Raw genomic sequence first — 72,089 nt, 5'->3', positions numbered from 1 at the left:
ATCTAAGTACAATTGTAATTCCTTTTTATAAGACCCATTGCTCCTACTACAGCTGGAAATGTCTGGGTATCCTTCATCCACATTGCCCTCATTTCTGCCTGAAAATTCTGGTATTTTATGACTTTGTGTCTCCCTGATACTGTAGTCACTGTATGTGGCAATTTCAGTGATCCATGCCACTTTTGTCTTCTTTTTATGAACTACTATATCTGGTTTTCTCTCATCTATTTATTGAACTGATGACAGGTAGTGGGTGATCCCCTGTGGTATAAACTTCATCATTTTCAATAATGCTTTGTAGCTCATGTTTCCAGTGTTTGTCAGCTACTTCAATATTATAATGTTTGTACAATCCCCAATGCAACAGTCTTGCCACATTATTATGCCTTTCAGTATACAGTCCTTCTGCTATTAGTATATCACAACAAGCAACAAGATCTGAATTTATCTGTTTCTCTCATATGATCAATGGACTTTGTAAATCAATGTGTATGTAGTCCACTATTTTGGGCCATGAATATTAATCTTTCTTCTTTTGGTTTAAATTCACCTCTCCTTAACCATCCCTGTGTTCGAGCCTGATTAACATGAGGTAGTTCCAAGATATTTTTATACTTGCAACTGTATTTATGCATTTTCCATATTTCTTGCCATGTCATCTGATCCTTCACCTTATATTCTTTCTTTTGTTTTTTGGCACATTCAGTTGCTGCCTGATTTTGTTCTAGTTCTGGTTTGATTTCCATGCTCGCTTGACACCGATATGCTTCTGCTAAAGTAATCAGGGAAGTCATTTTAGACTTATTCTCCTCATGCTTCAAAATTCTCACATTGTTTGGTCTTTTGAGGTCAGCAGATATGTATGCAGTCCCATGACTGCAGATCTATACATGTAATCAATTTTGAGGAGGCCCATGCCTCCTTCAGAATGGGGAATCTTTACTCTTTGTATACACTGATTTTTATAAATCATTTGATGAGCATGAAGCATCCTTCTTATTTTCCTCTATAACCAATCAACCCCTTTTTGGGGCCAGTCAATCACTCCAAAACTGAAAGTTAGGACAAGAAGAGCAAATTGGTTTATAGCTTGGACTTTGTTCCTGGAAGTCAATGCTGTTTTTAGTATTAATTTTAATCTTGTAAAATATTCCTTAATATGTTTTATCAACATTTGTTCATGTTTTATTGTTGATCCTTCATCAATTCACAAATATTTTGTACACTCCCTCTTGCTCAAGTTCTTTTATATCACATTCCTGTCCCAAACTGATATTTTCTTGGTGCTGCAGCTTTCCTGCTTTAAAAGTTGCTTTTTGCACATTCATCATGATCAAATGACATTTGTACATCATCTGAAATTGACCACTTGCAGTTGTGCTTTCAGTTCCTCATCTGATTAACTATGCAGTTTTAAATCATCTACAAAAAGAGGATAAAAAGTCTTTACACTTTGTCATTTATTGGGAGCCAAATTGTAGCCATGAGTTAAGGGCAAGACAAAAGAACAGCAGTTACAGAGTGTCACCCTGGAATATCCCCCTTTGAATTTTTATTCATGGAAAAATAGTTTGCCCTTATAATGGGTTAAAATCAGAGTGGTTTGGCTGGTGTAATGTAATTGATCAGTGTAGGGGTATCTTATACATTTTTAAGGACTCTTTTATGCATGAATTTAGGATACTGTCAAATGCTTTTTTGTAGTCTATTCATGCCATACTTAGATTCTTCCCCTTTTTACAGTTCTCCATTATGACTTTATTTAACAACAAATGATCCTTTGTTTCATATGACTTTCTTTTGTTAACCTTTTATTCTATTGCCATGACTGAGTTTTCTTCTAAATGACTATAGACTCTGTTGGCATCAATTCCAATGTATAGTTTATACGTTATCAGAAAGCAAGTTATTGGTCTATAATTTTTAGGATAGCTTGCAGGTTCGCTCTTAAGTAGGAGCAATGTTTTTTCTGTTGTTAACCAGGCTGGTGTGTATTAGGGATGTGCATATAAATAGTTCTTATTTATGGCTAAGTCTTCATGTAAAGATGTTAATACTTTTAGCCAGAAGTTAGGTATTATATTTAGGCTTCTGTTTTTTCCAATTAGGGGCTTTTCTTAACTTCAGTCTCTCTGGCCGTTACTTCATCCCATTTCATATCCTCTACATTGGAACTTCTTATTCTTTCTTTTACTTCTTCTGTCCATTTAGCATCTTTCTTATGTTCCACAGATTTTCATCGCTATTATATTTTTCTAAAATGCATATATTTCTTTTTTGGTGATGTTTAATTCCTTTTGCCTTCTTTTCTAATTCTGTATAAAATGTTTTTGGGTCATCAATAAATTGATTATTTTATATTTTTCTTCCACATTTATCTGCATATCTTCTACATTTTTCTGCCTGTGCTGATATCTTTAGTTTATTTTTGCAATAGTGTATGATAGAGCCTGGTCTCTTCTAACACTGCACATTGTTTTTACCATTTATATCCTTCTGAGTATTTTTGTTGATCTGTTCCCTCTTCTGTACTCTTCTCACAGTGACACTTCTTACCTCAATTGCTTTATAGTTTTCTCAAGACGATACTTCCATGGATGGCATTTGATTTCGCCCCTTCCTTTCCCTTACTGCCCTGTGTTTTTGTGGTAAGACTTTATCTTTTATTAATTTAACTACACAGTAATATATCCTATTTACTTCTATTATATCACATGAATCTCTAAGAACATCTCTAATTACTGTGTTCATTTGTTTTATCAAACTTCTAACTTTGTGGGTTTTAATGATTTTCTCTAGTCTATTTCTTTAATCTATCCTTTTTTTAATTTTTCCAAATCTTTTGGGTTTCTAATACCATGACAGGAATGGACCCCATTCCTAAGTCAAAGTACGATTAAAGTTCATGAAATTAGTATTGTTTCATTCTTTGATGTCAGCCAAAAGGGTTCTTCGCACCACCTGCAATGTACCCAGTAACTCCTTTTGTAATTCGTATGGAGTTACATGGATTGGCAGCGTATCTAAATATGATTGTAGACTCTTTTTTTATAAGACCTATTACTCCTACTACTAGCGGAACTATCTGGGTTTCCTTCTTCCACATTGCTCTAGTTTCTGCTTGCAGATCTTGATATTTTATGACTTTGTATCTCTCTATACGCAGGACACGGTAGTCACTGGGTGTGGTGATTTCAATGATCAATGCTACTTTTGTCTTATTTTCCTGGACCATTATATACATTTTTCTAGCATCTATCTTTTGAACTGTAGGCAATGGACGATCCCATGTGATGTAGACATCATCATTTTCTATGAAACTTTGTGGCTCATGTTTCCAGTGTTTTTCAGTCACTTCAACACCATAATGTTTGCATAATCCCCAGTGCAGCAGTCTTGCCACATTATTATGCCTTTCATAATACAGTCCTTCTGCCATTAGTATGTCACAACCATCAGCTAGGTGTGTGACAGTTTCCAACTCTGTTTTACAGAACCTACATTTGTCTGTTTCTCCCACATATTCAATGGACTTTGTAAACCAATGTGTATGTAGCCCACTATGTTGTGCCGCCACTATTAACATTTAATCTCTTGGTCTGAATTCATCTCTCCTTAACCATTCCTGAGTTTGTTCCTGATCGACATGAGGTTTTTCTGGAAGTTTTCTATACTTGCAACTATTTTTATGCTTTTTCCACATTTCTTGCCTTTTCATCTGATCCTTCACCTTATATTCTTTCTTTTGTTTTTTGGCACATTCAGTTGCTGCCTGATTTTTGTCTACTTCTGGTTTGATTTCCACTCCTGCTTGACGGCAATATGCTTCTGCTAAGTTAAGCAGGGAAGTCATCTTCAATTTATTCTCCTCATGTTTCAGAACTTTCACTACATTTGGGTCTTGTGAGATCGACAGATATGTGTGGAGCCCCACAATTGCAGATCTATACATGTAATCAATTTCAAGGAGACCCATCCCTCCTTCGGAATGGGGAATATATAATCTTGGTATGCACTGATTTTTATAAATCATTTGGTGAGCATGAAGCACTCTTCTTGTTTTAATATCTAATTTATCCAACATGTTTTGGGGCCAATCAATCACTCCAAAACTGTAAGTTAGGGCCCATTTAATTTCCAAGGAAATATCTTACAGATTCACAAAAATCACCCTTATCAGACCCTTCACTATATACATATACATCTAGGGGAAGATAGGGAGGGCAGACTGTATAGGAGTGAGGGGTAAAGAAGTATTAAGGGAATTGGTGTGAATGTACTTGACAGAAAAGACAGACAAGAACACTGTTGGACTGACAAGTGGAGATGGGTATACAGACACTGAACAGAGATAAAAGACATGATGATAACACCCTCTTACCCTGTACAAGCCTGATCAAGAAAGCCTCAAAGATTTCCCTGTCATGATTTCCATGAGTGGGGTGGTCCCAGTGGTGCAGAAGTCAAAGCCACTGGTGAGCCAATGGTAAGAAGGACAGTGACTTTTGCATCTACTGAAAAAGATGGTCATAAAACTCCACTACATTTTGATGAGGCACTGAAGCTCAGTATGGTGGTTTTCTAGGCTGCCATATCTCATGTTGCCCAAAGGGATTGGTTAACCACTCACACTTCATAAAGCACAGGGTGACTGTGATCTTTCCTACAACTGGGCTGACTGTGTTTGATGTGCCTCAGGTTCACTTGGATCTGCAGAAAATTAAAACAGAGAATGGCATAGAGACATAGGTTCATAGGTTCATACTAGGCTATCTGCCCGAGCCGAGGAAGCCTAGCCCATAGTTTTGTGGCTTACGCACCCACCCCTAGTGGGGGGGGAACTACCCATATTTTTTGCTGCTGCGCTGTCGAGCAGTGACACTGAGGTAATCCCTGGGTGACACTGAGGTAATCCCTAGACAGGCAGGCTAACAGAAAGAAGAACAAAAATAGCTCAAGTATCTAATAGCAAATGCCTTTATTTCACAGAGAAAAATGCGAGCAATGAGATGTTTATGCAGGTGTTTTAAGATGGCAGAAACGAAATATATGGCAGCAATTAATTATAATAGCAAATAATGAAAACTGGAGGTTCTTTCTGAAATCAGTTTGCATTGAAAAATGTCATCTCTTTCTAATAATGTATTTCCTTTATCAAGCTGGATAACTATACAGATTTCTTGAATGAAATGATATAACACTTATTACAACTTTATTTCCAAAACATTTCTACTGTAATATAAATATGATACTGTAATGCTACACAGGTTAATGTTTATGGTTAAGTAAATATTATTCTATTTTTATTTTATTTTGTTTTATTTTTCTATTCTTGTTGATGATAACCATACTAAACAGGGTCAGGAAGTCAACCTTGCCTTCCTTTTCAGGTGCAGGGCACAGTTACCATCCATCTCATCAGGAGCTTTGAAACAAGACAACAAAAAGAACAGATTATTGAGAATGATTGACTACTGTCCATGCAGTAGACTTTAAATAAATGAAACTGTAATAGTTTCAACTGAAATTTGTATAGACTTTGCACACATATGTGTGGGTACACTGAAAACACAGCTGTAAATGTTTTGGTTTGACCCACTCCCTTTTTTGACCTCCAGCAATCATGTATTACCAAGTAAAACATAACTATGTGATTGTAACCAAGGTTCTAAAGCACAGGACTTTTTAATAGTAATGTTTATTGACTTCTAGTCAGCAAGTAAGGTACTGATCTTGTAAAAAAAGAAGTGTTATATATGAATATAGAAAAAAGAAGGAAAGCTTTGCAAATGAATGCAAATTTTTAACAAGTACTGAACTTCCGCATTGTGAGATGGTGACTGAGTTTGATAGCAAAATGGCTGTTGACAATGATGTCATTGGTCACATATTCATAACACAGTCTGAGGACTGTGAGGCACAGTTTACAAAGTGTACTGATGGGGCTGCCTTCCCCACAGCAGGTGAATAATCCTGTAGTTATTGAAACAAGAGCACAGTCATCATAATCAATGAAAGACACTGCAGCTGGGGGGTGGGTACTAATTAGCTCAACACATATTTTTTTTTGTGCACAGGCTGAACATGTAGATGAAGCTACAACCCTTTTTAAGATACCAGTACTCTCTGTGACACATGTACCTCTTTCACACTTTGCTCCAAAAGACACACAAGGCCTTGTCGACCCAGCAGAAGCAGATATGCCATGAATGAGTTCAGGACCAAAATACTTACAATAAGAGTCAGTTAGGGAGGGTTACAGTACTAGGAATTCACCAGAAGATAAGAATAGTTGGTGCAAGGAAAATGTCATGATGATCCTTATGTAGAGTGTGGTCGCATATATGGTGTCCTTGTTATTATCTGTTCATACACTAGAAAGAGGTTACCAGACACACACTGGGGATGCTGCTGATTATGGATGAGGGAATCTCCCCATGTGTGGTGTATGAGTAGGACAGACACTTCATGCGTTCTCGAAAATTAATAGAAAGCCAAAGGACAAAGAGACTCCAACCAGATAAAATACGTTTTAATCCACAGAAAGGTTAGCGCTTTCATCCAACTACAATAGTTTGAACTTCTTCAGACAAATTAAAAAAGCACATGACCAAATTTATGCAACCAGTAAACCAATTAACTGGTATAAACTTAATTGTTTCAGTGAGCAACTCGGACTTAAAAAAACACAAAACATATTAAATATATACAAAAACCTACAAAACATATCAAGTAAAATATATGTATGTGTAATATAATAAATAACCAAACAAAAATCATATATAAAACAATGTTAAAAAAGCTCTAAATATTTAAACCTAAGATTCAGCTTTCAGGATATTTTAGTCTAAGGAGGCAACCCAGTGAACAATTTTCACTCAATCCAGGAAAGGCAAAAGCATTCAGTTTAACTTGCTACAAAAGTTCTCTAAATTCAAGCTCTAAAGACCAAGCCCCCCCCCCCCCCTTTAATATTTGTCATCACTTGTTCAACTACTATGTGCTTAAAATTATGGTTGGAATATTCATACATGTGTTTTGCTAAAGCATTATTCAAAATAAATTGATAGAGGCATTCATGTGGATTCTCTAAAACAGAAGACACTTAGGCCTCATCAAAATTCCACACCATGTGGGAGAACGTCAGAGTTATGGTCTAGCTCCCACAACACTGTTAGGTCAATGTTAAGAGGTTCCCCTGCATCCATAGACCACTTCATCAAAGCAACTAAGCATCAAGGTCACATTCTAGCACTTACTTATGATCTACAAAGCCATCTTCAGCAGTTTCTTTATGTGATATTGTATATGACACCCTTTCAAATGTAAAACAAATTTGCAACACGGAACTTAACTCACAAGGAAAATTGTTTGCAGAGTGGCATATATATCACCTTACATGTGTTGCAAATGAAAAGTGCTACACTGACTTTTATGTTGTAAAAAATGAAAAAAAATAAAATAAAATAAAATTGATAATATCTATAACAATGAAACAGTTCAAGTTAAAAAAAAATTGCATTAGCAAAAAAATACAGTTTCAATACTACATCGATTCAACTACTTAGACTACATTACTATAATTTTTGAAATAACTGAGCATTAGACTAATTGCTGTAGGTTCTGCATAGTGTAGACTATGTGAGCTTATGATTTTAATTGTTTTTTATTGTTTCTTTTCTTTTCCTGTTTAATAGAGTGCAACATAACCTTATATTCCTGATAAGAGTACTTTCTTGTGTCTACATTTAAGGCACCATACCAATCAGGATGTTTAGAGCAGTTTTCTGCATTGCCTAATCCTGTTTATGTATTTTATTTATTTTCTGCTATGAGGAAATCTTTTGGGCCTGGTATAAAGGCCATCTTGGATTTAAGAAGTGAATGAGCTAAGTGAGAGTTAGACTAATTATTGCAAGCCCTGGATAGCGTAGGAGACTCAAGTTTCAGATTTGACTTCTTTTTCATTAGTTCTTTTGTTTTTTGTTGTTTAATACTTATTGTGCAAAGTGCAGTTCAGCCTTACCTCCTGATACGACTGCAGAGGCCTGCACTATGTGCACACACTCTTTGACTAACTGATTTTAAAAATTACACAAAATATAGCAAAGTTGACTAACAGATCTAGTCCTTTTGAACAGTGTCCTCAACTTACCTTCATAGTCAACTATAATCTAACACTAGTCAATGCTAGAAACCTTATCAAAAATTTACTCTCCTTACTGACATTCCTAACTCATCAAAATATAGACATATGTGTAGTTACTGACGAATGCTTTCAGAACAATGAAAGTACTACTACACCTGCAGATTCCACACCGAATTTGATGATGTAGCTGGATGAGATGTGTCTGTGTTCCTAAAAACACATTTCAGAACAATGTTGTTGAACTCCTCCACACACATCCTCATGATGAACAAATCCCAAATCCACATCAAAACCAACTGCTGTACCTGCTCCGTTACGCTAGCAGACCATGAGGCATATCTGACCAAATTGACCTCCCTCGCTATTCACTATCAAACTCAATACTATCATCTTGGGTCACTTTAACTATCTCTCAATTAGCTAGGAACATAACCAACACAAATAAGTGTGCTCATAGATTCCGCTTCTTCATTAGTGCCAAATCCTTAGGCCAACTAATCCAAATCCTATTGAGGGGCTTAAAAATATTGGACCTGGTTTTCACTGACATAGCCTCCTATGCACAATACCCTAGTTATCAAATCACTGGTCAGATCTGACTCCCATGCAGTAACACTGACTTTAAGTGTCACACCTGAGTTACATCAAAACCCCTATGTCTAGAAAGACTACTTCAAAGAAATGTACTCCAGCTAACTGATGAACTTATGAAATTCAAACACTCTTCTTTTCTCATTGACCTCATATGATACACTACCATATTCACAGATAAGTTCTATGCACACCTCCTAGCGTGCATTGAATCTTCAATCCCCATAAGGATCACATACACAAACTCATTTGGTTGAACTCCACTTTAAATAAAGTATTTAACAAGATGAAAAAAACATATAACCCATAAGAACAAACTTAACAACTCAGAATCTGGAGAAGAATTCAAAAATATACAGAATGAACTTAGAAACAAAATAAAATCCTCAGAAAGGAATCATAAATTGAGAATTGCCACCCAATCTAAGGATAACAACAAAGCCTTCTTCAGCTCTGTCAAAAGTCGTAGAAGTAATACTCACTATGATATAATATAAAATACCAACACATACTCACCCCTGAAGACATAGCCAGCATAGTAATGTACAAGTTCAGCTCAGATTTTACTCTTCTATCTCCTTCAAACTTTCCTCACTAGATTAGTGTGCCTACACTACACAGGTCTATATCAGAAGAGTGAATGCTTAAAATAGTGAACGCTCTTCTGCTGAACTTAAAAACATGAAAGCTGACAATGTTGAATGCAGAGATCAGCGAATTTTTTTCCTATGGAAAACATTTGCTGATCCAAAAAAAAAATAAAATGTACAAACAAAATAAAGTGGGGGGCTTCACTCCCCCACATCACCCAACTTGAATATACCAACTCCGAGATTGCACCACAGTGGAGAAAACACCAATGTCCCGAGAACGTCCCAATGATTTTTTTCCCTGGGAAAAAAATTGCTGCTCTGTGCCTTCGACATTGTCAGCTTTCATTGTTTTCAGTTCGACAAAAGAGCATTCACTATTTTAAGCATTTGCTCTTCTGATAGGAACCCCACCACACTGATCTCCTTTAAGTAAGTCCTGAGTTCTTAAGAACTGTAGCTCCATAGGCCCAGAAAATTACTGTCTTCTTGTCAGTACCAAAAAATGTCTGACAGACCTGTTATTAAGTCTATTCAATTTCAGCCTCTCTGCTGGATTAGTGCCAGAGGCATGGAGAACTGATGTAGTCATCCCACTCCATAAAGTGGGCCCACTACTGCTCTCAGTAACTACAGATTGATAAATAAACTTAACTAGCATTATCTGTAAGGCAATGGAGTGCATCCTTATGGCTCTTACTGAAAAGGACACAGGCATTTTTCACTTCCTGGAACCAAACTATTCTGGATTTGATAAAAGGTAGATCCTGCCACCTAAACTTGCAGTACTTTTATGAACATGTTACAGAGGCATTAGCCACAGGCAGATAAGTCAAAATATCATAAATGGACTTGGTCAAGACCTTTGATACCATTCTGCATTCTGGCATTATAGATACACTAATCCATTTGAAAGCAATCCTCAGGGTTACCCACCAGATTGTAAATTGGCTAACCAAAAGAATGCAATCAATTAGTGCTGGAGTGTCACTCGCATCAAAAAAAAGTATTTACCAGTGCTTTTCCTCAGAGAATGGTCCTGAAACCAATCATGTTTGGTATATACTTCTCTGTCATCAAGACTAGCACCAAAATCATTTGTCTGATGAAGGTTACTGATGACTGCAAACTCTGATCAACTGTCATAAATTTGTCAATTTACCTCCAGATTTTTCAAGAGAGCTTAATACACACTAACAGGTGTTGTTTGTAGCAGGGACTCAAATTGAATACCAACAAATGCAACATTGTGTCCTTTGGCAAATCCATGCACCCATGCTCCTGTCATATAGATAACATCTACTTTAAAATTTGACTTTCTCATAGGATACTGGGGAATTTTCATAGACAATGAACTATCCTTTGACTACCATGTGATGACTATTATTAGGAAATCCTTTAGAAAAGGGGACTACTCAGCAATGGTATATCTTCTAGTCATCATTATCCCCATCTATCACTCCCTTTTAAGTTGGTAAGCAAACAATGATGCTTGGCAGGGTGTATGTTAATGTATAATTAAAGCCCACCAGAGAAGTGCATAATTTATTTCCAATTGGCTAGAAAAAATATCTTGAAAAATGCTAAGGTAGAAAACATGAAGCTTATGTTATACTGTACCTCATAAGCAGAAAAACATGAAGCTTATGTTATACTGTACCTCATAAGCAGAAAGTGTGTGTGTGTGTGTGTGTGTGTGTGTGTGTTTGTAAGAGACGAGACAGAGAGAGAGAGAGAGAGAGAGAGAGAGAGACTAAAAGTGTAGAACATGATCATGACATGCTATAAAACCAAAGTGTGGCATGCTACATAGTGTTTATTAAGCAAAGAAGATAACACTCAGGGAGACTGTTCTGATATTTAATGAGACAATAAATCTCAAAACTAGAAATGTGTAGGGAGATTAGTTAAATCCAGAGAAGGAAAACAAAAGATTAGAATTTGTACGCTGTTAGTCTATCCAAACAATCAATCTTTGTGAGACTGAGGTTTTGTTTAACAAAAAATAGATTTTTTGAAAATTGGTTTATAAAGCTGTATATAGGTGTATTGATACCCTGATGGATTAGTTAAAGAACAGAAAGGAAGAGATAAAATAGACTGAAAAAGGGGAGGCAAACAAAGCGAGCAGCACACAAGGAACATATCAAAAGGGTTTGTACAGGAGGAGGTGGGAAAGGATGGGCACTATGTTTTTAGTAGGGAATATACCCCCATATTTTTTCTTTTCTTTTTTTTTTTTTTTTTTTTTTTTTATAAGAAAGGGCAGTGTGGGTTGGAAATAGTTAAGAGATTATTGGAGAAAGGATCTGAAAAGATGGACTGAGTAAGAACCAGCAGGATTCCCAGTCGACAGCCTCAAACATGTCCATTGCCAGATGGTGTCACAGTGGTGGTACCCGATGGTGATGGGGTAGGGGCCTGTGGTGGTGTAGTGGTTGGCATCAACTGCTACAGCATGTCATTCACATGCTGAATTAAATCTTTGACTGGCTGAATTCTCCTGTCCACATCTGCCATGAGTATGTCGTCTACCAAGCTCCAAAGCCCCATTTTGGTAGGGCTTGCCAGGGTGCCTGCAAGACCGATGCCTCAACTCTGTCCCTATGAGTACTTCCCCAGATTGGCAGAGGATGAGCATTCCCTAACCTGGGAGGTATATGCCCGGCCTGCTCTTAATGGATTAGGATTTAAAAAAAAAGAAAATAAATAGGAGAAAACAAAACAGTATAAGCAAAATAAATGCATAATCAAAATAAGAAATAAGAAAAAAGAGAAAAAGGGAGTGGGAAAAGACAAAAGAGAAAATACACAATAAATCCACACATCATGATAACACGCCATTTAATACACTATTAAAATTTTACAGTAAAACCTTTATTGAACTAAACCTTCTGTACAGGAAGGGCTTACACATATAATGGGAGCAGTAATTTGGGAAGTGCACATGTACTTGGAAGAATGATGCGAATAGTGCATAGGAATTCATATGGCAAGTGCTTGGGACTACTTGAAGAGGAGTATCTATCTCTCAAGTTATATACATACAATAGATTCAATACAGTACTAAAATACCTTTTGTAATTTTTAGAAGCAATGAAGTAAAAACAGTAATGCCATTTACATTTACATTTATATCTCTTAAGTATTTTCTCCCGCCTCTCCTGTTTCCCCTCTTATCTCTTAACATACACTCTTTTCCCTATCCTATCACCAAGTATCTGTTTCATCTCCCTTCTTTTCAGCTTCTTCTGCACCACTTTCACTGCATCTCATCCTTACTATACCTGCTTCCTTCCCATTATACTACACTCCCAGACCTTATAGCACATCTTTCAGGCTAACCATCTTAACATGCACATTATTTCCTGCGAACATTTCCCTTACACAGACCACTGTCACACAGGCTACCTATTTTAGCCATTATACTCTTTCCCTCTGCCCTACAACCTATACTAAAAATGTATCTTTCTTATTAATTCTGTAAAACAAAACTACTGCATACTAGATTATGCATGACTGTCTGTTCTTCAAATGTATAACTCTAACCTAGAACTTTATACTACTGTAAATGATTATCCATCTACTTGTCATATGTTGTATTAAGTATACAAATGTCTGTAAATTGCATACATATTTCTAATATCTATTAAATGTCTATATTTTTATAGAGCTTTTCTTCCTGGGCCTCAGCTAAAAATGGATTTTTGACCTAGTCTGACTTACCCGTCACAAATGTCAATAAATAAATAAAATAAATAAACACATTTACATATTTGTAACATTTGCTTGAACTATAATGGTTCCAGTTGCATTTCTTTCATTTTCAAAGCTAAAACAATATTCTCATTATGGCAAATTGGCAAATACAAAAAAGAGTTGTACAAAAAGCATGGCAATTGTACGCAGACATATTTCTCACTTTTCTTTACAATAATATGATGATTTAAAATCCTTTTTTATGCTTCTTATATGTTTTAAAAAATAGTATGACAGAATTCACTTGGACTTCAGTTATACTTCCCAGAAGATTCAACCATTCTTTATACTATTTGTTGTTGCTGCTGGCATTTCAAATATACTCTATTTATTCCATAGCTATAATTAAAAATAAGACAATTCTTCTTTATCTATATGTTTTCCATATATACAGTATATATCTATATCTATATCGATCTATCTATCTATACATATACATATATATATATATATATATATATATATATATCTATATATATATCTATATATCTATATATATATATATCTATATATATATATATATATATATATATATATATATATATATATATATATATATCTATATATATCCATATATATATATATATATATATATATATATATATATATATATATACATATACACGCACACACACTTGTGTGTGTGTGTGTGTGTGTGTGTGTGTGTGTGTGTGTGTGTGTGTGTGTGTGTGTGTGTGTGTGTGCGCGCACGCATGCGTGTGTTTGTTTATTCATTTCAAACCACTAACTCTTTATTTTCTCTTACATATGCATAGCTGTATGAACTCACACAACACTAGTAATATTCCCTGTCAGAAAAGAGAAAAAATTTATAAAATGTGTCTGGAATGCTGATTTTCAAAATACTATGTTGTGCATGTGACACTGTGCTCAGGTATAACTTATTCACAAACACAGAAACATAGCAGTTCAGGGAAGTTTGTATTTTTTTTGCTATACAAATGAATCTGATTTGATAGGTAATGTGGAAGTAAAACATTTCTCAGTAAAGTTGTGCTAGTCATTGTCTTGGCACGGCAATCCCCACCCCGTCCCCCAACGACCACTCTAACTAGGCTGTGGTGTGTCAGACGTCAGACATGTTGTACATGCAGGCAGAAATACTTTTAAACAAACAGCTGTGTTAAACAACTGTTTTAGTTATAGTTTTATGGCTTACACAAAACTGGTAATGTAACTATAATTTCATTTTATGCAATAGTAATACATTTTTATCTGTAATTGCAATTTTATTTTCATCGATTTTAAATCCATTAACAAACAGTTCTTGTAAGCATTGCATAATTTACAAAGCTACGTATACAGATTTATTTTAATACACATATGTTAAATAGGTGTCTGTTATGAAAATCTCTTAACACATTATTCATATCCATCTGTTTAAAAAAGATGCATGTATGATTACAAAATGGTCATGATTTTTTGCATTTCATAATAGCATTCTAAGTAATATTTTCAGGAAGACATATCTTTCTTAGAAAATACCTCTAGTTATTCAAAATTGTTCATAGCTTAGTACTAGGCTAACTGCCCTTGTGGGGCAATTTAAGCTTAGCCAATTACACCATGTAAGAATTAAACATTGCACCTTGTGTTTGTAAGGTAAACATCTTAACCATTATGCCAACCCTGCCTCCCTTATGCCAACTTAAACAAATAGTGATCATTAAAAAAGAAAAGGTTATTTACTTGTTATAGAACTTTGTTCTTCTGCCAGCTGGTCAGCTGTACACTTCTGCAAATCATCAAAGCAGTGATGGCGCTGCTGGCCAGATTTGGTTATACCTGTCAGGGTTGACAGGTAGTCATCCAACCCCTGCTAGATCTTGATTTTTTCCAGGTGGTATGACATGTGCATGCCTCAGTCTTTTCCTGATAAGAATCACTGAGAAGGTGAAGCATTATCAGGGTCTCCTTGTTGGCTCAGCTAGGAAAGTGGCATTATGCCTTCACAGGTGATGCCATTATTCAAATGCCAGAACAACAATGAGAGAAGCATGGTCAGGGATTTATTAATACAGGTAACAACTATACCTTGCTGGGTATATCACCTTAACCAAACCCTATTTATTAGAAGGGGGATTACAAAAGCTATTGATATTATTGGCAAGTTTTGTTTAACCAAAACCGCTTTATCGCATGCATTAAAGAAAACTAGTTACCTTTCACCTCTATGCTTGATTAAAACGAAAATATATAATTAATAATTCCTGTTGCTACTGCTCACTGATAACACAAGTATGGCTCATGTAGTACAGTAGAAGTTTTCTTAAATGTTTTCCTTTTTATTGGTGAGGGTGTAAATACATGTCACTATGTGTGTGTGTTTTTTAAGTGTTAGGAACATAGGATATTGTCTGAAGTGCTGTGGTGTAACACACAATGTTGGATGGGCAGGGATTACACTTCAGATTTGCAAACTTGACATTAAGACAACTCCATTTTTTTAACCACAGTTTGATTTTGCTTAGTCTAGGCCTGAGTGTTCATGATCTGTGAAAACCCGAAATCCACTGATACATCTCAGGACATATGTCATTATGACCACAATTCACAGGGATGAATGTAAATTAGCCTAATTTGCATATAATATGTGCAAATGGCCCTGAATTTACACCAAAAAGTTGAGCATTGCCATATTAATTCACCTATAGCTGAGATAGGCAGAAAATGCAATCTGATCCCACTGACTTTTTAAAGTAAAAAAAATATTAAAAAATATATAATTTAATAAGAGACACTTCAAAATATATTTCATTAATGATTTGTGGGTCATATTTAATGAATTTACATATATGACATGCATGTTATGATAGCAATGACTGATGGCTGGATATGTGTCATTTGGAAGTTGAATTTCATGACAGGAGCAGCAGAAATGATTACTTATGAATGAAATTGATCATTACTATTCTATAATCTACTCATTGTGCATGGATATGTACAAATGCAGAAATTTAGTACTGAAGTTCTGCAGCGCTAAGGATATCAACAGTCATATGTGATGAACTGGAGAATGGACCAATAGTGACAAAAAGCCAGTATTATGACTACATGACAATGGCAGAGGGTAGGGCAAGGATGATTTTTGTTAGAAAGGTGATTACATTCATAACCTGAATGAACTGCAAGTAATATGTCGCAATTTTATGTAGCTATATTGAGATTTCTATATGTAAGTATGTGGTTTGTGTTAAGTAACATTTTTATTTAATGTCAGTATCAGGAAGACTAGGCCAGAATTTTGTACTTTAAAAGCTGATTACATCTAAACATCATTGTCACACTATTCTGACAATGGCCCCTTTTCCTCATCTAGTAATAATGGAAAATAAGTGATCAAAGCAGAGAAAGGATAACTTCAGACATCAGGAAAATTGTGTCCTCATTTCAGTACTTAGGACATAGGAGAAGCTTCATTTGTTGAAGGGCGGCCCAGACAAAATGAGAGTAACAGGACCTGGAATCAAGTAGTTTTTGACATTAATGTAGTTGGCAGCAGAAATCAAACACTGACACAATGCAGGAAAAGGGCAAATGATATGGAAACGTGCTAGAAGCAAGGCCAGGCAGAATGCAATTTCCTACACCACTATAATGGTGGTGGGGTGTCTGAATCTTATTCAATTAACACCAGATGAGTAATACCTTCTCTTCATCAGTGGGGATGACTATGACACAGGAGATTGTGGAACAAGAATGATTAGAGGTGGTGGAGACACTGCTGCATATTACCAATGTTTGCAGCAGCAGTAACATCTGCTTGTGAAGATTGGTTTAAAATCAATAACATAGATTTACATAGAGACAATTATATGCTGACAAGGAAAGATTTATTTATTATTTATTTTTTTGTAATTTGTTAACCGGGGAAGGTCACTGGGCCATAATGAGTTCGTTTTCAGTGGAGGCCCAGGGAGAACAGCTCCACGGTAAAACAGAAATTGCATAGTACAAAGACACATCACAATTAGTTATTATTAGGTGAACCTTGTACATCAGCACAGAATGGAAATGAAGGCGGTGTGCATGGTAAGCGTCCCAATTACATGTTTGTAAGTATACATTACTGTATGCTATACCATTATTATTAATGTTTTCAAATATGTTTCCAGGATCAGCATCAGAAACACACAGTCCAATAAATTCAGGTGATGTTGACAGCAGAATGGGTGTTGCTGCTGCTGCTACTGTTGCTCCTGCTGATGATAACATACTTATATTTATGAGACAGCCTGAGGGAAATTGTATGCAGTCCCCAAGATTAATGGCAGGGTCTCACACCCCACAACATGTTAGCAATGATGCAGAAAGTGTGTATAACAATGTTAAGCACAAGCTAACATGCCACTCACGCTTATACAGAAGCGACATCCCTGCCCCTCTTCACCAGTATATGCAGACCCAGAGGAGCACTTTGAGGATTATGGCAGACATTCAGAAGTAACAGTGTCCACAGTGACACATTTACAAAGAGGAACCAGGCAGTGAAATTTCTTACAGCTACCCTAGAAAACATGTAAAGCATTGTGTGCCCATCAGGAAATGTGCCTTGCCATTGTTAGGGCTCAGACCTGTGCTACACAGTGTCAGCTGGAAATGATCCTAGTCCTCCAGGGTATAAGTGATGATTTCCAGCACTTCTTGGAAGTAGTACAGAGTAGGGATAATGCTAGGATCACAGTGATGCATAGTATGGTGACACACCACACATCAGTGGCCACCTCCATTCATACACTACCTAGGACATACTAGAGTCAAGATGGAGTCAGTCGTGTGAGGAGAAGATGATGGGGTACTGTCCAGAGATGTGGGGGGGAAATCACATGATAATACCATTACTTCTCAGAAAGTAATATAAGTAGTCAAGGTGAACAAGCACAGCATATTTCATGTAGGCCATTCAGCTACACCTTGCAGAACCTCACATTTGAGGTCATAATCATGGTCACACAGTACTTTCAAATGAGTGTCAGCAGTGTCACCTGCATCAAGTAGGTCATGACATCGGACCAACTCAGTTTACAATTCTCATGGTAATCCCTTATCAAAATCACTTGCAGCATCACTTAGCCTATCTATTGGAGAGATGTATGATTTATTTGATCTTGAACAACTGTGAGCTGGCTTCAAAGACACAGCTGTATGTTTAACTGCAATGGGGGGGGGGCAAGTTTGCCAATGTATGCAACTCATTCCTGTAAAAGGATGTACACCATTAACGAAAGATAGAAAAAATCAAAGCTACATAGATTACCATTCCTACAGGCAGCAGTTACCTATAACATAAAAGTAGTAATGCAGAAACTGTTTTATTAGAAATATATAATAAGCAAATGACACACTCGAGTTTCATACAGTGTAAACTTACACTGCTTCCACTTCATCCTCCCCACTGCTGCAAAAGAATGATATCTTTGCTATGCTTCTAAAGTCAGAAACTACTGTGTATGACAGCATAAAGCTAATCTGATGTGCAGTATTACAGAATAATCTAAAAAGAGAAGGCATAATACAAAAAAGCAGTGCAATCGATTTTCATTAAATATGCAACACATTAACTCATGAATGTATTTTGCTGTTGGCAATATTCACTTCTTTTGTATACCTAAGTAAGCAGTACAGCAGAACTTATTCATCAAAGCAGACAAAAATGTGAATTATTTTTTATATAATCCCTTATGACACCGCTGAACTGGAATCAGTGATCACTCAGGCATGACTTTAAGCAACAATAATATAAGTAACTTTTCTAAAAGATAATAAAAAAATATTTCAGGGTGAGAGTGAATGTCAGATGAACAGTGACAGCAAACCATGCACCACACAGCATAACTTACAGGTATCACTGCATGTATTAATTATACTCTGTGTTTTTATAATAAAGAAAACACCAAACTGAATGTCATGGTCCATAGTTCTCAGTTAGATACTGCCTCTTTACCTGCAAAGACAGATACCTGCTGCACAGATCATATTTTTACTTCAGACACTCCTACCAGTCTGATCTGTTCAGCTCTATCCCAGCTCTATTCCAGTCTAGAGTCACTAGTTCATTCTACCTAATACAGGGATAACATTTGTGAACTGCAAGCCACTTAGGTCCTTAATTTTGAATTACCTTTGTTTCTACTTTCTCCCTTTCCACTTTTCAAAAGAAAAATTCTAAGCTTGTTTCCTGCCTTTCCTATAAGTAGTCTAGTCCAGATACAGATTTGCTGTAACCATGACTGTTTGTAAGCTTCTGAGCCCCCCAAGCCTTTCTGTGTTAGAGGGAAGCTTTCTAGCTTATCAGTGGGAGTGGTAAGCACTAGGTGGCATATCTACCACAAGAGTGTGGAGGGAAACCTTCTAGCTTATTAGTGGGAGTGGTAAGCACTAGGTAGCCTATCTACCACAAGAGTGGTTTCTGGCCCAGAAATTGTAGTTTATTTTCCATTTGGTAGTTTTCCCATCTCTTTCAACTTTCTGGTTTAAAAGCCTGCGTTTGCGCTTGTTTCTCACCTTTCCTGTAACTAGTCTAGTCCAGATAAAGATTTGCTGTACCAAGGACTATTTGTAAGCTTCTGAGTCCCCCATGCCTTTCTGTGTTGGAGGGAAGCCTTCTAGCTTATTAGTGGGAGTGGTAAGCACTAGGTAGCCTATCTACCACAAGAGTGGTTTCTGGCCCAGAAATTGTAGTTTATTGGCCGTTTGGCCAGTGTTTCCATCTCTTTCAACCTTCTGGTTTAAAAGCCCACATTTAGGTTCATAGGTAGGTACTAGGCTATCTGCCTGAGGGCATTTATAAGCCTAGCCAGAGTGTGTTGGCTTTCGCCACCCCATTGATTAAATAACTGATCCTCTGTCAAGCAGAGCCAATGAAGTGATCCCAGGGGTGTATTTTCTGTTACCCATCCACTCGTCAAGGTTTCTCTTGAAGAGTGTTAGTAAGAGGCTCTACCTAATGTAGTTTGAAATTTTGTTCCAAAGCATGGGGAGTCTCTGTGACAGGAATCTATCCCTCCAGCATGTTCTATTTATTGCTGTGGCAAGGTTTAGCTCAATAGAGTGCATGGCTCACAGTGACTTGGATTTCTTTAGGGTTTGCGCTTGTTTCCCACCTTTCCTGTAACTAGTCTAGTCCAGATACAGATTTGTTGTATCCAGGACTGCTTGTAAGCTTCTGAGCCCCCCAAGCCTTTCTGTGTAGGAGGGAAGCCTTCTAGCTTATCAGTGGGAGTGGTAAGCACTAGGTCGCCTATCTACCACAAGAGTGGTTTCTGGCCCAGAAATTGTAGTTTATTGGCCGTTTGGGCAGTTTTTCCATCTCTTTCAACTTTCTGGTTTAAAAGCCCGTGTTTGCGCTTGTTTCCCACCTTTCCTGTAACTAGTCAAGTCCAGATAGAGATTTGCTGTATCCAGGACTGTTTGTAAGCTTCTGAGCCCGCCAAGCCTTTCTGTGTTGGAGGGAAGCATTCTAGCTTATTAGTGGGAGTGGTAAGCACTAGGTAGCCTATCTACCGCAAGATCCAGGAGAGACGCATTCTAGCTTATTAGTGGGAGTGGTAATCACTAGGTAGCCTATCTACCACATTATCCAGGTGCAGATTCTTAGTTTTAGCACTTGAATTTGCTTATTCGTGCTCAGCACTTGCTCAAAACTTATTGTTAGCACTAAATAAATGACAAACTACTACAGCACTCAACCTTCCTCTTTACCTAGAGGAAAACAGTTTTTGTACTTACTTTCCTCACTTGCGTAGAGAAAAACAGCTCTTATACTCACTTTCCTCACTTGGCTAGAGGAAAGTAGGTTTTATTCAGGTATGTCCAAGGGTCAGCTCCCAGTTTTCTCACCTGTCTATCTGATGAATCTGGGCATCTTGGGGCAATGTAGTAATTGCCTCATGTACACAGTCAACCCTCTGCTCCTATCACCCAACACCACAACCTATGAGAGATGCACTTATCTAGCCAAAGCGGAGGTAAATCTCTCTCCAACAAAGACTGAACTTGACAGTCAAAAGGAGAAGGTAAACACTTGCACCACACCACACTCATCACATAGTCCTACTAAACCTACACCACCAAAATCCACACATAGAAACACAAAAACATTCATGGAGGCTTTCAATAATAATCTGCTCAAGCAACAGAGGCCTCCAAAGCAGAAACGCAAGCAACCCCCCCAACACAACCCAAATGACACATAGCCCACAGACTCAGCTTGCCAATAAACCACAGCCCATAAGGTAAAACAATGTACCCAACACACTAGTCATAGGTGACTCTATAGTCAGACAAACTGATGTCCCACTCATCAGGCTAAACAAGAAGAAGGTTACTGTCAGTTGCCTGTCGGGTGCCAGGATCCATCACATAACCCACGCACTCAGGTCACTCCACAAGTACAAATATGACTCTGTCATTGTCCATGTTGGTGGGAACAACCTGAGACATACCTCCCTGGACTACATGCAAAGAGACATGGAAGAGCTCTCTGATCTTGTAGCCCAGGCAGGTATGACCCAAGCCCTGGGAAGCATCCTGCCGTCGCCCAGAATGATACCTCAGTACAAGGACAAAATGATTGACTTCAACAATTGGCTAAGCTTCTGGTGTCATTCTAAGGGGATCCAGTATCCTTCTGCCTTGGACGACATGGTCTACAGACCATGATGCCTTGCCAGAGATGGCCTGCACCTGTCACCCCTGTGATTCTGGATACTGGATAAGGCTCTTGCTGCCCCTATAGTGCCTTTTTTAGGCAAGGTTCAAATGACAAATTCACCACCGTAACAGGAACAGGCAAGCAAAAACTGAGGGTAATGCTACTCAATGCTAGAAGTCTAAATCTCAAAATGCACTCACTTGAGGCACTCCTTAAAATGGAGAACATTGATATCTGTGTAGTGACTGAGACCTGGATCAAGGCTCTAGAGAGCACCCCTGCATTACCAGACTATAACTCATACCACACTTTTCGGCCATCTAACCTGGACCAGAGCACGAAAGGCAGAGGTGTGTCCATATTCATTAAGGATATCCACACCAGGTTAGTTGCAGAATAATGCATCCAAGGTTATCCAAGTGCAACTAACTCTGGGCAAAACTGCAATCCAAATTGTAGCTTGCTACAGATCTCCCACCATGCCCCAGAATTTTCAGTCCTCTTTTTTTGATATAGTGGAAAATATTAGGGTTCAACCAAACACCCTAATAATGGGCAATTTCAACTATTCCACCATTAACTGGGAAAACTACTCATGTACCAAGTCCTTTGCTTAATGCTTTCTGGAATTCATAAATTCCAATGCTCTGGATTTACTTATCCACACACCCACCAGGGGCAACAATATCCTAGACCTAGTCATTACTAACATGAGTGACCGGTGTTCCACACCTGAAGTCAACTCCTCGTTGGTCAGATCCGACCATAAGCTAATCACCCTAGATATCCGCATTCTGCCCCCACCCACCATTAAGGAAACCACAGTAAAAAAATTTCTCCAAAGCCAACTTCATGCTTCTTAAGACAGAAGTGGTGAACTTCATGACACCCATGCAGATGGACAATACAGTTATGACTGCTGAATCCTACACAAATGCACTCTATAAGCACTTACACGAGTGCATGGAGCATGCTATCCCAAACAGAACCAAGATGCTATCCTCCAAAAAAAGGAAGCCAATCTGGTGGTCCTCTGCCATAAACAAACTCTACAACAGAAGGAAGAAACTGTTGCAAAAGAGAGTAAAATCCCATGAGTGGAGGAGCTCCCTGGTCAGCTTCAGTAAGAAGTTGAGATCTCTTATAAGATCCTCCAAAGCTAGCTATGAAAACAAAATCACCACTGATTCTAAGGGCATCCACAAAGCATTCTATAGCTGTGTCAAGAATCTCAGTGGCAACACCCAGATCTGCTCTGAGTTACAGCACAACGGCACAAAAATTACAGAACCATCTGATATTGCCAACATCCTGGCAGATAGATTCATTGCTAACTTTACCCCCCTCTCACCCCATAAAGGGCCCATATCTATACAGGAAGAATGCAGAGTCCCAGTAATCACATCTATGCAGGCAAAAGTTGCGCTCTCTAAAACCAAAAACACAGCATCCATGGGACCAGACAACATCCCAGGCTGTGTTTTACATGAACTTCAGAACAAACTGGCTCCCCACCTAAGCACTATGTTCAGTCATAGTCTCACATCAGGCTTTGTGACCACTGAATGGCGCACAGCAACAGTTATCCCACTCCACAAACGGGGAACCACCACTGATCCTGGGAACTATCACCCTATTAGCCTGACGAGCCTGGTCTGCAAGGCCATGGAACGTATCATCATGGAACTCATAAACAAAGACATTGGTAACCTCCAAACTCTGAACCCCACCCAGTTCGGGTTTGTGAAAGGCAGATCATGCCTTTTGAACCTGATCAACTTCTTTGAGGCAGTCACCAAAGCCGTAGACAAGGGTAAGGTGGTTCACACAGCCTATCTTGACCTCGCCAAGGCTTTCAACACCATCCCCCATTCTGGAATTATAGCTAAACTCACTAAACTAGGTATAAATCCCTACATCACAAGATGGGTTGCCAACTGGCTCACTGACAGAACCCACACTGTAAAAGTTGCAGGCTCCAAATCTGACTTCAAACCAGTGACAAGTGGAGTATCACAGGGTTTAGTCCGGGGACCTCTCCTGTTTGGTATCTCCTTCTCTGAAGTACAGGCTAACAAAGAAGACCTCTGGCTAATGAAGTTTGCAGATGACTGCAAACTAGGAGCCATAGTTGAGTCCCCAAATGATGTGGATATCCTACAGAAGGGCCTCACTGAGACAGATGCCTGGTGTCAGAGGCATGGCCTCAAGCTCAATGCCAAAAAGTGCATTGTCATCCCCTTTGGTAAAAACTCTGTACCCATGAACTACCACATAAACGGCAGTCTACTTAATGCCGAATGTGTGATAAGAGACCTTGGGACCCAGGTGGACAGTAGTCTCTCCTTTGATAATCACATCGCCACAGTAGTCAGGAAATTCTTCTATGTGGCACACCTCATCACAAAAGGGTTCTCATCCAGGAAAAAACAGGTCATTGTTCCCCACTACTCAGCACTCATTAGACCCATTATAGAGTACAATGCCCCTTTTGGAATGTACCTCACAAGACATTTGCAGCAGCTGGAAAGCCAACAGAAGTACCCCACAAAGAGGATTACTGGCCTCAAACAGGTGCCCTACACTGAACGTCTCAAATAACTCCACAGACTCCACGTGGGCCAGCAGAGTAATCCAGGCTGCAGAGAGCTGAATAAGCGACTTTTCTTGATACTAAGTATATTTTTTGTTGCTTTCCACATCTGAATACCTACCAACTGTATTTCTCCTGCCTTTCTGTTACATTGAAGCTGTTTTTACTGCATTTAACTTAATATTGCACTTGGAATCCTTGTTTGTTACTATTTGACTGTATTTGTAGCAAATTCTTCTGTGTAAGCTGTAGTAGCTGATTCATAGCATTTATAAGTGTTTGCTGTACCTGTTTCTGCCTGTTTTGTGAAAAAAAAAATATCTCTTGTTTTTCCTGCTTTACTAGTTTAGTCCAGTTTCAGAGTTGCTGATTCCTGGGCTTTGGTTGTAGTTCCTGTGTACTGTTTCCTTGCCTTATTTGGGGGAGGGGAAGCTACCTTGCTTTCCTGCTTTACTAGTTTAGTCCAGTTTCAGAGTTGCTGATTCCTGGGCTTTGGTTGTAGTTCCTGTGTACTGTTTCCTTGCCTTATTTGGGGAAGGGAAGCTACCTTGCTTACCAGTGGGAGTGGGAAGCATTGAGCTGCCTTTTGTCCAGTTTTGTGAGGTTTCAGCCAGTAACTAGTAGTTTATTGGTCGTTTTGGGCCAGTTTCTAGCTTTTTCCAGCCCCCTGGTATAAAACTTTCAGCTTGTACCTACTCAGCACAGACTCCACGTGGGCCAGCAGAGTAATCCAGGCTGCAGAGAGCTGAATAAGCGACTTTTCTTGATACTAAGTATATTTTTGTTGCTTTCCACATCTGAATACCTAGCAACTGTATTTCGCGTGCCTTTCTGTTACATTGAAGCTGGTTTTACTGCAATTAACTTAATATTGCACTTGGAATCCTTGTTTGTTACTATTTGACTGTATTTGTAGCAAATTCTTCTGTGTAAGCTGTAGTAGCTGATTCATAGCATTTATAAGTGTTTGCTGTACCTGTTTCTGCCTGTTTTGTGAAAAAAAAAAAGAAAAAATATCTCTTGTTTTTCCTGCTTTACTAGTTTAGTCCAGTTTCAGAGTTGCTGATTCCTGGGCTTTGGTTGTAGTTCCTGTGTACTGTTTCCTTGCCTTATTTGGGGAAGGGAAGCTACCTTGCTTTCCTGCTTTACTAGTTTAGTCCAGTTTCAGAGTTGCTGATTCCTGGGCTTTGGTTGTAGTTCCTGTGTACTATTTCCTTGCCTTATTTGGGGGAAGGGAAGCTACCTTGCTTACCAGTGGGAGTGGGAAGCATTGAGCTGCCTTTTCTCCAGTTTTGTGAGGTTTCAGCCAGTAACTAGTAGTTTATTGGTCGTTTTGGGCCAGTTTCTAGCTTTTCCAGCCCCCTGGTATAAAACTTTCAGCTTGTACCTACTCAGCACAGACTCCACGTGGGCCAGCAGAGTAATCCAGGCTGCAGAGAGCTGAATAAGTGACTTTTCTTGATACTAAGTATATTTTTTGTTGCTTTCCACATCTGAATACCTAGCAACTGTATTTCGCCTGCCTTTCTGTTACATTGAAGCTGTTTTTACTGCAATTAACTTAATATTGCACTTGGAATCCTTGTTTGTTACTATTTGACTGTATTTGTAACAAATTCTTCTGTGTAAGCTGTAGTAGCTGATTCATAGCATTTATAAGTGTTTGCTGTACCTGTTTCTGCCTGTTTTGTGAAAAAAAAGAAAAAAAAAAAATATCTCTTGTTTTTCCTGCTTTACTAGTTTAGTCCAGTTTCAGAGTTGCTGATTCCTGGGCTTTGGTTGTAGTTCCTGTGTACTGTTTCCTTGCCTTATTTGGGGAAGGAAGCTACCTTGCTTTCCTGCTTTACTAGTTTAGTCCAGTTTCAGAGTTGCTGATTCCTGGGCTTTGGTTGTAGTTCCTGTGTACTGTTTCTTTGCCTTATTTGGGGGAAGGGAGGCTACCTTGCTTACCAGAGGGAGTGGGAAGCATTGAGCTGCCTTTTGAGGTTTCAGCCAGTAACTAGTAGTTTATTGGTCGTTTTGGGCCAGTTTCTAGCTTTTCCAGCCCCTGGTATAAAACTTTCAGCTTGTACCTACTCAGCACAGACTCCACGTGGGCCAGCAGAGTAATCCAGGCTGCAGAGAGCTGAATAAGCGACTTTTCTTGATACTAAGTATATTTTTTGTTGCTTTCCACATCTGAATACCTAGCAACTGTATTTCGCCTGCCTTTCTGTTACATTGAAGCTGTTTTTACTGCATTTAACTTAATATTGCACTTGGAATCCTTGTTTGTTACTATTTGACTGTATTTGTAGCAAATTCTTCTGTGTAAGCTGTAGTAGCTGATTCATAGCATTTATAAGTGTTTGCTGTACCTGTTTCTGCCTGTTTTGTGAAAAAAAAAAAAAAAAATATCTCTTGTTTTTCCTGCTTTACTAGTTTAGTCCAGTTTCAGAGTTGCTGATTCCTGGGCTTTGGTTGTAGTTCCTGTGTACTGTTTCCTTGCCTTATTTCAGGGAAGGGAAGCTACCTTGCTTTCCTGCTTTACTAGTTTAGTCCAGTTTCAGAGTTGCTGATTCCTGGGCTTTGGTTGTAGTTCCTGTGTACTGTTTCCTTGCCTTATTTGGGGGAAGGGAAGCTACCTTGCTTACCAGTGGGAGTGGGAAGCATTGAGCTGCCTTTTGTCCAGTTTTGTGAGGTTTCAGCCAGTAACTAGTAGTTTATTGGTCGTTTTGGGCCAGTTTCTAGCTTTTTCCAGCCCCGTGGTATAAAACTTTCAGCTTGTACCTACTCAGCACAGACTCCACGTGGGCCAGCAGAGTAATCCAGGCTGCAGAGAGCTGAATAAGCGACTTTTCTTGATACTAAGTATATTTTTTGTTGCTTTCCACATCTGAATACCTACCAACTGTATTTCACCTGCCTTTCTGTTACATTCAAGCTGTTTTTACTGCATTTAACTTAATATTGCACTTGGAATCCTTGTTTGTTACTATTTGACTGTATTTGTAGCAAATTCTTCTGTGTAAGCTGTAGTAGCTGATTCATAGCATTTATAAGTGTTTGCTGTACCTGTTTCTGCCTGTTTTGTGAAAAAAAAAAAAAAAGAAAAAAAATCTCTTGTTTTTCCTGCTTTACTAGTTTAGTCCAGTTTCAGAGTTGCTGATTCCTGGGCTTTGGTTGTAGTTCCTGTGTACTGTTTCCTTGCCTTATTTGGGGAAGGAAGCTACCTTGCTTTCCTGCTTTACTAGTTTAGTCCAGTTTCAGAGTTGCTGATTCCTGGGCTTTGGTTGTAGTTCCTGTGTACTGTTTCCTTGCCTTATTTGGGGAAGGAAGCTACCTTGCTTACCAGTGGGAGTGGGAAGCATTGAGCTGCCTTTTGTCCAGTTTTGTGAGGTTTCAGCCAGTAACTAGTAGTTTATTGGTCGTTTTGGGCCAGTTTCTAGCTTTTCCAGCCCCTGGTATAAAACTTTCAGCTTGTACCTACTCAGCACAGACTCCACGTGGGCCAGCAGAGTAATCCAGGCTGCAGAGAGCTGAATAAGCGACTTTTCTTGATACTAAGTATATTTTTGTTGCTTTCCACATCTGAATACCTAGCAACTGTATTTCTCCTGCCTTTCTGTTACATTGAAGCTGTTTTTACTGCATTTAACTTAATATTGCACTTGGAATCCTTGTTTGTTACTATTTGACTGTATTTGTAGCAAATTCTTGTGTAAGCTGTAGTAGCTGATTCATAGCATTTATAAGTGTTTGCTGTACCTGTTTCTGCCTGTTTTGTGAAAAAAAAAAAGAAAAAAATATCTCTTGTTTTTCCTGCTTTACTAGTTTAGTCCAGTTTCAGAGTTGCTGATTCCTGGGCTTTGGTTGTAGTTCCTGTGTACTGTTTCCTTGCCTTATTTGGGGGAAGGGAAGCTACCTTGCTTTCCTGCTTTACTAGTTTAGTCCAGTTTCAGAGTTGCTGATTCCTGGGCTTTGGTTGTAGTTCCTGTGTACTGTTTCCTTGCCTTATTTGGGGAAGGGAGGCTACCTTGCTTACCAGTGGGAGTGGGAAGCATTGAGCTGCCTTTGTCCAGTTTTGTGAGGTTTCAGCCAGTAACTAGTAGTTTATTGGTCGTTTTGGGCCAGTTTCTAGCTTTTCCAGCCCCTGGTATAAAGCAGCCGCCTAAGCGTTAAGCGATTTAGAGCGGAGCTGCCACTGTTGCACACTAGGGCAGTGCGGTTAAGCAGGTTTAAACTATTCGGGCTACCTAAAGTCCACTCTTCAAATTTTCCCTTAAAACTACCTTCCTCGAACTATACTACTGATCAAATCAGCGTATCCTATAACTAAAAGATCAACTCTACTTGACTCCAAGTAGACTATTCTCTATCTATTAAACCTAGCACTTGCTCCTACAGTACTTATTACCTTGATACGGCACTCTTGTCATAGATAGTACCCCAAAAGGCAACCCCATTTCTCGGTCACCCACGTCCCGGAATCTTTTTAAAGTTTTTCGTCTACCCTTCTAGCATGTCGAGGGATCAGTTGCTAGTGTCCTCTCCTGCTCAGCTGGTGAACCTGGGAATATTGAGGCAATGTTTCAATTGCCTCATGTACCTGAACAACCCTTTCCTCCTCCCACAAAACACAAATACATGCGAGAGATGCAACTATCGGCCAAACTGGAGGCTGAGCTCTCTCAACATAGGACTGGCAAGACCAGTCAGGAGGAGAAGGTTACCACACACACTATAGACCCAGTCTCACATAGTACCGTTACAACCTCAAATCATACACATAAACACACAAAGACATACTCGGAGGCCCTGATCAAAAATCTACCAAAACAGCAGAGGCCACCAAAGCAGACACCCAAACAACCACCACCTCAGAACACAACACCCGCAACACATAGACCTCACAGTCAGAGTGTCAAACAGTCACAGCCCTTAAGGCCAAACACAATGCCAGACACACTAGTCATTGGTGACTCCATAGTCAGACACACTGATGTCCCGCTCACCAGACTGAGTAAGGAGAAGGTCACAGTAAGCTGCCTGTCGGGCGCTAGAATCCGCCACATAACGCAAGCACTCAGGTCTCTCAACAGCAGGTACAAATATGACTCAGTCATTGTCCACGGTGGTGTAAGCGACCTGGGGCGTACCTCCTTGGACTACATGAAAAGAGGCATTGAGGAGCTCTCTGATTATGTAGCCCAGGCAGGTATGACCCTGACCTTGAGCAGTATCCTACCTTCACCAAGAATGATGCCACAATACAGAGATAAGATGATCAGCTTTAACAATTGGCTTAAACACTGGTGTCATTCAAAGGGGATCCAGTATCTGTCTTCCTGGGATGACATGCTGGACAAGCCACGCTGCGCAAGGGGACGGCTTGCACCTGTCACCCTGGGATTCCAGATATTGGCAAAGGCTCTTGCCACCCCATAGTGCCTTTTAGGCAAGGCTCAAATTCTAAACCTACCACCTAGAACACAAAAAGGAAAAAAACTAAGGGTAATGCTGCTCAATGCCAGAAGTCTAAATCTCAAAATGCACTCGAGGCCCTTCTCAGTATGGAGAACATCGATGTCTGTGCTGTGACAGAAACCTGGTTCAAGGCTCCTGAGTGCACCCCAGCTATCAGGTTTTACCTCATATCATGCGTTCCGGCCCCAAAATCCGGACAATACCAAGAAAGGAGGGGTATCCATATTCATCAAGGACACCCACACCTCAAGACTGGTGGCACGCAACGCCGCGATGCATCGGAGACCATCCAGGTGCAATTAACCATAGGCAAGACTGCTCTGCAAATTGTAGCATGTTACAGGCCACCCTCACAAACTCAGGAAACTCACATGGCCTTCCTGAAAACACTAGAGGGATAAATGTATCACCAAACACCATCATACTAGGTGACTTCAATTACCCTAATATAGACTGGGAACACTACTCAAGCCCAAACACCTAGCCCAAAAGTTCCTGGAATTCATAAACTCAAATGCCATGGAACAACTAGTCACCATCCCACAAGAGGAGATAACATACTTGATCTCATCATCACGAACATGGGAGCACAATGTTCAACACCGGAAGTATACCCCTCACTGGTGAGATCAGATCACAAACTAATCTCGCTGGAGGTCCTCATCCCACCCCACCTGAAATAAAAAGACCACAGTAAAGAACTTCTCAAAAGCCGACTTCACACTTCTAAAGACTAGTGTGGTCTCCTTTCAGGCCCCGAGCCAGCGGAAAACAATACTCAAGCCGCTGAATCACTTACAAGCGCCTTCTACCAGCACCTGCAGGACTGCATGGATAAGGCAATCCCAAGCAAAACAAAGACTCTTTGTACCAAAGGCAAGCGTCCAGTCTGGTGGACCCCAGCCATAAACAAACTCTACAACAAAAGGAGGAAGCTACTACAAGATAGAGCAAAATCCTTAAAAGGTAAGACACCCTTGATCACTATAAGTAAAAACTAAGAGCTCTCATAAAATCATCCAAAGCAAATTTCGAGAGAAAAATAGCTAAAGACTCAAAAGACAATCATAAGGCCTTCTTTAGCTATGTTAGAAACCTAGGAGGAAACTCCCAGATATGCTCAGAACTAGTTCAAAATGATGTGAAGATTACTGATCCTACAGACATTGCCAACATACTGGCTGACAGGTTCAGTGCAAACTTCTCCCCTCCCCAAAAGGAGATATCTATACCAAATGAGTGCAGCCCCCAAACATCTCCAGCGCCCAAGTGAGAACTGCTCTCTCCAAAGCAAAAACACAGCATCCATGGGACCCGATGGTGTCCCCGGCTGTGTGCTCCACGAACTCAATGAGGAATTAAACCCACAGCTAGGACAGCTGTTTAATCAAAGTCTTACCTCTGGATACGTACCCAGGAGTGGCGCACTGCAACTGTGGTCCCACTTCACAAAGGCGGTGCCTCCACAGACCCTGGAAATTACCGGCCCATTAGCTTGACAAGCCTTATCTGCAAAGCCATGGAGAGGATCATAATGGACCTCATAAATAAAGACATAGGGAATTTGCAGACTTTGGATCCAACCCAGTTTGGCTTTGTCAAAGGCAGATCATGCCTTTTAAACTTGGTTGACTTTTGAAACAGTCACCAAAGCCATTGATGAGGAAAGGCAGTCCATACAGCCTACCTCGATCTGGCTAAGGCCTTGATACAATACCCCACTCGGGTATCATTGAAAAACTCATCAGCTTAAATGTTAACCCATACATCACAAGATGGGTTGCAAACTGGCTGAGTGACAGAACCCACAGGGTCAGAGTTGCTGGCGCCATGTCAGACTCAAAGCCTGTCACAAGTGGTGTCCCACAGGGCTCAGTCCTGGGCCCACTCTTGTTTGGCATCTACTTTTCAGTACAAGCAAACACAGGAGGGTTATGGCTGACAAAGTTTGCAGATGACTGCAAACTGGCCATAGTAGAAAACACATCTGACACAGATATCCTTCAGAAGGGTCTCACAGAAGCGGATAACTGGTGCCAGAGCCACGGCCTAAAGTTAAATGCCAAAAATGCATAGTCATACCCTTCGGGAAAAACAAGGTTACCCCTAGCTACCAAATAGGTGGCAATCCACTGAGCACAGAAGAAGTTATCAGGGACCTGGGGACCCAGGTTGATAGTAGTCTGTCATTCGACACCCATGTAGCTAAAGTAGTTAGGAAGTCCTTCTACATTGCCCACCTTATCATGAAGGGATTCTCATCTAGATCAAGGGAGGTCATAGTCTCCCTTTACTCATCACTCATCAGACCAATGATTGAGTACAATGCCCCATTCGGAATGTATCTGACCCGACACTTGCAGCAGCTGGAGAGGCCACAAAAGTTCCTCACCAAAAGGATAAAGGGTCTCAAAAATCTGTCCTATGCTGCCCGACTGAAAGAACTCCAGCTCTATTCAGTCGCACGCTTGCTCAGAGGTGACCTTTGCCTAACATACAAGGCCATGTCAAACCCAGATTTGATGAATATGCTTCACCTCAAAAATCTAGATCCATCAGAGCCACAAGGCGGGAGACTTAAACCTCGACACGGCTATTAATAGGACGTGCTGGAGGGATAGATTCATCACCCAAAGACTCCCTATGCTGTGGAACAAAATCCCGGTACATGTGAGGCAGAGCACCTCGCTGGCCTTGTTCAAGAGAAATCTTGACCAATGGATGGGAGATCGCAGATATACCCCAGGAATTACCTCAGTGTCACTGCTCGACAGAGGCACAGCAAAATAATGGGTATAGTTCCCCATACTAAAGGGGTGGCGTAAGCCACAAAACAATGGGCTAGGCTTATAAATGCCCTCGGGCAGATAGCCTAGTATGAACCTATGAACCTATGAACTCCAGCTTTACTCTGTAGCATATCGCCTACTCTGAGGAGATCTCTGCCTAACATATAAAACTACATAAAACCCAGAGCTGTTGGACATGCTACACCTAAAGAAATCCCAATCCCTCTGTGCTACATGCTCTAGGGACTTAAACCTTGTCAACACAATAAACAGGACATGCTGGAGGGATAAATTCCTGTCCCAGAGACTTCCTATACTCTGGAACAAGCTACCCATCTATGTCAAGCAAAGTTCCTCATTAGCACTCTTCAAGAAAAATCTTGATGAGTGGATGGGAAATAGGAAATACACCCCAGGGATCACTTCTGTGACTCTGCTCGATAGGGGCACAATAAAATAACATTATTGGATGGTGTAAGCCAGGGAACCTTGTTAGCTAGGCTTACTTAGGCCCTTGGGCCAATAGCCTAGTACCTACCTATGAACCTATGAAGCAATGAACATGGGTCCCTTACTACTGCTGCCAGCTGATCATCATGAATCATAGTGGGACTAGAACTAGGTCTGAATCCAGCTTTTGATATTTTGAATTGGATAATTTGAAGTTACTGCTCACAGTTTCATAAATGCTTTAGTGTTGGAACCTGAATTACTGATAATAGTAATAGCACATTTTATATGCATGATGTAACAAATATGACATGGACTAAAGTGTGAAGAACTAAAATCAGCAACATAATGAATTTTGAAACATGGTTACTTAATGATAACCATTTAAATATGTCAGACCAAGTAATCATGAAAGTAATACATTCCTTTCTAAATGGTGTAGTTCTTACTTGTATATGCTGCATACAAAATATGCTTATGTAGTCTCACATGTGGCCCCTTCCTCAATAAGTGTCATTACATGAAGGCATGGTGATGTGCAACAGAAATGCAATTCATCATGTTCCAAATGTAGTTAAAAGATTGAATGTATCAGGCTCATCCCATTGGTACTGGGTTCAGTGTGCTAGATATTAGAAGGCCATTATTTGAATAAACTAACACACTGCTTGTCATTATTTGAATAAACTAACACACTGCTTGTCATTATTTGAATAAACTAACACGCTTGTTTGTTTTTTATCTTTTTTTGATTTTTTAATCTTCTGCCTTTGTATGATGCTTGACAATGCACACTGTTTATTGGCAATGGTCACTGGTAGTGAGTTATAGTTAACTTCTGAAGAGAAAAAAAAAACTGAAAATTTTAATTTGGGATGACATCAGTAATGCAAATGAGATTAGCACCGTTGCACTTCTGTCGGCGTAGTAAGTGAAGAAAATATACCTGTCGTAACTTTCTCTGTGTCTCAATGTGTAAATGCAGTAAGTTTGGGCTAACCACAGAGATACTTCAGGGCTCAGATCCTGACTAAAGATTTAAAAAGATGTCAGGATAACTATTCTTACAGACTTTTTATTAGGAAAGTAACATGAAGTATAAATGTCAAGTTGCAGAATGAAATTTGCAACACAGCTAAGTGTAATGAATGTTAAATGTCAACTACACATTGTTGTGTGAAGTGAGTCAAGCATAACAATGGTGATATTTACTGTAAAATACACTTACATATGTATATTCTTCACAATAGTTTTTTGAAAAAAGTGTGACTCAACACAGATATCATTATTAGGTGTGTAGGACAATGTCATGTAAAGTATGTGTGACATCATCCTCACCACCATGCTTTACTGAGCTCAGCCAAATCAATGCATAGTAAGTAGACATACAACAATGAATACTGCTTTTCAAATATAACTCCAGTAACATAACAAGTGAATGTCAAACACATAGAGGCTTGTCATAATTAGATCTACACTCATGCAGTAATTGTTACACCTCAGCTTAGAAGCTAGCAATACTAGCTCTCCTGCAGTATTAACAATTAAACAGAAACTAGCAGTTTAGCCTTTGTTTGTGTCATGGGTTCAACTCCTAGATGCTATCACTCACAGTTTGTAAAATGTATACCCCACAAACACATAACGTCCCAATGTATATACTTTTATCTATCACCAACACTGATTATTACCAATATCATTGAATATGTCATATCAGTGTGTTACAAGAGTAAATGTATGATTACCATTCAACATACTACAGAACATGGGCAGAGGTAATGGTATAGCCTTTAAAAATTGAATCAGATATCAGCAGCAAAAAGCATTTGAGGATTTATTTGTGGAACATATACAAATACACTGAGAATCACACATGGCCACTTCCATATTTCACATCTGCAGTGTAGTTGAAGCAATGACACCCAATTTCTCTGCCAGGTCATTTGTGTGCTTTCTGTTGTACAAATAAAGTTGGCAAGGTTGTTCATCAATGCACAAAGATGATTACATGCAAGACTTCAAATGGACACCAATTCCCTGTCATATCTCCAGATATCCTTCAGAAGACACAGAGGGTGAAGGTGGAGGTGCTGCTAAATTTAGAGCCCAAAGGTTGTATTAAAAGGAGTCCATGATGTGTGTTTCATTCCTCATAAAGTACTACAGCTGCAGGCTTCTGCAGGATGAGCATAACAGATCTCAGTACAAGGCTGAGACTTGGAATAGCTTGGCTGAGGCTCTTACCACTGCATCTGTCATTCCATGCACTAATAGACAATGTCAGCAATATTAAAGGGACATGAAGAACAGGACCTCCTGAGCTGAAAGAAGGCAGAATTTGCAACAGTGAACTCTAGAGAGTCATGCTAGTATAGCGACACATCAACAGCCAAACAAGAACATGGATTAGCAAGACATATACTTGATTATGTTTCTTTTTTTCTGTTTTCTGTTCTGTACAGCTGATGAAGAGATAGTTAGAAATAGGGAAACATGTCAGAAACATTTGACATGCCCCAGAGAGGCACTTGGTAAGTATGGCTCCGGTAGGAACGCAACCAAAATAATAATACCTCATAGCTGTACCGTACTTTAAAAAATGACGGCTATGTCTTTGTCCTAATTCAGACTAAGTCTAACTATCAATCATGTACACATGGAGGACTTCTGCCTACACTGTATTGTTTCTTAACTTATAAATCCTATGATCTCCTTGGATTTACTACCAGGTTAGCCTACTATGTATGCAATACCCTATCATTCTTAAAAACGCTGTCTAAAATTTTCCATCTGAGTAAAAATTAAATCATTTTTTTGTGCATCTGTTTTTGTGTTTGTTTGCATCTGTGTAAAAATCCTTTTATTTGTGTTTTATTTTGTGTTTTAAACTGTAAAAATGTAACAGTTTGCTGAATGTCTTTTTGGAGCTTTTCTCCCTGGGCCTCCACTGAAAATGGACATGTATCCAGTCGCACTATCCCAGTAAACAAATGTAAAATAAAATAATAAATAAATAAACTGCAGTTAATTTTAACAGATTTGAGGGCATTGGTCCATATCAGCTTGAGACATACACACACACACACACACACACACACACACACACACACACACACACACACACACACACAAAACAGAGTAAGTGTATCGAAGCTATATATAAAGCATGCATGCCTGCTTCAGTAGCTCTTGATTATTGCATTAATCAATGTGGAAATCAGCTTATCTGTGTATGGGTTCAATTCCAAGCAGCAGCAAAAGAACAGTAATCTTTACATGTTTGTAAAGGAAAGTCTTAAAATGGAATGCATATATCATATATGCTATATTCACCTAACTTTTTTCCTAATGTGTATAATAGCACTAAGGTTGATGTATTTTATGACACATTTATGACTTCACATTCATATCTGGAAGTGCTAAAGTTTACCATATACATGTTTCAAATTTATTATATTTTGTAATATTAAAATTACATTGAATTTATAGTATTTTATGTTTTCTCTACCTCTTTTTTCTTTTTCTTTTTTTGGCAACATTCCTGCTGCAACAGAAATGACCATCAGCACAGGTAGCTAGACCAACTACTGTTGATGAGACCACCATACCTCCACAAGTGGCTGTGGCAGTACCACCACAGGCACCACAGACACCAAACACATCTGGGTCACAACCTGTCAGTGTTACCTCCACAACTCCTGCATTACCTGCTCCATCTGCATCAGGCAGCAATGCCCTGTGGCTGCTGAAGTGCTACACAATGGGAGTAGCACTTGGGAGGTGGTGATTTTGTTACCCATCAAGAACTGACAAGGCTGGCAGGGGACATTATGGAGGGGACTATGTTGCCCAAATCAGCAGAATTGATAAAAGTGCTGCATCAAATAGTAAAGCTGATGCTCTGTCCAGCACTACCCAAGGTATCTGAACAGAAGACAATGATAAGAGTTCTGAGGGTGAGAACTAGATTCTCAATGTACTAATACAGGTCAAGGATGTGCCTCCTATGTCTCACACCTCTTCCCAAATCATGGTGTCCATAAACCTTTTCTATCCATCAGCAACACTGTATACTTTGTATGTCCTGTATGACTAGGCCTGCTACTTTACCTACCCTACCTACCTGACCCTCTTATTCCTAACCACATCCCCCAACATTCCTGTCAGTAGAACAAACAAAAATGGGTGTCTGTCCCACAAAAAAACATGTCCCATGCATTGCTCTACACTTCACTTACGTGTGTTTGACACACATGATTTTCTACAACTGGCCATACAACATTATTCAGTTATCACCCATCCCTGAAGTGGTGACTACCCACATTCATTAAATCTTTCTACCTGTTTAAAACTGGATCTTAGGGCCTGGTAAAAGTGTGCTTGTCAATAATCACAAATATGTTCTATCTGTGAGAACCACTACAGCTAAGCGAATCAGTCACTCTAATTATCTCCAAACTGTCTGAAATATGAATACATCCCAGAATATACCTAAATCCTGACAGTGCTTTGTATGTCTTTCCTTAATTTATCAACAGTTTAATAGAACACTGTAGGTTTTCTAAGGCTAAAAACATTAGTGGCATGCATACTTTGGGTCACTGGTTGTAACCCCCTCCTCCTACCTACAGTACCAGATAGTCAATTAATTAATACATACTTTTTCCTTCTCTTCATTCTATGTTGGTAAACTAAATAATTTTAAGCAATTTTAGCAGTTTATTTTTATTTTATAATCGATGCAGGTCAGTAATAATACACAAGATATATACTCTTACAAACTGAAGCACAGACATCTTGCCAGTCAGTCTGGCCTGTGACTCCTCATTATTTTAAGCTAAACTATCACTCTAGACAATGACCTGTGTCAGGAAACATCTCTTACAGATTTTTTTTTTGTCTCATGCATGATTTTTGAGTGGGGTTCCACCTCAGCCCTGCCCCTCTCATCCAATCAGTGGTTGCACAAGGTTTTAACTAACCTAGGTAGTTCCCAGCACCATCTTTAAATCTTTCGATCTGTTCGCAACTCAGTCTTAGGGCTTGGTAAAAGTGTGTTTGCCCCGTAAGTGTTTAAACCACTTTAATCACAATCTGTTGCTATATTTGGGCCTTATTGTTCCTTTTCTCTTGATGGGCTGATTTAATGTCTGTTTTATACCAGTACTGCAGAGCGTGGTTTAGTTAATGGTATTACATGTAAGATACCGGCCTCTATCTTAAATGGTATACGAATGAACTGTACTGCACTGCCACCTGAATAACTTCTACCAACAATCATTTGTTAATATTATATATATATATATATATATATATATATATATATATATATATATATATATATATATATATATATATATATATATCCAAGTCAGAACAATCTATGTTTTATACAGCACACTAGCTAAACTGGAATCTACTTTGTAATTGATTTAAATGTTAGACTATTAGCGGATATTCTTTTTGTTACCATTGTAAGTAATTATTGCAGTTGTTTATTATCCAGCAATCCACAGACTTGAAAATTAACCTGTCAGTTGTTATCTATTTTGCTAACATTCTATGTATTTAATGCAGTTGCTTCTCATCTAGCCAGCCATTGAATTTTTATCCATGGTTTTAAAATACTTGGTGTGACGTGCACCCTTTTTCCTGGTGCTTGTCAGTTGTAATTGTGAATTGATGTTGTAAGCATTGATATTCTCACTTTTGTATGCACCTCTCCTTGCTACTGTTTACCTTTTCTTCACCTCCACCCTTTCCATCTTCCCTACATTAACCACAAATATGTTCTATCTGCAAGAACCACTATAGCTAAGGGAATCAGCCACTCTGAATATCTCCTAACTGCCTGAAATACGAGCACATCCCAGAATCTACTTGAAACCTCACAGTGCTTTGTACAACTTACCTTAATTTATCAATAGTAAAATAGAACACTGTTGGTTTTCTAAGGCTAAAATCATTAGTGGGATTCACACTTCACCGGGTGGCTGGTTATAACCCCCTCCCCCTTCCTAAAGTACTAGATAGTCAATTAACTAATATTTGTTTTTCTTCTCTTCCTTCTAAGCTGGTAAACTAAATCATTTTTAAGCAACTTTAGCAGTTTATTTTTATTTTATAATCAAGGCAGGTCAATAATAATATACAAGATATATATTTATACTCTTACAAACTGAAACAGAGACATCTCGCCACTTGGTCTGATCTGTGACTCCTCATTATTTTAAGCTAAATTATCACTCTAGACACTGACCTGCGTTGGGGAACATGACTTACATTTTGTTTTTCATCTTGTACTGGGTTTTTGCTCAGGGTTCATCCTGCTCCATTCACTATAGGTACGCTTGGGCTGACTCCACTCCCCTACTTTACCCCCATTCTCACCAACCCCCCTCTTTCAATACATTTATACCTACATAAACCACATGCCTTAACTAACTCACCAATCATCACTCCCCCCCACCCTTCCACATCCCTCCCACCTCAATAGTCTTTCATCCACTTTCTCCCAATCATCTCAATTTTCACAGTTCTATAACAATTACCACAACACAGCTCCCATCCCCTAACCACTCTAATCTACTTCCCCTATTATTCTTTCATCTCCTGCCACAATGGTGCTCTATCACTCATTACAGTACTATACAATTCTTGTCTACTTTCTTTATCTAGCTTATAATACCACTGACTTCCATAATTGTAAGTTCAAACACTGTCACTCCCCAATGCTCACACACACTGTCCTTTACTTCCAATAAAACCTTATAGTCACAGTCACCCTCATCTATACTACAACTAGAACTTGCTTCCCTTCCCTTTCAAACATATACACTCCCCTAACCCTCAGCTGTCCATGTACAAATGTAACTGACTAATGGACAAACTTACAAACCTAGTATTGTACTCCTTAACACATATTAAACTACTGGCAGATTTACATCCCAACCCATGCCCCAACTGTGACTTCCCTCCTAATTAACAATACCTCCCTGACTCACCTTCTACTATAACACACCAAAATCTCACTGGTGAAACTCTATTTACTTCATTACCCATTACCTCTAACTCAGATCTACTAATAACCAATCTCAACCTCAGAAGCTTTGTAAATAAAATTAGTGAATTCCATGCTACCTTGGTCAACTACTCTCCAGATGTAGCTGTCATAACAGAAACCTGGCTAAAACCCCACATCAAAGACTCAGAAATTACACCAAAAGATTACAATATTATTAAGCAAGACTGACTAAGCAAATGAGATGGTGGTGTAGCAATCATGTTTAAAGACTCTCTTAAAGTAGAAATACTAAATTGCACTTCCCCAGTCATTCCCACTGCTGAAATGCTAATCATACGCCTGCAAATTAATCCTCACAAAGCCATTAATATTATAGCAGCCTATCTGCCCCCTGGTAACAACCTTCACAGCATTGAACCCCTCCTCTTTTGGTCTGCTTCCTCTTTCAGGCAAGAAACTATCATCTTAGGTGACATTAATCTTGACTGTCTCTCCTGCCCCTCTGACTGTCCTATCAACTTTATTAACCTATACAATTTTACCCAAACTATTAGCTGTCCCACTCGCACTGACAAACATTCCAAAAAACAGTCTCTACTCGATCGGATATTAACCAACAATGCAAACCTGGGGTACCTACCAGTCACAATAAGTGATCATGCCCCAACATTTCTAGTAAGGAAAATAATTCAAACCCAAACTTACATACCCTTCAAATATACATGTAGCAAGAAAATTTTCTCACCTGATATATTTAATCTACTATTTCAACATTGTGACTGGTCTCCATTAAAATCCTACAACTAGACCTTGCAGTGGAATAAATTCCTTGACAACTTAAATAACCTTGCGTCCGCCAGGAAAATATGCTCCAAATCCAAACAATTACCATGGCTATATAATGACACTAAATTTCTATTTAAACAAAGGGATAGAGCCTGATCACTACATCATACCACTAAAGATAAAACTGATTTCTCCTTATATCAACAATTAAGAAACCAGATTAAGAAAAAAAATCACCAGCGATAAAAAAAAAAATTACTTTCAAACCTGCCAGCAAAAACAACTGTACAACTCACAAAAGTTCTGGCAAAATATTAACTGCCTCCTTAATCCTGGAAAAATGTTCACCCCTGTCCCCTCCACTTCTAATACTCCTGAGCCCTTAGCCTCACAGTTCAACTCTCACTTTACCAACTCAATCATCTTCCTCCTAGACAGCATACAAAACCTACCACTGACAGTCTGCTCCCCTACCTTTAAGGACACCAACTCTTTCTCCTTTAAACCCATTCAAACTACTTACATAAAAAACTACTAAGTAAACTAAAACCTTGCTGCCGACCAACTACCCAATGAATTCCTAAAAATATCTGCGCCTTCCATTGCCTACCCCATATCCATCCTAATCAATCACTCTATCTCTGAACAGTATGTAGCTCACCTCCAGAAAATTTTTCACATCATTTCCCTTCACAAGGGCAGCCACTCTAGAGATATCTCAAACTACTGACCAATTGCCACTCTCTCTCCTATAGCCGAAATCATAGAAAAATGTTTACACCAACAGCTTCTGAATCGCCTCACCACTAAGAACTTACTATCCAGTTCACAGCACGGCTTCAAACCTAAATATAGTACAAATGGAGCACTAATAACCTTTACTGATATTATTCCTTACCTTAGAAATGAAGAACAACTTGTCTCAGCAATTTTCCTGGATATGCTAAAAGCCTTTGACACCGTATCCCACCAACTGCTACTTAACAAACTTGCATCATGCAGTCTCAATTCATTATCTCTAACATTGTTTCTCAGCTATCTGTCAAACTGTCAACAGACTACAAAATGGGAGATCAAACTCCCCCTACTACTACCAGTATCCACTGGTGTACCCCAAGGATCCATCCTTGGTCCCCTCCTCATTGTCATATTTACCAACAACCTAAATTCCACCACCCAACTTGCCCCTGTCATCCAATATGCAGACGATTCCACTCTTATCTGCTCAGCCATCTCCCCCAAAGAATTTAACACAAAATGCAAAAATCTTTCCAGAACATTAAACATTACCTCTCCAACCATCAACTCACCCTAAACCCAAACAAGACTAAGTTAATGTTCTTCTCAAACAAATCAGGCAAGCTCATCTCAATTTACTCCTCTAATGGAACACAAATTGAACCTACTAATCAGACCAAGCTCCTAGGACTTACAATAGATGACAGACTAAAATTTGATAAACGTATCTCGCTAACAATCAAAAAAGTCCATACCAAACTTGGCACTCTCTATAGGGCTAAACCATACTTTACTGATCAAATTAGATTAGCCACAGCTAGATCTCACTATCTACCCTCCTCTACTGCTCAGATATTTTCACCAACCTTAATAATCTATAGTCCTGCTATAAGAAAATAGCTAGGTTTGTAGCCAATCATCCCCACAAAACTCATCACTGCTCCACTCTTCAGCAACTCAGCTGGCTGGAACTTCCCAACTTGTTAAATGTAAACCAACTTACCTTTGCCCGCAAAGTCATATACAACCCCAGTAGCTGCCCTACACTTTCAGGCCTGGCACAACCTAACTTTAACTGTGGATCCTTTAGGTTTTCCAACAGACTAATGCTACAAGTTACCCAGTCACACAACTATCATGGTGACTCCCTCTATTCCAATAAAATAGCTAAGGACTAGAATGCTCTTCCTCAGCACGTCCAAAGCAATCCCAACATTTCTTCATTTAAAAAAAAACCTAAAAGACTATCTCAATGGCAACTGGCTTTGCTCCTGTATTTCACTTAGCTAATTTCTTTCTCCTGTTTCTTCACAACTCTCTTCTCATGCACTTCTCTTCAGCACCTTTAAGCAGCAAGTGCTTATATCCCATGTTCTGATCGGATTTAAGTTGTCTGATAGATTTTTTTATTATTCCAGTTATCAATGTTTCTGTAATATGTTATACTATATATGTTTCACAACTATTTGCTTCTTAGTAATTTTGTTAACTGAATCGTGGTTAATACTTGTGTCATTGCTACTTGTTTTCCTAACTAATTTTTACTGTACTGGAGCTTTTCTCTACAGGTCTCCCCTGAAAATGGGCTACTTGCCCAGTTAACAAATGTAAATAAATGAATAAATAAATAAATAAGTATACAGTTATCTTCTGATGAAGTGGATAGCTTTGGTGCTCTCCCAACACCATGCTCCACTTTCTTTTATCCTTTACCATGTTTTATGTCCTCTACTTACCTCTTGTTTTTACCGCTGCCCTTTCACGCATATGATCTGCTCAAAAAATAGAATCGCACACAACACAAATGGCCAGAGATGGTCCATATGAAATCCTTTAATTTTCATCCTTTGTATTTGTGAGATGGTTGTCAACGTGCACCAATGGTAAATACTGGTAAATAGCATGGCATGTACAATGGCTAAAATTGAATATTTTATTTCCATCTGTATTAACACTGTTATCATCCCACCAATATACTTCATCCACTCCGCTATCGAAATACAGACTGATAGTAGTAGTTATTCTTACATGCCTATTAAGCTGCCTAGGTATGTAGAATGCTTTTGCATAATGTGAAGGGTTTGAATGCAGAAGTATGTCAAACATTATACAATGCTTTTTCATATTAATATTTATGTGTGAAACTGTTATTTACATATGTTATTAACCCACCAATATCCCGTTTATGTCTTGAACATGTTTAATCACTATCCTACCCTGCTTGTTCCCTATTGGAAACGCTTCATGTACACAGCATGGCAGAATGATTATGATGAAAAACTTAAGATTAACACACCAAAAGGATGACCAGAAATGGCCCATAAACAGAAATCTTTCTATGTCTCTCCCTCCATGTCTTCATTTCTCTATCCCACCCATTGTGTTTCATCCATCTTTGTCCTCTGCATTTGCATGATGGCTGGCATCAAGAAGCAATGGTAACTGATGGTGATTGACAGTTCACGTCTTATGGCAAAAATTGCTCTGCTGTCTCTCACACTAACCTTAGCCTTGCTGCAGTATGGAAAGACAGACTGGCAGCACTATGAAGAGAGAGTTATTACCATATGTTGTACAGGCTGTAGAGTTGAATGTGCACCATATGTTATTTTCTTTTGTCATTACTGCTATGAAACATGCTGCATAATTACTCCCTTGTAGATTCATTTAAGGACATGAGCATAAGGGTAGATCCAGCTTTGAGTTTTTCTTGTCATATCAACCAGTTGGTTAATGATAGTTATAGTACTATAGGTTTTATAAAAATATTTATAGCATCTAGGTGATGAGAAATCATGAAGACATTGTTTGTTAGTTACATTAGACCCAAACTTGAATATGAATAACATTATGGAAACCTTATAAAAAATAAGCATGAGTATACTGGAACTGGAAGTATACTGTCTTATGAAAGACAAAGCTATCTGAACTTGAACAGTGTCTCATAGATATTTTAGAGGAGATCTTACTCAAGTATATAGTGCATTTAGAGACACCTACCTCTGAGAATGTTTGGGGTTATCAAAAAGTACTAGAGAATCATCAGACAACCGATGTAGAAGATGCTATAGGAATGAGAAGTGTACTAATGGCTATCTGACAGAGCAGCTGATGCATGGAACAGACTACAATTAAAGCAAGCACTAGTTTAGATATTTTAAGAACAGCCTGGCCACTTACTATGGGAGCAACTGTTTCAGTATATTGGCAGGCTAGAAGGGCATAAATGCTCATGCTTGAAATACTTGTATGTATGTATTAAAGCCTTTCTTAGTTCACTCCTTGAAGTTTGTTCTTTCTGACATCTGTACATTGCTATCCCCTCTTTCCAGCATAGCTAATACACAATTCTGTAGAGAGTGAAGCATAATAGTCATGAGTTTGAATCTGATTAAGGGATGTCTGTCAAACAATTATGACAGAGTGGCTTAACTCAAGTAATGGTGATATGGCACAATAACAGAGGCACATTTCTATTGTTCTCAGACCCCATGTAAGGGGAAATATAAACACTCCAAAAGCATATGGTTGTAATCCCTTCAAGTGTGTTGATCATGATACTGCAGCTATGCTTCATTCTGTGGTGTCAGTGGTTGATATAACTCTCTCTCTGAGGTCTGACTTCAGCATGTGTTCAAGTCTGGTAAGATGCAAATGCTGAGGATGTCAGACAATGCTTGTGGGCATTATTTAATTCCTGGGAACTATTGATCTGTATCCCATGACGTAATGCAAACATTTGTTGGCACTATAAAGATCTGAAGACAGCTATAGCCTATTTATCTGTTCTTGGTATGTGCCATGCTGCAAATTTTTCACAAAGTATGAGTGAACCTGTGTTACAAAACTATCTTGTTGTTTTCTGTTGCCTAACTGATGCTATTACAATCATTGCCATACCTCTCAACTGTCCAGATTTTCGCAGAATCTCCAGATTTTTGCCTCATATTTTTGGTCTCTTCCTCATAGAATTTGTAGTTTTTTGGCAAATCACTGAGGTCTGACGTCACTGAATAATGGCATACATTTGAGTTTCAGACATAATAGTCATCAGAAAATGCATACTAAGAAATATCATCTTAATCTATCAATTTTCTAAGTTTAGCAGAATAAACTATCAGCTCTCCTACCTAATACCATTGGAGTTTCCCAGGGCTCTATATTGGGACCCCTTCTATTCTCTATTTTTATTAACGACCTCTACACTGACATCCCTGATGCAACATGTATTCAATATGTAGATGACTCCACTCTGTTATGCTCAGCTTCCTCCCAGTCAGATCTGTGGGCATTATCCCAGAATACTTTTAAGACAGTGGAAACTTGGCTAGCTGTCTGTCATCTAATCCTAAACCCTAGTAAAACAAAGCTGCTACTCCCCCCCCACTAGTGGAAACAATGCTTTATCCTTCTCCATAAATTCTAATAATGGTACCACAATCTCCCCTGACTCCTGTACAAAACTCCTAGGTGTCAACATTGCTAATAACCTTAAATACAACATGCATGTCAATAATACTATTAAATTCATCAATAAAAAAATTGGGTCGCTTTACAAAATCAAACCTTTCCTAACCCCAACTGCCGAAACTGCCATTGTCCATTCTTACTTAATCTCAACTCTGCTTTATGCTTCCCCTTTACTTACCAACCTAAATAAAATGGAACTCAATAAACTATCTAGTTGCTATTATCACATTGCCAGATTTGCAACTGGCATGCTCTATAGGACACATCACTGTCATCATCATCTTTCGGCTGTTCCCATTAGGAGTCGCCTCAGTGGATCATCTGTTTCCATTTCTTTCTGTCCTCTGCATCTTGCTCTCTCACACCAACCACCTGCATATCCTCTCTCACCACATCCATAAACCTTATCTTAGGCCTTCCTCTTTTCCAGTTACCTGGTAGCTTCATCCTTAGCATCCTTTTCCCAATATGCTCAGCATCCCTCCTCAGCACATGTCCAAACCAACATAATCTTGCCTCTCTGGCTTTGTCTCCAAACCTTCCAACCTGGGCTGACCCTCTAATATACTTATTCCTAATCCTGTCCACCCTTGCCACACCCAGTGCAAATCTTAACATCTTTAACTCTGCCACATCCAGCTCTAACTCCAGCCTTTTTGTCAATGCCACTGTCTCCAACCCATATAACATAGCTGGTTTGACTACCCTCTTGTAGACCTTTCCTTTCACTCTTACTGGTACTTGTCTGTCACAAATCACTCCTAACACTCTTCTCCACCCACTCCATCCTGCCTCTACTCTCTTCTTCACCTCTCTTCCACACTCACCATTACTCTGATCATTGATCTCAAGTATTTAAACTCATCCACCTTCGCCACCTCTACTCCTTGCATCCTCACCATTCCTCTATCCTCCCTCTCATTCACACACATATATTCTGTCTTAGTCCTGCTGACCTTCATTCCTCTTTTCTCTAGAGGATATCTCCATCTTTCAAGGGTCTCCTCCACCTGTTCCCTACTCTCACTACAGATCACAATGTCATCTGCAAACATCATGGTCCACAGGGACTCCTGTCTGATCACGTCTGTCAACCTGTCCATCACCATTGCAAATAAGAAACTCCACTGTAATAACCTAAAATCTCTTGGATGGTTAGAACTGCCTTGCCTAATTCAATATAACCATCTTATAGTGGCATATAACGTACTGAACCAACCTGAAAATACACCTGCACGCAAAAACATTATATAGCCCTATAGCAACCTCAGAGCACTGCGTTCTTCTAATAGACACCTTGTCCAAACTGTCAAAACCAACAATTCAGTGGGTACCTCTCTGTTTACAACTCTGTTGGTAAAATTTGGAATAACCTGCCTGCAAACATTACCCTAGTATCCACCCTAAGTCAAGTCAAGAAAAGCCTAAAACAATATTTTAAGTCACACTGGCTATATCCTTGCTCTAAGCCTGACTAGCACTTGCACTATTATTGCAAGGTAACATTTTCATGGCTACCCTACTGGATTGCAATTTCTAAGATTTTTACCTTATCTAACCTTTTTTTTTAAATTGTACAACTTTCTTACTCCTATAGACTGTTGACAGTTACTAACATGTTTTAAGTTTTATGTAATGTATTTCTGTTTGTACCTTGGAGCTTTTCTCCCCGGGCTTCCGCTGAAAATGGACATGTATCCAGTCAGACTATCACGGTCAACAAATGTAAAATAAATAAATAGATAGTAAATAAGAGCAACATTTATAATATATCCTTATTTTTACACCTTTACCCCCATTACTTTAGGCTTTTTCCAGATTTCTCGAGCACTGAGGTTTAGAGGTATGTTCATTGCTGTACTTCCGTATGAGCATGCCCAGTATAATGATGTAGTAGATGCCTGCTGTTTAGCACAACGCAGATTGAGTAATCAATGCTACCAGAAAGTTCTTGTCATTTGGTCTTCTTTGTCTGTAAGTAATAGAATTCGCCTCTGCAAAACTGGCTTTGCTAACGTCCATGGAATGGAATTATTGACCTGTGTGGTGAGGATACTAGCATTTATTACAGGCCAATGTGCAGTTGCTGTATTTGAAATGATGATGTTCAACAGTTCACTTAATAACACATGTTAATATTTAACCTGGTTGTAATTTATTGTAGTTTACTGTCATATAGGTATTACTAAAGTGCAGGGAAAATGTGATGTACAACTTGATCCTATACTGCATTCATATGAGAAGTTTGATAGATTTTTGTATTCCAATGTGCAGGGTGTGGCAGTTGCAGCAAGAATGACACGTAATATAACTGATTACACTGACACAAATTCTTTATACTCATACAGTTTTAAAATGACAGTTGACACATTTTCTCTGTAGCTTATATCATTATACAATACTGGTGGTCATACCTCTCAAATGTACAGATTTTCACAGAATCTCCAGATTTTTGCCTCATATTCATACCTCTCAACTGTACAGATTTTTACAAAATGTCCAGATTTTAGTTTTGGTCTGTTTCTCACAAAATTGTGGTTTTCTAGCAAATCACTGGCAAATCATTGAGGACTGTAGTCAGACAATAATGGCAGACATTTGAGTTATATACTTCATACCTCTCAGAAAATTCATACTACTGCAAAACATGTTATTCTATTAACTTTCTAAGTTTGTAAGTGCAATATTTAAGTAGTGTCCTTATTCTGAGGCATTTGTCCCCCCATTATATATGGGTTTGTCCAGATTTCTTGCTCTTAGAGGTTGAGAGGTATGTTTCTAGCCCATTTTTCATAAAATTGTGATTTTCTGGCAAATTAGTGGCAAATCATTAAAGACTGAATTTAGAAAATAATGACAGACATTTGAGTTTCACATTTTCTACCCCTTAGAAATTTCATGCTAATGCAAAACCTGGTATATCAACTTTCTAAATTTGTAAGAGCAATATTTACAAATTGTTCCTATATTTAGTCTTTTGTCCTACTTTCAGTTATGGCTTTGTCCAGATTTATTGTTCTAAGAGGTTGGGAGGTATGCTGCTGGCATTTAAGTTGTTTGGCCTAATTATGGATATCTATCAATTTGTGTTTTTTTCACATATTCATACATGATATACATAAAGACATGCATGAATGGGCGTGCCTTCACTGAAGGTTGGGTGTCAGGCTGGCAACTCGGCACCATAAAAAATCTACTGCCAATCATTAGTGGACCAAAGTTCCACTGTGGTGACCCCTAACCGGGAAAAGCTGAAAAAGACAAACAAACATGATATACATAGTGATTTACTGACATTCCTGTGCACACAATGTAGTTGTCAAGGGAGTGACTACACATGAATTTTGCCTTAATTTATGTGCGTGTTTGTATATGTCACATGACCATGTCCCTCAGTTTGCAACTACATATACCTCAATTCTGTTACAGTTCACTGTAAGTATGGATATCGGCACACTATTCTGTCAATATGCTGGTCAACGTGACAGTTCTTTATATGTGCCATGTCCTTCTGTATTGATGTACATACATACACAGTATGTTTGATCAGTCACACTTTCTCCATTCACAACATGCAAGTTGCTGCCCTAAATATTTATTTCCTGAATTAATGCTATTATTGGAATGATTTTATAGGTGTGCGTGATTCTTCTCAGTATTTCCACATTGTCACAGTTGCACATTGCCATAACAACTTCATTATTGTTTCCTCCATGCATATAAGTCAATGAAAGAGCTGCAATTCTTTAACCTGTATGTATGTCCTAATGTCAGTCAAGGGCATGCAAATTATGTCTTTTGCTTACTTTCACAGTATACATGACAATGACAGTGTAGTTCCATACATCTGAACCACAGTTGTAGCTTGGCATACTCAGTGCACTCCAGTAAGTGCATATCTTTCTGAACATCTGAAAAAATGTATAGTGGAATCAGTAAGGGAGTAGATTTGTTTTTTTATAACTGTCTGAACAGTACCTCACTGGACTATATGAAGAGACATGAGTGAGCTCTCAGTTTATGTGTCTCAAGAAGGTATGTCCCTAGTCATAAGCAGCATTCTACCTTCACCCAAGATGATTCCTTAATATAAACAAAAAAATGATTGATTTCAACAATTGGCTTAGCTTCTAGTGTCAGTCCAGGAGGATCCAGTATATGTCAGCCTGGGAAGATATGGTTGACAGATGACAGACCATGCTGCTTTGCCAGAGATGGTCTTCACCTGTAGCATACTGGCTTTTGATTATTGGCAAAGGCACTTGCCTCCCCCATAGTGCCTTTTTAGGCGCTATCATGACAACAAAATTCCCAACATAAAAAAATCCACTAGAGACAAACTCAAGGATATGCTGCTTAATGCTAGGAATCTGAATCAGAAACTGCACTCACTTGAAGCACTCCTTACCTTGGAAGAAGCAGAGGGCTGTACAGTCATAGAGACATGGTTCAAGACCGCAGAGAGCATGCCAGTCATGCAAAGCTACTATGCCTTCCACATGTTAAGACCTCAAAACGAGCATGAAAGAACCGAAGGTGGAGGTGTATCCATCTTCATTACAAACAATTTTACGTCAAGACTGGCCAAACAGTGCAACTCCCTAGACCACATCCAATTAACTGTAGGCAAAATCCCCCTTCCATATCATTGTTACCTATAGGTCTCCCACTATGAACCACAAGAACCACTCTGCATACCTGGACCTCCTTGAGTCCTCACTATACAGCCAAACGCCTTGGTCATGGGTGATTTCAACTATTCTTCCATCGAATGGGGGTTATACATGAGCACAAACACACTTACCCTAACATTTCTAGACTTTGTCAATACAAATGCTCTGGAACGGATAGAATGCGCCCCCACAAGGGGCTTGAATGTCCTAGACTTGGTACTCACCAACATAGGGGGTCTCTGCGCTACCCATTGTATTTTTCCCTCTCTTGTAAGGTCTGATCATAAATTAGTCTTGTTCAAAGTAACGATCATACATTACCCCACCCCAAGAGCAAAAAGGATGAAAAATTTCTCCAAAGTAAACTATAGCTTCCTAAGCGATAGCATAAATAATTTCAACCCCCCCCTGCTACCACTTTGAAGAATGACTCCTATACAGGGATGCACAGAAATGCCCTGTGTAAACACCTACACAAATGTATAGACTCAGCTGTACCTGAACAAATCAAAACAAGGTCCTCACAAAAACAAATGGTGGACATCAAGCAGAAATAGGTTATACAACAAGAGGAAGAAACTAATGTCCAAGAACAAGAAGGAACTGACTCAGCATTAGAAGAACACCCTCCACAGCTTGAACAAGCAAATTAGATATCTTGTAAAGTCAGCTAAAGCCAATTAAGAAGCTAAACTACCACCCCTAGCTAAGGATAATCACAAGGCAGTCTTTTAGCTACATCAGAAATCTAAAAGGGAAGGCCCAGCTTTGTGCCAAACTAGTAGTGGATGGTACCACTCATACTGACTTTGTGGACATCGCCAACCTGCTAGCAGACAGATTTGGTGCAGACTTCACCCCCCTGTCCCCAACAGACATACCCCAAAGCATACCTGTCACCAGTCCTCTACCTACTATCTCCAAAGAGCAGGAGAAAGCAAAACTAACCAATACAAAAAGAGCAGCACTAAAGATATTTGAAGAGAAACAGGCAAAGTAATCTGGATACGGAAAACTTTACAATACAAAAAATAAAAAGACTAAGAGGAAAAGTAGAAAAAGGAATTAGTAATGGGGAAGTCAAAGAAATAGAAATTTAGGTTATGGAGCAGCTGCAAAGAGAAGGATTCAGTGTAGAAAATTGAATGCAGAAAGCACCACAATAGGAAAGAGCAATAGATATCCAAATTAAGGGAAACCAGTGGAACAGGAAGTAATTGGTCAGGTGCCATATCAAGATATTTTGGAGCCTTTCACAGGAAACCAGTATAAACATTCACTTGAAGCTAGACAGCAAGGAAAGGAACAGGAAACTGTGGAAACTCTGATGCAGTCAATGTTGGGGAGTGATAGGCCAGTGAGTTTCCATATGACAGAGCAACAGATGACACAAGATAAAATTGAAGAGAATGTGCCACAGGAAGATGCTATAGAACTTTCTAAAGAATTCCAGCAGGAAACAGAAAACAAGGGATATGCCCTTAGTTTGGAAGAAAATGAGCTAAGAGAAGAGTTGCTTGATTTAATGGACATGGATAGATATATGAAGATCAATGAGAGAAATAGACTGCAGAAGGTCACTAAAACCCAAAAAGTAAGAAATCTGATAAAAAAAATGGATGGAGTAATTAGGACTGCCCATAGAGATCCATGTGATATAACAGAAGTAAACAGGATATACTACTGTGCTACTAAATTAATAACTGATAAAGTTATACCACAAGATCACAGGGTAGTGAGGGAAAGGAAGGGGAGAAATTGAATATCATCATGGAAGTATCGGATAGAGAAAACTATTAAGCAATTAAGACAAGAAGTGTCATTGTTATAAGATTACAGAAGAGGGAATAAATCAACAAAAATACTAAGAAAGATAGATGTGATTAAAGCAATGTACAGCATTAGAGCAGACCAGGATCTATTTTATTTATTTATTTTACATTTGTTGACCGGGCTAGTCTAGCTGGATACATATCCATTTTCAGTAGAGGCCCGGGGAGAAAAGCTCCAAACAAAAAGAAAAAACACAATACATTTACATGTGAAAAGTAAGTAGCATAACATAGAGACAAATAGATAAAGAAAACAATGCACTTACATATTGGTTAAATAACATCACAGAATTGTCTAGATAATCTTGAACATAGATTCATGCACTATTACAAATAACAAACTAAAAATTTCAGCACAGGTGGAAAAACTTAGAAGATACACAGATAAATATAAGGGAAAAGTACAAAATAAGCAATTTATTGATGACTCCAAAACATTTTTATAGAGAATTAGGAAATAAGGTAAAAGGAATTGAAAGACTTCCAAAAAAGAGGAAGTAGATACATTTTGGAGAAGTATCTATGAAGATCCTGTGGAACATAGCAAGGATGCTAAATGGATAGAAGAAGTAAAAGAAAGAATAAGAAGTTTAAAGGTAGAGGATATGAAATGGAATGAAGTAACAGCCAGAGAGATTGAAACAAAGTTAAGAAAAGCCTCTAACTGGAAAACCCTGGGCCCAGATGCAGTACCTAATGTTTGGTTAAAAGTATTAACATCTTTGCACAAGGATTTAGCCATGAGTAAGAACTATTTATATGTGCACCCCAAACAGACACCACACTGGCTAATAACAGGCAAAACAATGCTCTTACTGGAGAGTGAACCTGCAAGCTACTCTAAAAGTTATAGACCAATAAATTGCCTTCTAACAACATATAAACTATACATGGGAATTTACACTGACAGAGTTTGTAGTCATTTAGAAGAAAACTTAATTATGGCAGTAAAACAAAAGGGCAATTAAAGAAAGTCATATGGAACAAAGGATCATTTGTTGTTAAATAAAGTCATAGTGGAGAAATGTAAGAAGGGGAAGAATCTAAGTATGGCATGGATTGACTACAAAAAAGCATTTGATAGTATCCCACATTCATGGATAAAAGAGTGCTTAAAAATATATAAGATACACCCTGCACTGGTTGACTACATTACAGTAACCATTAAACAATGGCAGACTGCTTTGCAATTAAGCCATGATAAAGGACAGATTATTATCCTAGGGATGAAAATTCAAAGGGGGATATTCCAGGGTGAATCTCTGTCAGTGTTGCTATTCTGCCTTGACATTACTCCATTAAGCTGTTTACTTAACAGCTTAGGCCATGGCTACAATTTAGCTCCTAGAAAACAACAAAGTCTAATGGCTTATCTTCTCTTTGCCGATGATTTAAAACTGTATAGCTCATCAGATAAGGAACTGAAAGCAGAGCTGCAGGTTGCCAAAAAAGTTTTCAGATGATATTAGAATGTCATTTGGCCTTGCTAAGTGTGCAAAAGCAATCTTTAAAGCAGGAAAACATCCATTTGGGACAAGAATGTGATATAAATGAACTTGAGAAAGAGGGAGTGTATAACTACTTGGGAACTGATGAAGGATCAGCAATAAAATATGAACAAATGCGAATAAAGCTCAGTAAGGAATACTTTAGAAGAATGAAAGAATATCCACAGAATACGCAATAATTCTCCGGTTCCACCAATAAGTGCTCACGACTGCCAAAATATGGTAAATCCAAGATTTAATGGTCAAAGTACAAATAAAAATGAACTGATACGAAAAAACACTATAAGCACATACAGACAGAGCGAACTGTTTGACAAAGTTAAGCGCTTTCAACCAAATCAGCTGGTCTTCATCAGAACTAAAGCGTATAACTGTTACGCTGTTTAAATAACTTCAATGGCGCCAAAAACAATTTACCTTTCCTTAAAGTTGTATTCACTCTTTGTTGACAAAAAATATTTGCATCCCTTACAATGCCATCAAATTTCGCTCATAACATTTTTTTATCTTTCTTGTACATATTATAAACAAATAATGCATTTAATAAAATTATACTATAATGGATAACTATATTAATTCAAATAATATAATATAATATAATCTACTACTGTGACTATGAATTGTCTATTCTATCACCCGATAAGGCTATACATAATTCATAAATATTAATACTTATTAAATCATCATTACTGAACGTTGTTAGTAAAGGAAATATGTGTACACGTGTATGCATATGTAAAAAAACACATCATAATTGCTCAACTTACTAAAATATCAAAATATCACTAATAAATATACTTAAAATCTGTGTAAAATCTATATAAAAACTGTATAAAAATACTGATTCAATATAACTCTGTGTATGCTCCTATCTTCTCATCTGCTGATATGTCAAATAAATAAATATATATACAACTATTATTTAGGTACAAAAATTATATACAAATAAATATATGTTTTCGAATAAATATATATTATCAAATTATTATATGTTTTTATATTAAAAATATATATTTTTTTCCTTCCTCCTATGTAATACTACTTTCATAACTAATTACTTTTTCTATGATTATAATAATGATTTAATTGAAATACATTCATTTAAACCTGGTGGGGAGGTGGCATCCAACCATATTTGCCACCATGTCTTTTTATATGCCAATAAACTCTTATAGTCACCACCTCTTGGATCTAATTCTATAATTTCAAGAATACTAAACTTGAATTGATGTTCTTCTCCTTTACTTAACTTTTTCAAATAGTTCACTTTGTCTGTATGTGCTTATACTATTTTGTCGTATCAGTTCATTTTTATTTGTACTTTGACTATTAAATCATGGATTTACCATATTTTTGGCAGTCGTGAGCACTTATTGGTGGAACCGGAGAATTATTGTGAATACTTTAGAAGACTTAAATTAATCCTGAGAACAGCATTGAGACCTAGGAACAAGATCCAAGCTATACATCATTTTGCTCTTCCTGCCCTAGTGTACAGTTTTGGTGTGAATGACTGGCCCCAAAAAGTATTGGATAGATTAGATATTAAAACAAGAAGGATGCTTCATGCTCACCAAATGATTTATAAAAATCAATGTATACCAGGATTATATATTCCCTGTTCTGAAGGAAGGATGGGCCTTCTTGAAATTGACTACATGCATAGATCTGAAATTGTGGGAATCTACACCTATCTACTGACCTCACAAGATCCAAATGTAGTGAAAGTTTTGAAACATGAGAAGACTAAATCTAAGATGACTTCTGTGCTTAATTTAGCAGAAGCATATCAACGTCAAGCAGGAATGGAAATCAAACCAGAAGTAGATAAAAACCAGGAAGCAACTGAATGTGCCAAAAAACAAAAGGAAGAATATAAGGTGAGGAACCAGATGAGAAGGCAAGAAATGTGGAAAAAACATAAATATAGTTGCAAGTATAGAAAACTTCTGGAAGAGCCTCATGTTGATCAGGAATTAAAGCAGGAATGGTTAAGGAGAGGTGAATTCAAACCAAGAAATGAAAGGTTAATACTGGCAGCCCAAGATAGTGGGTTACATACACGCTGGTTTACAAAGTCCATTGAACATGTGGAACAAACAGAGAAATGTAGGTTTTATAAAACCAAATTGGAAACAGTCACACACCTTGTTACTGGTTGAAACACACTAATGGCAGAAGGACTGTAGACTGAAAGGAATAATAATGTGGCAAGCCTGTTGTACTGGGGATTGTGCAGACATTAGGGTATGAAAGTGGCTGAAAAACACTGGAAACATGAACCACAAAGCATCATAGAAAATGATGAAGTTTATATCACATGCGATCACCCATTACCAACAGTTCAAAAGATAGATGCTAGAAAACCAGATATAGTGGTCCAAGAAAAGAAGACAAAAGTAGCATTGATCATTGAAATCACCACATCCAGTGACTATAGTGTCTTGGATGTGGAGAGACATAAAGCCATAAAATACCAGAATCTGCAGGCAGAAATGAGAGCAATGTGGAGGAAAGACACCCAGATAGTTCCAATAGTAGTAGGAGCAACAGGTCTTATAAAAAAAAATCTGCAATCATATTTAGATATGTTACCAATCCATGTAACCTTGTACGAATTGCAGAAGGAGTCATTACTGGGCACATTGCGGGTGCTGCAAAAAGCACTTTTGGCTGACATCAAAGATTGAAACAATACTAATTTCATGAACTTTAATCATACTTTGTCTTAGGAATGGGGTCCATTCCCGTCATGGTATTAGAAACCCAAAAGATTTGGAGAAATTAGAAAAGGCAGAGACCTTATCAACAAAGACATAGGTGACCTTCAAACTCTTAACTTGACCCAAGTTGGCTTTATTAAGGGTAAATCAGGCTTATTTAACCTGGTGGACTTCTTCGAGAATGTCACCAGAACCCTGGATGAAGACAAAGCAGTACATAGGTTCATAGGTTCATACTAGGCTATCTGTCCTAGGGCATTTATAAGCCTAGCCAGAGTGTGTTTGGCTTTCGCCACCCATTTTAAATTAATTTTGCTATGCCCTTTTTTGAGGTTAGTATACTGTGCCTCTGTCTAACAGTGACACAGAAGTGATACCCGGGGTAAACCTATGATCTTCCATACACTCATCAAGATTCCTCTTGAAGAGAGTCAATGAGGGACTCTGCCTAACCTGGACTGGGATTTTATTCCAGAGTGAAGGGAGCCTCTGGGTTATGAATCTGTCCCTCCAGCATGTCCTATTTATTTCAGTGCTGAGGTTCAAGTCTCTTGAGTGCGTAGCTCGATGGGATTTGGATTTTCTGAGGTGCAGCATGTCCATTAATTCCGGGTTGGACATGGCTTTATACGTTAGGCACAGTTCGCCTCTGAGCAGGCGGTATGCCACTGAGTAGAGCTGGAGTTTCTTTAACCGGGCAGCATATGGCATCTGTTTGAGCCCTTTGATCCTCTTGGTGAAGTACTTTTGGGTTCTTTCCAGTTGCTGCAGGTGTCTGGTAAGATACATCCAAAAAGGGGCATTGTACTCAATTATGGGCCTGATGAGGGATGAGTAAAGCAGCACGATGACCTCCCCTGATCTAGATGTGAATCCCTTCATGATTAGGTGGGCTATATAAAATATTTTTCTAACCACTTTGGCCAAGTGGTTGTCAAATGAGAGATTGCTATCAACTTGGGTCCCCAGGTCCCTAATTTCTTCTTCTGTACTTAATGGATTACCACCTATGTGGTGATTTGTGGGCATTGTTTTTGCCAAAGGGGATGACTATACACTTTTTGGCATTTAGCTTGAGGCCATGGCTCTGGCACCAGTTGTCTGCTTCTATGAGGCCCTTTTGGAGGATGCTTGAGTCGGCTGGAGAGTCGATTATGGCGCCAGTTTGCAGTCATCTGCGAACTTGGTCAGCCACAGTCCTTCTGTGTTGGTCTGTACGTCCGAGAAATATATGCTGAACAAGAGAGGTCCCAGGACTGAGCCTTGTAGGACGCCACTTGTAACTGGTTTGGAGTCTGACATGGCTCCAGCAATTCTAACCATGTGGATTCTGTCCTTGAGCCAGTTTGCAACCCATCTAGTGACATAGGGGTTTATATTTAAGCTGGTGAGCTTATCTATAATGCCCGAGTGGGGTATTGTATCGAAGGCTTTTGCGAGGTCCAGGTAGGCTGTGTGGACCACCTTCCCCTCGCCAATGGCCTTGGTGACTGTTTCAAAGAAATCAACCAGGTTTAAGAGGCAGGATCTGCCCTTAACAAAGCCGAACTGGGTAGGATCCAGTGTCTGTAGGTCCCCAATATATTTATTTATGAGGTCCATGATGATCCTTTCCATAGCTTTGCAGACCAAGCTAGTCAGGCTTATGGGGCGATAGTTTCCAGGATCCATTGAGGCACCACCTTTGCGGAGAGGGACCACTGTTTGGGTACATATCCTGTAGTAAGGTTGAGATTGAACAGTAGTTTTATGTTTGGGTTTAGCTCTTCTTGGAGTTCATGTAGGATGCAGCCCGGGACACCGTCTGGTCCCATTGATGCTGTGTTTTTTGCTTTGGAGAGGGCAGCTCTTACCTGAGCATCTGAGATGTCAGGGGGGCAGCACTCTGCTGGGATAGATATTTGCCCTTTTGGTGGGGGGGGTGAGTTTGCACTGAACCTGTCAGCTAGGATGTTGGCAATGTCTGTGGGTTCAGTGTATTTTTTTTACATACACCCTATCTTGACTTAGTCAAGGCTTTTGACACCATTCCCCATTCAGGGATCATTGATAAACTCCCTCAGCTGGGAATCAACACATATGTCATTAGATAGGCAGCCAACTGGCTCACTGACAGAATGCATATAGTCAAAGTATGAAATTCCACCTCTACCAGCAGACCAGTTAGCAGTGGTGTACCACAAAGATCTGTGCTGGACCCTTACTGTTTGGAATATATTCCTCAGAGGTGCAGGCAAAAATAGATGGTCTGTAGCTTACCAAGTTTGCCGTTGACTGCAAACTGGATGCAGTCATTGAGTCTCCAAATGAAGCTGACATACCACAAAAAAAGCTTACACCGACAAATGATTGGTACCAAAGCGGCAAAGGGGAAGTCCTGGCAAATTACAATATTAACAGTACCCCTGTAGCTCAAACCCTGTGGTTAGAGATTTGGGAGCACAGGTTGACAGCAACCTTAACTTCGATCACCATGTGTCCACAGCAGAAAAGAAGGCCTTCTATGTTGCACATCTCATAAGTTAGGGCATCGCATCCAGAGCTAAGGATGTTATAACTCCCTTGTACTCATCCCTCATCAAACTACTAATAGAGTACAATGCTCTCTTCTGTACATACCTCACAAAACACTTGCAGCAGCTGGAGAGATCTCAGAGGTTTCTCACAAAGAAAATTCAGGGTCTTCAACACATGATTTATGTGGTCAGACTGAAGTCTCTGTCACTGTACTCTGTATATTACAGTTGTTGAGAGGCAACTTGGCCTGGCCTACAGGGCATTCTTGGACCCTGCCTGAATGGAAATGCTGCACAAGTCAAATGGGACAAGATTCACTCACTCTATGGATCTTAACATAGCCTGCAACATTAACAGAACACACTGGAAAGAAAGATATGTCTCACAGAGATCGCAACTGCTCTGGAACAAACTCCCAGTTCACATAAAACAGAGCTCCTCAATGAACCTATTTAAGCGTAACTTAGACAACTGGATGGGAGACTGTAAATTTACCCTGGGGGTGTCACCTATGCCCCTCTTGGATAAGGGCAATCAGTGTTGATCATAGTCTTGCTCTGCAAATATAGACCATACAACTTAGTCAATAAGGGAACAAGTGTATAACATGGCTGGGATTATAAAGGCCCTAAAGGCCCTAGGGTCAATCACCTAGTAACCTCCTATGAACCTATGAACCTATTGTATAACACGTGTTCCTATACAAAATATGCTTTCCTAGCATTATTTTACCTCTTAAATAGCCTTTTATTTATGGTTGGAAAGGGAATAACTGAAAATAAAATTCCCTTTCCAAAGTGTATAGGGCAGCAGTTTGAGAGCTGAGTACATTTTTTAAAAGATAAGTGAGTGGTGGGAGCAACAGGACAAGGTTTGGGACAAACTAGAAATTTATGGCTACACACCTCATGTGCAATATCTGCAGTTTATGCAATATCCCCTAATGTATCTGCTTTCCTTGCCAATTGTTATATCACCTGTCACTTTAACGTTGTTTACATTTATCAGATTGACTCCCTATGTTGCACTCTACCTTCGTCTCTCTCACCTCCATTTGTTAACTTTTCATTTTTATAATGTAGATGTGTCACTCAGTGTATAGGATTACTTCAATAAGTATCAGTAAATAATTATTAGTGGTGTTTGTGCAGTAATCTATTTATGTATAACTGCACTTTTTTTTTTTTTTGCTGGTTTCTGTTAGTTAAATTAGGTGTCCATCTTCTGCCATATTTCAGCTTGCATCATTTTACCTGAATAAATAAAACAATATAACAGCAAATAACTTTTCATTATAAATCTTACTGCAGTACCTTTATCCATCCAAATCTTTTGCATTAACTTTGGTACCATTGTGGACATGCTGTAACCTATCTAAGCAAACAGTGAGACCAGATATTTCAACACATTCTGGGCAGGACACAAGGCTATTGTATAATTCTTCTACTGATGCACTAGACACACACACACGCACATGTGCACAGACACACACACACACGCACACACACACACACACACACACACACACACACACACACACACACACACACACACACACACACACATCACGCGCACGCACTCACACACACACACACACACACACACACACGCACACGCACACACGCACACACACACACACACACACACACACACACACACACACACACACACACACACACACACACACATCTACAGACAATTTGGAGAATGCCATTTGAAATATTGCATAGCTGTGGGAGATGGAAAGAAACTGGAACATGTAGAGTTCAGAGAGAAGGCACACCAGCTAATAAAAAAATATTTGGTTTATTGCTTCTGCATTCTTTTCTTTATCTAGCAAATCCTTAGGTTTATGAATTCATTGTCACGTAAGTGAACTTTGCTTCCACAGCGCATATATTCTTTAAAACATTTATCTTACAAAACTGGTATTAATCTGTCAACATAAGCAGGGTTCCTAAAAAGTTTCCAGTATTTTTACTGCAAACAGAAGTCTTTTTTACTGAATAAATTTTTATTGATTTTTAGAAACATAAACATACATGCAGTATGTATATCAAAAAAATATTTGAATAGTCAAAGCTTAAAGTGGAGAAACAATTCCAAAAACAAATATTACAAAATTAACTATTTACATAAGATAAATATATATATAAGATACTTGAAAAACTTTGTTTTCTTGAATGTATCTTTGAATAAGATCATAATTTATTACAGTCTTCTGTTTCCAGCACTTGATTTACTTTCCGCCAGGCAATGCATAAGGAAGTAGGTCATTCTGTTCTTTCCTTGATTGTTTTCAATTCCAGCTGTGAGACTGATAAAACCATGTTCTTGAAATGTTTAAGATTGGGAGGAGTTACAGCTTTCCAGTTCTGTGTAATATTTTTATTTGCAATAGCAAGAAGAGTCCACAAAATTACAGATTTTTGCCTTGGAACACATGACAGCACTGGTGAATTCAACAAAACTGGAGATTTTGCAAGTTGGAAATTATCAGTGAACAATGACTGCAACAAATAGTTAATACTTTCCCAATATTGTTTAAGTAAATGACATTCCTAGAATATGCGGGACTCTGGCTAACAAAGTTTGCAGATAACTGCAAACTGGGAGCCATTATTGAATCCCCAAATGATATGGATATTCTACAAAAGGGCCTTACAGAAAATAGATACTTGTTGCCAGAGCCATGGGATCAAGCTCAATGCCAAGAAATGTATAGTTATCCCCTTTGGGAAAAACACATACTCATGAATTACCACATAAGTGTCAGTACACTAAACACCAAAAGTGTGATAAGGGATTTAGGGACACAGGTAGACAGTGGTCTCACCTTCGATAACCACATAGCCACAATAGTCAGGAAATCCTTCTATGTGGCACACCTCATCACTAAGGGCTTTTCATCCAGGAAAAAAGGAGGTCATTGTCCCACTGTACTCTTCCCTCATTAGACCTATTATAGAGTACAACGGCCTGTTTGGTATGTACCTCACAAGACATCTGCAACAACTGGAAAGGCCACAGAAATATCTCACTAAAAGTATCACAGGCCTAAAGCAGATGCCTTATGTTGACTGACTAAACAAACTCCAGCTATACTCTGTCAAATATCGCCTACTCAGAGGCGATCTCTGCTTAACATACAAGGCCATGTCAAACCCAGTGCTGTTGGACATGCTACACTTAAAGAAATCCAATCCCTCAGTGCAACACTCACCAAGGATCTAAACCTGGTCTTCACAATGAACAAAACATGCTGGAGGTTCCTGACCCAGAGACTCCCCATAGTCTGGACTAGGCTGCCCATGCATGTCAAGCTGAGCACCTCTTTGGCCCTCTTCAAAAGGAACCTTGACAATTGGATGGGAGATAGGAAATTCACCCCAGGGATCACATCAGTCACCCTGCTATACAGGGGACCAGGGAAGTAAATATTCTAAGAAGAAATGGCCAGGGAATTGTTATGTCTAGGCTTGTATAGGCTATAGGGCCAATAGCCTAGTACCAACCTATGAATCTATGAACTTATGTGTTTCCAATTGGCTATTGATTGTGATTTACACCTCCAACATCTATTTTCTTTATTATATATTAGTTATAATTTGTGTAGTATTAAGTATGTTATATGTATAAATTGCCATATGAAAAGTTGACAATATAGTGATAAAGATGTTATTTTGGAGATATAAGAATTAGTTTTTTTATCTTTATCATCTGGCATTTTACCATTAACTGTCTCATAGTATCTCCATATATTTTGTTTATTATGAACTCTTGTTTCTTTAACTATTTAAAATCAGCAGCTGAGCCTGTCAAGTGCAATTAGGTTATGTTTTACTTGTACTGTACAGTGTTTTTGTAATACTGCGTTTGTGGATTTTGGATATGTATTTTTGAATTTTAAAGTAACATCAGCAACCCAAATGAGACTGCAGTAAAGGCATGATTATTTCTCGGTGAAAGCATATAACTGTGTTAATAGGATCACTAAATGTTAAAAATCTGACAGCATGGTTTGTGAGATGGAAGCCCCCCAATCCCACCTCACACCCGTGTGCATTATGTCCTCAGTTTGAAGGCAATGATCCAGTGGTAGAAAGGGGAAATAATAATAATAATAATAATAATAATAATAACAACAATAATTATAATAATAATTATTATTTAAGTATTATAAATTAGCATTGTTATTATTATTATTATTATTATTATTATTATTATTATTATTTGTAAAACTCTGATATTTTCCTTTCTGTTCAGTCTAGTGAATCAGAAAGTGAAATATATTGTGGATTTTGGATATGTATTTTTGAATACCTACCTTCCTTCCTTCCTAGCCCCCCATCCACTACTCTGCACTAAGGAACCTACCTGGCCATTAAGGATACCCTCAACAATTTCAAGCCGTGTCCAGTTGGATCCAGTTACTGTGCTTTCCCAATACCTTACTACGGCCTGTGCAGTATTTTACAAAGTACGTCCTATTACATGACCCTTACTGATAATTACTCTCAGCTGTATTTTGCAATTGTACTGAATTATCTTTGGCCCCTGAGTCAGGAATGCTAGCAGCCAGAGTCCTCTCCAAGTCCAGTATTATCTATCTCTTTCCTTCACTCACTGCTTACCTTAGCCTTCCCTACTAGTATTTTTTCTGCCCTCTGTCACCTGTTGTTATACAACCACTGAACACCAGGTGGCAGTCTAACCAGGACCTTACCCTCACCCCCCTTCCATCTTTACTAATTCGCCTCTTTACACTATTCTTTCCAGCTTCTCCTCCCTTACCCTGTTGCATAATCACTCCTTATATTTCTCCTTCACTGCCCCTAACCTCTACTCCTATCACTGTTGACCCTTAGCAGACTAGTATACAATTTTGTTTCTTCTCTCTATCCTTGGTCTACAACTATACCTACTCTGCTTGAAGCCACTCACCTACTTCATCTTCTCTGTCTGGGCTGCTCTGCTTACTGATTGTCTCCTTCACTACTTGTGTCCCGCTCCGTTCGCCCTACGGGCTCACTCCGCTCCCCTACCCTACCCCCAACTCCCACCCACCCCCAGTGCTGTTACATTTATACTTAACAAACCACACCCACTATACTTCCCATCACAACACCACAACTAAATAGTTATAAACTCCTCCCCTTATCTCTATACCTTATCAGCACTAAACTACCCTACTCTTCTATAGCCTCTCCTTCTTACTCCTCTGCTTAGCACACTCCCTCATCTCCTCTATCCATTCTCTGCAGCTATAACCATTACTCTTACATCTATCACTATATTCTTCCTACCCCTCTACCTACTCTAACTATCCTTCTATACCATATCAATTAACCTATCCTACATTTCAACTATATTTTAAACCACCTTTGACTTTACATTAACCTTACTCTGCCATTCCAAATGGCCTACTCACATAAACCTTTGCGTATATACTTTTTTCTGTCTTGTTTATTATTTATATTTCTAACCTTAACCTATACCCTCACTGCCTATGAGCATTATGTGCTGGCCCATAAAGTGTCCCATCTACAAACTCTCCCAACCTTACTTCCCAACTGCCTCTCTCATTGTAACATTACCTCTACCTCAGCTTATCTGCATCCTAAGTTCCATAGATGTACTCATGTTACTTACCTCCCCAGTAGGTCAACCTCACCCAAACTTAATAAAATCTTAAAAACTTCTTTGATACAATCCAAAAACATTCTAACAGGTGGAGGCATTCATCCAAATCCTGGCCCATCCCCACTAACAGGTGGAGACATTCATCCTAATCCTGGCCCATCTCTACTAAATGCCAGTCTACAGAAACAATTGCATAATGATGCTTCCTCCTCTTCTAGATTAGATAACTCCCTCAGAATAGCACATCTTAATATTCGTAGTATCAACAACAAAATTAGCCAACTGCATGCTCTCCTTCAAGCCCATGCATTCGACATTCTTTGTCTTACAGAAACTTAGCTAAAACCTATTACTCATGACCAAGAAATAATCCCACCTGGATACAATATCCTTAGATGTGACCGCACTTCAAAAAAGGGCGGTGGCATAGCAATCTTGTTCAAATCTGAACTCCTTGTTTCTCCCTGTGATGTAGCACTACCCTCAAATACCAATGCTGAGACCCTTACTGTTAAACTCCAAATAAATAGCTCTAAATCAATCTATATAATCTGTTCATATATCCCTCCAGGAAATAATATTACCATCCTAGAAAACATACTTAGTAGCCTATTCACTCACCTTCCTCAAGAAACAATAGTACTAGGAGATTTTAATATAGACAGGACCTTATGCAATTCTTCCAACCCTAAGACCCATATAAATCTATTTGGTTTCACTCAAATAATAAATACCCCCACTAGAATCCATAAGCCTAGTACTAAAGAAACTACCCTTGACTGGATACTAAATGAGAGACAAGTACAAGGTATAATTGATAGGATATCTGTATATATTTTTGACTTATTGATTACTAATTATGTATCAGAGGAATTGTTTGACTACTTTCAGATAGAACATCCAACTATACCCATTATTTATGGTCTACCTAAAATTCACAAAGACATCACACAGCCCCCTATGAGACCTATTGTATCCAGTAAAGGAATGGCCACAGAAGCCATCTCAATTTATATTGAACAAAATTTACAAATAGTCCTAAAATCATGTGAGACTATACTAAGGGATACAAAGGCATTTCTGCAACTGTTATATAATAAGACCAGGAATATTAATAGAAATTATATGTTTGTGACAATGAATGTCACTTAACTGTTCACAGTGATATCGAATAAATGGGGTATTGAGAACGTACATGATATTCTGACCTTGAAACAAGTTTTTCAAAGTACTAAGGTTAATTTGATATGTGAGCTGCTTGATATTGTCCTAGAAAATAATGTCTTTATATTCAATGACAAGTTTTATCTACAGAAAGTTGGTGTAGCAATGGGCACGGCTTGTGCTAACAGCTACGCCAACTTAGCATTGGCTGCATGGGAAAAAGATCATGTATTAAGTGCTAGCAATAAATATGCCGGAAAAATTGTATGGTATATACATTTTGTAGATGACGTCTTCCTGTTATGGGATGGTACTAGTGAAGAGTTGCAAGAGATGGTGGAGTACTTACATAGCACCACTGAATTTTTAAGATTCACTAGTCAACATTCCAGGGAATCTATTGAGTTCCTAGATGTTTTGATTAAGAAGACAGCATTAGATGAACTTACAACAGGGATGTAGAGAAAATCTACATGGAGAAATAGTAGCTTACATAAGACCAGTATGCATCCAACATTTGTACACAAAAATGTAGTGAAAGGACAATATATGAGAATAAGCCGCTTACATAATACAGATGAAGGCTTTGTGAAGACAATGACTATATTAGAGAAATACTTCTTAAACAGAGGTTATAGTAAGAAAGACATAAATGAAAGCTCTAAATATACCATTGAAAATAGGGATGGGAGATGTAAACCGCTCTTCTCAAATACTATAGAAGATGTTAAAAGCAAGGAAGGTCATGATTTTAAAGTTAGATTCCCTATAACTTATTCAAGTGACATCAGAAGGTTCTGTAATATTTTTGAAAAGAATTGGAATGTTTTATTGTCAGATCCTGACTTGAGAGAATTGTTAGAAGATAGACCCAGATTTTCTTTTAGAAATAAGAGGTCCTTAAAAAGGCAACTCTGTTATAAATCCAGAAACAATGAAAGAATGATCCTATCTGATAGGCAGGGGACTTTTCCTTGCAGAAATTGTACAGCATGTGACTATTTATATAATAAATCTACATATAAACATCCTACACTAGGACTTATAATTGATATAGATTTCTATACTGACTGCAGAACACAAAATTTGGTTTATTTCAGCTTCTGCACTGTCTGTCATGCCTTTTATATAGGCAAAACCAATAGGTGTCTAAAGGAACGTATCCTTGAACACCTTAGAGATATAAGAAATAAAAAAGACACAAATGCTTTAGCAAAATATGTGGAAGAAGAAGATAGGAAACATATTTTTAATTTCATGGTTTTAGAAATAATAAATAAAAGTAAGAGGGGAGGTGATATAAGGAATAAGGTAGAGGAAGCAGAACAAAGATGGATTTTACTATTTCAGGCAGATAGGTCTCCTGGATTGAACAATGCTGTTTCCTTGAAACCTTTTTTAAAATCCAGACCACTAAAACATTAAGTAATATGGATTATTACATAAAATGTGTCTGTTATATCTATATTTTATTTAATCTCATGCAGAATATAAGGCAAAATAATGTATTGATGTATGCAATTTTAATTAGTCTATGTCATAGTTCTATATGTGTTTTCATTGGTTGAACCATATTTTAAATATCAATGTTTTAAATGTTTTTATGAGTCTGAAGAAGCGATCAGCTGACTTAGATCACGAAAGCGCTTACTCTTGCTTAATAAAGTGGTGTGAAACTGCAAGTGAACCGTTTCCTACCTTGACTACTACATCTCAGTTACAACTTTTGGTTTTATAAAGGGCACTACTGTGAAGCTGCAAGTGATATATTTCCTGACGTGTATTATCCCATTTTTATCTTCAGCTGTGGTCTAACCATTGGTCTTTTCATTTTTTTTTCGCTTGAGGTTTATACCAGGCGTTTATCCAGCTTTTGTTTTCTTTCACGTGTTACTAATTAATAGTCACCCTGAAACTTACTTGACAGGATCTCTCCCAGATGACATTAGTGACCATATTCTAACCTACATAGTTAAGCAAAAGAAATCTAGCCCCAAAGACAACAATTTTATCACGTATTGATCTAAAAAAACACTTCCAATCTGAGAACTTTATCAATGAACTAAAAGCCTGCAATTGATCATTACTAAAACTACTCAATCTGGATGAAGCTATCTCCTTCTTTAATTCTACATTCCTTCAAATTCTAAATAGCCATACTCCCATTCGCTCCTCCAGAGTCAGGACCAAAATAGCTCCTTGGCTTACAAAACAAACCAAAGAAAAAATGTTCCTACGGAACAAAATTTGGGCAAAATGGAGAACCTCCAAAAGCCCAGCAGATCACCTCTACTTTAAACAGTTAAGAAATGTCATCAAAAAAGATATAATCTTAGATAAAAAGAACTATTATTCCCATCTTCAACATTCAAACTCTAAAACTCCTCAAATGTTTTGGTCTGGCATTAATAAACTTCTCAAACCAGGCCAGGCTAGAACTCCTTCTCCCAGCTCTATCCCCCATAACAACCCTCTGCAAATAGCAAATGCTTTTAACAACTACTTCATTGAAGCCATTCAAACCCTTACAACAATCTACAAAGGTGTTAAGTGAACCAAGTGTCTTGAAACGGAGAAAAATAGACAGGACAACACTACTGCAAACTAAAGGAACGCAGCTGTGGAGGAACAATGTCTGAGACCTGTGGAACTTAAAGGGATACAAATATTGCAGGTATTGCAGGCAAGTGGTAGCACCATCTGTTACAGTTTTGTCATACTGATGCAATGTATCACTCTTCTTCACATCCCTGTACATGAGCAGGGAGATGGCAGCAGTAGTGCTGCATGTGAGATGTGTGCACGTTTCCAACAAACATGCCAGCCACACCATATCTGAGTGACATGATAACAGCATTCTAAGACACAGGATGTGAGTGCACATACATGTGTACATGAGTCTGTATGGTGTGTGAGCCAGAGCTCATATGTAAACATTTCAGTCACTATGATGATATATGCACAGTTTCACAGAGTTAAAAACAAAACTTAACAAGTACTAAATTGTTATAGTGAAGAATTGGTATGCCAACCTACTACTCACCCTGTGCTCAATTAGATGCTTGCTACAGCAGTAAAAGTGGGGCTTTGTTGCAGTTAAATGACAGCCTGGAAAATAAAGTTATTTGTTGATGCTATACTGTAATGAAAAGAGATGTGTTGCACAGTAGTTTCACCAAGTCACTTGTGTTAGATTGCAAAATTAAGCTTGGTGTAAGGTGTTGCCTTGGAAAAGCAAAACCATCTGCCTGCTAAAAAGGGTTTAGAATGGTTAAAAATATGTTAATTCTAAAAGAGAAAACCTTTGACAGGGTAATGATGGTTCACTGCCAGGGAAAGTATAAAAAATGGTGATGTTTTTAAGAGGTTCTAATACAAAACAGAGTTTTTGGCTATGAAAGTGAATCATATGAGAGTAGAAAGGGGGTCTATGCTGTATAATGTAACATAAACCATTTTATACAAAAGTATTCATAGGTTCATAGGTTCATAGGTGAGTACTAGGCTAATGGTCATGGGGCCTTTACAAACTAGCCATAGGATTACCCTGGCATAGTGCCACCCAACCTTAGTTCCCAGTGACTCTGTTGACTAGAGCCACTGGAGTTATCCTCAGGGTGAATTTTCTGTTTCCCATCCATTTGTCAAGATTTCTAGTGAAGAGGGTCAGTGAGGTGCTCTGCTTGACATGTATGAGAAGTCTGTTCCATAGCATGGGCAATCTCTAGGTTATAAACTTGTCCCTCCAGCATGTTCTGTTAATTGTGGTAATGAGGCTGAGGTTTCTGGAGCATGTGGTGCGGAGGGATTGGGATTTCTTTACATGTAGCATTTCTAACAGAGCTGGGTCAGACATGGCTTTGTAAGCCAAGTAGAGATCACCTCTAAGCAGGCGATATGAGTCAGAGAATAGTTGGAGTTTTTTGAGTCCATCCATATAGGACAGGTGTTTAAGGCCTAGGATCCCCTTTGTGAGGTACTTTTGTGGCTTCTCCAGTTGTTGCAGGTGTCTAGTGAGGTACATGCCAAATGGGGCATTGTACTTGATGATTAGCCTAATGAGGGAACAGTAGATGGAGACAATGACCTCTTTCTTCCTGGATGCAAAACCCTTAGTAATGAGATGTGCCACATAGAAGGACTTTTTGACCACAGTAACAATGTGGTGATCAAAAGAGAGGTTGCTGTCAACCTGTGTTCCCAGATCTCTTATAATGCCTTCTGTGTTCAGTGGACTACCATCAATGTGGTAATTCATGGGAACCAGGTTTTTCCCAAAGAGGGTGATGACCCATTTTTTGGCATTGAGTTTATGGCCATGGTTCTGACACCAGTCATTGGTCTTAGTGAGGCCATTCTATAGGATGTCAATATCACTTGGGGAGTTAATAATAGCCCCCAACTTGCAATCATCCATGAACTCTGTCAGCCAGAGTCCCTTCATGTTGGCCTGGACTTCAGAGAAGTAGATACCAAACAGGAGAGGACCCAGGACCAAACTCTGTGGGACTCCACCCATGACTAGTCAGCACTCTGACTTGGAGTCAGCTGCTTTCACACTGTGGGTTCTATCTGTGAGCCACTTTGCAACCCACTTAGTGATATAGGGGTTGATGCCAAGCTTAGTGAGTTTTTCAATGATTCCTGAGTGGGAATGGTATCAAAAGCCTTGGCCAGGTCAAGGTAGGCTGTATGAACCACCTTGCCTTCATCCACCACAGCTCTGGTGACTGACTCAAAGAAGTTGATCAAGTCGAGCAGGTATGATCAGGTTCCTATCAGTTCACTGAAACTTCAGCAGTTCGAACACCATATATTCGAACTGTGAAGTTCAAAAACTGATTATTGCGAAGTTGCAGAACACTGAATTCTTTCCCTGGGAAAGAATTTGGTGGGACGTTTTTGTGACTTCACAATTTTCAACACTGTAGTGGAAAGCTACAGGTCGGGTTCAGGTAAGTGTGCGACTGTGCAGATGTTAGGGTTAGGGCATGGTTTAGGTGAGTTAGGGTTAGGGCGTTGGTGAGGTGGGTGTGCGATAGTGACAGACTTTAGGGTTAGGGCAGGATAGGTGAGTTAGGGTTAGGGCATGGGTGAGGTGGGTGTGCAATAGTGACAGACTTTAGGGTTAGGGCGGGATAGGTGAGTTAGGGTAAGGGCATGGGTCAGGTAGTGTGCGACAGTGACGGAACTTAGGATTAGAGTTTGGGTTAAGGTAAGTGGATAGATAGTAGTGTATGTACAGTTTAGTGGAGGGTTAGATGCAAGATTTTAAGTGTATGTGTCTGGATTGCTGGTTTTTTTGTGTGCTTGTGTTGTGTGTGTGTTTCTTGGAACAGCGATTTTTTTTCCCTGGGGAAAAAATCGCTGTTCTAAGCCTTCGATGTTTTTGCACTTCGAGGTTAGAAGTTCGAACATATGGCATTGGAACTTCTGCCATTTCGTCAAAGTGATATAGACCCGGCATGATCTACCCTCCACAAAACCAAACAGTTTGGGATCCAGAGTTCGGAGATTCCCTACATCCTTGTTTATTAGGCCCATGATGATGTGTTCCATAGCTTTGCATATCAGACTCATCAGGCTAATGGGACAATAGATCCCAGGGTCTGTAGTCACCCCTCTTTTGTGGAGATGGGTGACTGTAGCAGTGTGCCATTCAGTAGGTACAAAGCCTGAGGTGCTGCTGTGATTGAACAGGGCACACAGGTGAGGTGCCAGTTCACTCTGTAGTTCATGTAGAACACAACCATGGATATTGTCAGATCCCATAAAAGCTGTATTCTTGGCCTTGGACAGTGCTGTTTTAACCTGTGCAGCAGTTATAATGGGTGTCTGGCAATCTACTGGCATTGTGATTGGTCCTTTGGGGAGGGAGAGAGGGGTAAAGTTGGCACTGAATGTGTCGGCCAGTATACTGGCAATATCTGTTGGCTCGGTATGGGAGGTA

This window comes from Protopterus annectens, chromosome 1.part1, assembly GCF_019279795.1.
Source record: "Protopterus annectens isolate FY-2018-M chromosome 1.part1, PAN1.0, whole genome shotgun sequence".
Lineage (NCBI taxonomy): Eukaryota > Metazoa > Chordata > Ceratodontiformes > Protopteridae > Protopterus > Protopterus annectens.
Note: the sequence above shows the minus strand (reverse complement) of the source record.